Source organism: Cupressus sempervirens, chromosome 4 (assembly GCF_028749045.1).
Source record: "Cupressus sempervirens isolate cs-2001-9-10 chromosome 4, ASM2874904v1, whole genome shotgun sequence".
Lineage (NCBI taxonomy): Eukaryota > Viridiplantae > Streptophyta > Pinopsida > Cupressales > Cupressaceae > Cupressus > Cupressus sempervirens.
In genome coordinates this window covers 122361311-122433399 of record NC_143121.1, presented here as the reverse complement: position 1 = coordinate 122433399, position 72089 = coordinate 122361311, and the positions used below count along the sequence as shown (strand labels likewise).

General features: G+C 35.9%; 1 protein-coding gene across 1 annotated transcript; it reads right to left on the bottom strand.

Moving 5' to 3' along the window:
- Positions 1-41590: 41590 nt before the first annotated feature.
- Positions 41591-67907, bottom strand: LOC149560231 (cell division cycle 5-like protein). Its single transcript, XM_089824558.1, has 5 exons — positions 67303-67907; positions 45835-47562; positions 45203-45484; positions 43012-44560; positions 41591-41925 (listed from the first exon to the last, which is right to left on the bottom strand). The coding sequence occupies exons 1-4, from the start codon at positions 67477-67479 to the stop codon at positions 43031-43033; spliced, it is 3717 nt and encodes a 1238-aa protein (XP_089680684.1). The 5' UTR covers positions 67480-67907; the 3' UTR covers positions 41591-41925; positions 43012-43030.
- Positions 67908-72089: the final 4182 nt, after the last annotated feature.

The following is a 72089-nucleotide window of genomic DNA, read 5'->3' as shown; positions in this document are numbered from 1 at the left end:
TGTTACATTTATTGATGACACAACTAGAAAGTTATGGGTTTATTTCCTTAGACAAAAATCTAATGTATTTTTAACTTTTAAGAAATGGAAATGCTTGGTTGAAAATAAGACTAGTAAAAAAAATTAAGATATCTCAGATCTGATAATGGCGGTGAGTATTACAATCATGAATTTGAAGATTATTTCTCTACTAATGGTATTCGTAGACAGAAAATTGTTCCATAGACTCCACAAGAAATTAGAGTGGCTAAACGTATGAACAGGACTATAATGGAGTGTGCAAAAAGCATGGGGTTGCATGTTGGGTTGCCCTTACACATGTGGGTGGAGGCTATCAATACTATTGTATATTTGATTTATAGAGGTCCCTCTACTCCTTTGGGTTGTGGTATTCTAGAGGAAGCATGGACTGGTAAAAAGGTGAGTTATTCTTTTCTCAAAACCTTTGATTGTGAAGTATTTGCTCACATAGATTCTAAAAATAGAACCAAGCTCAAAGCTAATTCAAAGAAATGTATATTTTTTGGATATGGCATTAATGAGTTTAGTTATAGGCTTTGGGATTTTGAAAATCATAAAATTTTAAGAAGCAGGGATGTCATATTCAATGAAAAACTGTTGTACAAAGATCTGTTGTACCAACATGAGAAGAAAGAAGATCATTATGTAGTGCTAGATGATTATGTAGTGCTAGATGATGTTCTAGCCATTCCTCATGATGTGCAACAACTGCAACCACAAATACCACACATGCCAGTGCATGTTAGATGGTCAACAAGGAAAATTAGACCTCCAAAAAGATTTTCTCCATCTTTGTATTCTATTTTATTAATAGATGCTAATGAACCTGAATGTTATCATGAAGCTATGCAGGTGAATACTAAGATTCAGTGGGAATCTGCAATGAAAGATGAAATGGACTCTTTACTGAAGAATAAGACATGGGATTTATGCAAGTTTCCTGTAGGTAAAAAGGCTTTAAAGAATAAGTGGGTTTACAAATTGAAACAAGAGTAAGGAGGTAAGAAAATATTTAAAGTCAAGTTAGTTGTAAAAGGATTTGCACACAAAAAAGGAATTGATTTTGATGAGATATTTTCTCTTGTTAAAATTGCTTCTATTCATGTTGTTTTAAGTATTGTGGCTAAAAATTTGCATTTGGAGTAGCTTGATGTTAAAACAGCCTTCTTTCATATTGATTTGGATGAAGAGATATATATGGCTTAGCCATGGGAATTTGAGGTCAAAAGTAAGGAGAACTTAGTGTGTAAATTGAAGAAAAGTTTATATGGCTTGAAGCAAGAACCTCGGCAATAGTATCTGAAATTTGACAAGTTTATGCATGAGCATGGCTATAGTAGGTGTCATTCAGATCATTGTGTTTATTTTAAGAGGTTGGATGATGATAGCTACATTATTTTATATTTATATGTTAATGATATGCTTGTAGCTAGGTCTAACATGGATCATATTAAGGGGCTAAAATGCCAGTTAGCACATGTATTTGCTATGAAGGATTTGGGGGTAGCAAAACAAATCCTTAGTATGAAGATTTGCAAAGATGGGAAGAATGAAATATTGACACTATCTCAGTTTGATTATGTTGAGAAGGTGTTGCAATGTTTCTCTATGGAGAATGCTAAATCCGTCAACACACCTTTACTTGGTCATTTGAAGTTGACTAAGGAGATGTGTCCCAAGAGACAAGAAGAGGAGGATAAGATGTCTAAGGTACCCTACACTTCAGCTATAGGAAGTTTGATGTATGCTATGGTATGTACCAGGCCAGCTATTGCACATGCAGTGAGAGTCGTTATCAAGTATATGAGTCATCCAGGAATTGAGCATTGGAATACAGTCAAATGGATTCTCAAATATTTTAGAGAAACATCCAATAAGTGTCTACACTTTGGGAGCTCTACTACTAATTTATAGGGCTATGTTGACTTAGATTTGGCAAGAGATATTAATACGAGGCAGAGTACTATAGATTATGCCTTTAATATTGGTGGGGCAACCGTGAGCTGGGTTTCTATGTTATAAAAAATTAATGCTCTATCCACTACAAAGGAAAAGTATGTTACTGCTATAGAGGCAGCCAAGGAGATGATATGGATTTAGTTCTTCTTAGAAGAATTCAAACATCTTTAGAAGGATAATTATTTGTTCACAGATAGTCAAAGTACCATTCACCTTGCAAAGAATTCAGCTCTACACTCAAAGACCAACAACATACAGTTGTGGTACCATTTCATTTGCTCAGTTTTGGAGGATGGACAATTAAAGCTAGAGAAGATACATACAAATGACAATCTAACAGATATGTTGACAAAAGCAATAACAAGGGAGAAGTTGAATTCCTCTTCAGCTTTGGTTGGTCTTCTAAACTAAACATGAATAAAAGAAAAACATAGTCCAGGATGGCTTGATCTAGTGGGAGCCTCATGGAGTAGCAACATAGCTACATGATTAGTCTCCAAGTGGGATATTGTTGTCTAGTGTGCAGCCTAATTAGTCCCCAAGTGGAAGATTGTTAGTTTGTGGTGATTGATCAAGAAAGTACTGTACATACTTCATAAAAAAAAATTTAAAAATGGGCCCTATTTTATCATAATTTTGGGCTAAAATGTAATTATTAATTGTAACCCTAAAGCAGTAAAAATACTTGTATAAAAGGACTTAGGGTTAGGGATTGTTTCATTAAAGTGATGCAAAAATTGGTTCTTGCAACAATATTGAGCTATAAGGGATTATGGATTGTAATCAGGTTGTAATCATTGGATCATAAAAAATATTGGACTTGCTAGGGTTTGGGTGAACCATGTTAAATTTTGATGCCTTGTATTCTTTTCTATATGATCTATTATTTTCTATTATTGGTTATATTTGCATGTAATTGTTATTTTTTGTCTGTGGTTTAATCCTAACAATTGGTGCCAAGACATAAAGACAAAAATGTCATTGGGACAAAGTGGGTTTTTAGGAACAAGCTCCATGAGAATGGTGAAGTAAAAAGAAACAAAGAAAGACTAGTATGCAAGGGTTATGCACAAGAAGGAGTTGATTATGGAGAAACTTTTTCTCCTATGGCTAGACTTGAAGAAGTCAAAACTTTGCTTACATACTCAGCCAACAAGAATTTCAAGGTATATCAAACGGATGTCAAATCTCCATTTTTAAATGGTATACTAGAGGAAGAAGTATACATTGAGCAGCCTGAAGGATTTGTAGATCCATACAAGAAGAACATGGTATGTAAAATGAACAAAACTCTTTATGGATTGAAGCAAGCACCAAAAGCATGGTATGAAAGACTAAATAACTATTTAGTGTAAAATGGTTTTGAAAGAACAAATTATAATAGCAATTCATATTTGAAGAATGGTAAGAACAATGAAGTATTGTTATCTAAAATATGTGTTGATGATATCATATTTGGAGGAAGAGAAGCATTAAGTAAATAATTTTTTGATGAAATAAAAAAGGAATTTTAAATGTCTATATTTGGTGAAATAAAAATCTTTGTTGGATTACAAGTATGCCAAATGAAGTATGGTATTTTCATTTCACAAACCAAATACATCAAGGAAATATTGAAAACTTTTGGTATGGAAGATTCAAGGCCAGTGACTACACCTATGTCTACGGGACATAAGTTATTTAAGAATGATGATTCTACTAATGTGAACCAGACCCTATACAGATCCATGATAGGAAAAATGTAATATGTTGTTCACAAAAGGCTAGATATTGCATTAGCAGTTGGGATAGTTGTAAGATTCTCAGCAAATCCTAAAGAGAATCGCATGATGTCTATAAAAAGGATAATGAGATATTTGAAAGGTACAGAAGACTATGGATTGTACTACAAGAGAAGTGATAGATTTGAACTGAAGGTTTCCACTAACTCAGATTGGGCAGGAAATATTGATAAGAGAAAAAGTACTAATGGAGGTGCATTCTTTCTAGGAAAGGTATTGGTGTCATGGACAAGCAAGAAGAAGAATTGTATTTTCCAATAAATAGTTGAAGCCAAGTATGTGGCAGCTGTAGTGGATTTTTCAAACATAATGTAAATCAAGAAATTGTTGAAAAGCATGCAAGAATAGATTATAGATCTAGTAGTTATCTATTGTGATAAAACAAGTGTTATTAATATTTCAAAGAATCCAATGATGTACACTAAGACAAAGCATAATGCTATCAAGTATCACTACTTGAGAGAATTGGTTCAAGACAAAGAAGTGAAGCTAGAATATGTGAATACAAAGGAACAAATTGCTAACATATTCACAAAACCATTACCCAAAGATGCTCATGAATATCTTAGAGGTAAACTAGGGGTCATTCCCCTAACTAAAGCTACTTAAGGAGACATGGTGCATTGCATCACTTAAGCTAAATTGAACATTCTACATAGTGGTACAATATTGCTCTACTTTGGGACATGCCTAAGGTAGAATACTTAAATACAACATAAAAGATTAGCCATAGATAGATGATAAGTATTAGCCAAATATGCAAAATATACATAAATCAGATGTATGAAGAATTTGAAGCTGAGATAGCTACACATATTTGGCATTGTTGTTAAAGAGGGATAAAATAAAATAGTAAGGGAGAAAATACAAATTAGAAACAATAAGGGAGAGAATGAAATCATAAACTTGAATGAAGGAGGGAGAATCATGAAAGAGAGAAAAAATGACAGAGGAAGTTTTGAAAATTTGGATGGATGAGAGTCAGAATGAAACTAAGTATATTGGTCACTCATAGAAGAGAAATATTTTGGATTGTATGGTAACTAAGTTATGATTAGTATTTCAGATATTTGAGATGTTTCCATCCATGCCAAACAGAGATATTGTTGGAAACTTACAATTGGAATAGTTTTTGTTTTTTCATTGATGTCAAATCTATGGATGAGACATATTGCTACCTAGTCTAAATGTCATATCTATTGGTTGATGAAGAGGATTTGAGAAGTTACTCATAACTATAGCACCTAGAGGAAAGGTTGAAGTTATGAAAAGGAAGTTACTATGGACATTTGAGTAGATAGGCTTCTATAAAGGTAAGTAATTATTTATGTCAAGAAAGCTAAGCCAGGCTAAGCAAAAGACTAAATACTAAGGAGTGTCGAGTAATGCTAGTGTGAACCGAGCCAGAGTTAGTGCCGAAAAAATCTATTTGTTGACTTAACATTGATCGAGCAAGAGTCAAAGACAAGTAACCATATGTTCCTTCATTTTTCTTACTCCAAGACAATTTGGAGCTTCCTCACCCAAGACTTAGGCCACAGTCGGTGCTTTCCTTCTAACCTTCTGGACTTTTTCTGTCAATGGCATGGCATGTTCAATGGGTCTGCCTTCCAAGAAATTAGCTCCTGGTTCCTACCCCATTTTTGTTGGAGCATATGGAAGGAGAGAAACAATCAGATTTTCAGAGATAGGGAGGAGTCGGCTTTAGTTGTTGGGAGGAAGATCTTCAGTAACATAAAGCAAAAATTTTGTGTGAGGAAAGGGGGAGTTTTTGACATAGGAGGCAGGAAAAAGGAGAAGGTAAAAGACAGAGCGAGGAAAAGACAAGAATCCAAGTAGCTCCTCCCCCTTGAAGGCCGACACAAAGCCAACTTCGACAGGGACTCCAAGGGCAACCCTGGATCCTTGGGTAGTGGAGGTGTGATAAGGAATGTAAATGGAGACAGTATTGCGGCTTTTTCTCTCCCGCTGGGATTCCAAACTAATCATTTTGTGGAAGCCAATGCCGCGTGCAATGTAGTTAAATTGGCTTTTGAAATTGGGGTTACCAACTTATGGCTCAAAGGGGACTCAAATAACATTATAAAGTGCATCAATGGAAAATCATGCCCATCTTGGATGATCGCAAATCTTATTGAGGAGACACGAGTGACCCTTGCCAAATTTAATAGAATCCACGTCAACCATACTTACCGGGAAGCAAACTCAGTTGTGGACAAGTTTGCAAATATAGGGGTTGGCTCAAACCAAAAAATGACTTAGCTTCCCAGAACTTGTTTTTCGGTGGACATGAAAAGTCTAATCGACTTGGATAAAATCCAAGGAAGTACAAAGGAAATCAATCTTTAATAATGAACATGAAGGTTTTAAGTAATAAGGGTATCTTTCATAATAGAAGCATGGGAAATCGTAAATGTTCTAATCTATTATTGATTAAACAACACGCTTTGTGGGTAGTTTTTCGTAATTTCTTATGGGGCAACAGCAGGGTTATTTTTCTCTGTTCTTTGCTTACTCTCAGAGGTCCATTTCAATCACTAAGTGAAGAGCACATGAGTAAAGTGGGTTTGTAGTGTGTGGAAATGGTAGGCGAGAGATGTAGAAAGGAGTCGGTGGGATATTTTGAGAAATGGAGAAGCAGGACGAAAGTATGGGAAAAGCTTGAAGAGGGTGGGGTTACCAATTATATCATGAAGCTGCATGGTTTTGACCAGGAGGTGACCAAAAGTATGGTGGGGTCCTGGAAGAATGGCAGGGTGAAAGTGAATGGCATCTACTTCCGGATAACGGAGGAGGTGATTGCAGCTGTCACCAAAATCCCTATCGAGGGTTTTAAATTCTTCAGGGATAAGAAGCTCTCGGCCAATGCGATTAAGGACTTTGTGGAGAGTGAGAAGGAATTGAAGGTGCTGAAAAAGATTGACACCTACTATGTCCCCGACTCCATGAAGAAGCAATGGAGGTATGTTCAGAAAGCTGTTATCGAGTACATTACTCTAGACCCTAGGTTTGATAGAGCTCGTACCCACCACTTTGTTATTTTGAATCATTTTCGAAATAATGCCAAAATTTCCTTTCCATATTATCTGTTAACCTCAATGAGAAAAGTGGTGAATAGCTTCAAAAAGAATCCCATTGCAAACTCAGCTCTACACAAGGGGCTACTGTTGCTTATCCACAAGCACTTCAAGGCTCAGACTATAAGCATCGCCCCCCCTCAGGCAAAGAATGTGGAGTTTGGTAGTTCTAGTTACTCCTCTAACTTGGATGAAATATAGAGCCTCAGCTTTGAGAAAGGTGGGATCTCTTCTTTGGGGAAAGCAGCAACTTACCAAGCTAAAAAATTGCCCTCCCCCATAACCCCTAGCAGAAAAAGCCCTAGGGATCTTGAGCAGAAGCCTCCTAAGAAGGCTAAGGAGGGAGACAGTGATGAAGAGGAGGAGCCAAAATCTGAGGAGGCGGTTAAGGAGATGCAAGAGGAATTTAAGGAGGAAAGTGGAAGGAAGAAATGTAAGAGAGAGAGTTTGGAGGAAGTGCACTCTTAATTTGAGGAGTCGTCTATGTCGCCCCTTTCTCCTATCCATCTCCAACCTGAGGAGCTGAAAGAGGAGAAAGCTGGGTATGCGGAAGGGGAAGTGCAGACCAATAACAAGAGGAAAGCGTGGATAAACTTTAATTTCAAGACTTCCAAGATGAGCATCTTCAAGGAGGTCATGAATCCCCAAATCCTCATGGAAAATCAAGAAGAACAGTGGCTGGAAGAACTCATTGATCCGGCGATTGTGGCTATTTCAAATAGAGCCAGGGAGATAGGGATGAACCTCTTGAATAATGCTCATAATAGTATGATTGATAATTTTAGATTAATCAAATGGCTTTTGCACAAATTAGAGGAGGTCAAAGAACAGGTGAAACATATTGAGGCAACAAGGAAAGGGTTGGATGCTAACAGGAGGACGGATTCGACTGACAAGCTCACTCTGGCAAAAAAAGGATACATAACTTGGAGAACTACAATCACAACCTTGTGAACCAAATGTTCTCCTTGTTAAGCTCCATTAATAGCAACATGATCTCTCTTATGGGCTAGATCAAAGATAGAGAAATGCACGAAGATGAGGAAGGAAAAGACAGGGATGAAGCCAGAACGGAGGATGACTCTGCAAAGGACAACTCCATAACTTATCAGGACTAGGGGAACTAAAGGGTGCAACAGCTGGAAGCAGAGGAGAATCAACTGGCCTTTGAGGCTGCTCAGGTTATGCAAGAGCTGGAGTGAAAGAATGAGGAATAACTCTCACCTGTTCTTTTGTTTCTCATTGTCTGTAGGCTTTTTGTTTTGGCTTTAGATCATGGCTTTGCTTGTCTCTTTTCCCTGGTCTTTTCTCAGAACTCTTCTTTTTGGCTAGGCTTAATGCTTATTATTAGCCTTTGAACTTAAACTATTTTTGGTTGGGCTTTCATGCTTATTATCAGCCTTTTATGTTTTAACTATTGGGTTTTAGGTTCCCTGTAAAACCTGCTTATCTAATCAAAAACATTGATCAAGCAAGTTAGTTGATGCCAATTAGAAATCTTACAAAGTGACCAAGTATTTCGATATTGACCAAGTGTCAAAAATTAGTGATTGTCAAGTGATAGTAAAAGATCAAATTCAAAGATATCATAAGATCAAACCGACTCAATTGATTTCTTGGGAGATGTAAAACATGTTGAAGATAAGATTGATGAGTTGGATCATTAAATTCAAGGTGATGGTTAGGTAAAGACCTAATAGAAGGATTCTAGAGAAGTTTGTAGAGGATGATCAAGAAGATGTACAGATACATTGAATCGAATTAAACTTGGTCATAAACCCTAAGATCTATGGTGGACAAAGAAAATGGTAAAGCATCGATTACCTACTTAAGGTGATACAGAGCCAAAAATTTGGTGCCTTGATTATGCCCTAGAAAAGCCTTGTCCAGCCAGTGTGTGTGTGTGAAGTTTGTATGTGAAGGAAATCATACAGACCAAGGTTGATTAGAGGTCATACAAGTGAGTGAATGCAAAGCTAGAAGAAAAGACTTAAAAATGTGATGTTGTTGTTAATAAGTGATTTTGAGCATAAGGCTTAAGTGTTGATGAGAAGAGTGGATTGATTTCTTGAAGGGTGGCCAAGCATACCAAGATCAGAGATGAAAATAGAAGACTTATCAGTAAACCAACATAAGGACTAAACAAAGATCTAAACCAACAAAAGTGAGTTGTAATCACATAGATAAAAACCTATTGCTTTCTTTTTTATCATTGTAAATAGTTTGTATTGAAATCCTTTTAACAGAGGTTGACTCCTTTAATAGGGTTGGCTCCTAACAGAGCTCACTTTGAAAGAGTGAAAAAGAGTGACATGTTGCTGGTGGTTTTTTCCAAATTGGTTTTCCACATAAAATCCTAGTGTCAAACTAAGATGAATTTCTTATGAATGTTTTACATGTTATAATATTTTCATTATACAATGCATTTTAAGTTTATGATAGTTTTACAGTAGAGACCGAGAAACAACAAGATATGAAGGATAAGCAGAACAGTGAAGTGTTTAGTGTTTGATTGTAAAGTCGAGAACAAGATGGTTAAAGTAATCCAATGCATAATTAAAACCTCCACATCAAAGAGTATTGAATACACAAAACTCAAGGAATAGAAACTTGATAGCATCAAAAGAGATAACATACTAAACCACAAGGTAAATTTGTACTCTAATTCATGATTTTAAAAAAATGATAAACAAGAGAATATATAACATTCTACTACATAATATATCTCTAATCTATAGAAATGAGGTACAACATCAAGTAAAAATGAGCATCAAGTCAACAACAAGATACATCATCACATAACGTAATATCCAAATGCATCAAAAGAAAGCATAAATTACAAAAGACATAATCAAGATTACATTAGGATCCAAGTGAACATCAAGCTCCATCGTCAAAACTGGAAGAAGATCATCTCTGTACATTGATCCCTAGAAGTGGTATAGGTAGCTACACCTCCCAACCATGTGTTACGCATAGGCCCATGCCCATCGTGTTGATAGAGATAGTGACCCAACCATAAACACATAAGACAATCATCCAAGGCTAAACTCACAACAAGCAGAACTTGAAATCAATACCATGATCATAAGAACAATGCAGTAGAACGAGTCATTGGTCAACACTCTATGAGATAACTATGTAGGGACTATAATAGAGTTTTATTACTTTCCTTGAGTAGCACAAGTAACATCGAGCCTTTTTTATGACTCCTATAGGAGACCAAACTCAAAATGTGTCTTCGTTCCAACTCCCTCAAAAGGCTAGATAGTGTGTCTCTATTTAAACTCCCTTAGGAGGCTAGACACACACTTTTATTCCAACTCCCTCAAGGCCACATGTTCCATGATCTTACCTTTCATTAAGTTATTTATTACCCATTTATTAATTTTGGGTATCACTTGTTTAAACCTCTTCATGTTACTTTGTCAACCACTTCCAGTTTGGGGTACGCGAGAGAAGCCAATCCACATCTACCATACATACCATGCTTATCATGCCCTTAGGTAATGCAATTTCCAAACCTAGTTTCCAAATGAACAAACTCTTAACCACCCTATATCCAAGAGTTCGGGTCTCATAAGGTCTCATCAAATACACACGCATGTGCTTGTGTGTGGGCACAATCAACTTCACAAATATAATCAATAGAACCAATTCAAGGGTTGGATATAGAAATGCAACAAATGAAGTAATTGAACCAATTCATCTTGAATCTCAATAATGCAACAAATCACCAAGGATAATATAACTCCCTCAACCACCCTAAATTTGGGAGTATGAATTTGACATGATTCACAATTTTTATAAAGAAAAGCATGACATGGAAGGAAACATGGAATACAATCCATTTCCACAACCTAACCATACATCGCCAAAATCTCCCAAAATATGGGTGGTACACAAAATGAGGCAAGGGGGAAAATGCCCAAAATTCAAACTTCTTAGATTTTGATAAAACTGGAAACCCATTTCTCAAATGTGGTCAAACAATGAAGGGTCCAATAAAATTCCAATTCAAGCTCAAATCCACAATCCAGCAAGAATCACAAGTAACTAAAAACAATTTGAAAACATGACTTTGGATCAAAAAATTAAATATCCCATAATTTCCTCTAATCCTTCTTACTCCATGATCTTACTCATAACAAAGGCTACTAAATCAAAGCTCTAATTAATTCAAACAAGGCAATAGGTGGAACTTGAATGGCACACAAAATGAGGCAATGCCAAAAATACTCAAAATTCAAACACCTCAAAATCTGATGAAATCAAAAACTCATTTTCCATTTGGGATCAAACACTCAAATATCAAATAAAATTTGAGCTACGAGCTCTCCAAAAATTTCCAATAGCATAACAGAGCTAAAACTTATATTTCTAAAAGCCTACAAATAAGAAATGTTCATTCCCATCCAAGTGAATGATGAAATCACATAAAAATGGAGGGGAACAGTAGTTCTCCACTCCCTAACATTTAAAAATCAAAGGCATCACTTTAAAAAAATTAGAACTAATTATACTAGAAGGCTCTACCTCTCACATTTCGTAAAAACCAAGAACAGAAAGAAATAAAATAATACAATGTTGAATCAGTTGAAACCTTTAGCAAACTGGAGCAATCCTAATACGATTCTAACGGACTGATCTTGCAAAGATCCATTGAGTCAAGCTCTGACATAGAGAAAAACAATAAACTCACTCAAAGAGAGTTTGGAGATATTTCTCCAATAATTTATGAAATAACAAAGTGAGAAGTGAGTAACATAACTCACTTTTTGATAATATAAAAACTTTTATTAAAGTGACTTATAAATTAGAATATTAACTTACTTAATAGACTAATTGGCCCATTTCCAAAATTAAATAAATCAATTCCAAATATTTGGAATTCAACTATGGTAAATTAGTCAAAAAATAAATTAAATTAAATTAAAAAATTAAAAAATTTCAAATCTAATTAAATCAGCATTTACCTTAATATTTTCCACGACAATTGTGGAACCCTGAATGCACAAACACACTCACAGATCTTATCACATAATACATTGTGAATTTAGATATACCAATTACTGGAGGGTTAATAATATCATTAAGATGGATATGTAGCCCATATAGGGATGGCATTAGCTTAGTATGAATGCTCAAATCACTAACTCCATATGCCACTACCGAGAATATAAGCTCTTGCACAATAAACAAACCACATCAAGTATAAATCCACAATACATAATACCCAAAACAACAAGTACACACAACCGTGTAACAAAGCACCTAATCAATTCTATTTAAATATTTCATTTGCATCATTGCATAAGTCTAATAAAAAAATAAGATAAATATCAATAGCATAATCACACCAACAATGAATCCAATAACAACTAGACCTCATCATAAGGCATCATTTCACATCACTGGTATAATCATGCAAATATGATCAAATTTAATATAGATAAATTATTTCTTGATTAGTCTAAGCATATAATAATGAAAATAGTAATCGAATTACCCAACATCATAAATAGTACAATATAATCTAATATCTCAGACAAACATCTTGAAGAAACATCATAACCTCAAATGTAAAATGCACCAAATAACATCATAATGAAGCATCATACAGATATGGCCAAAATACCATAAGCCAACATGGTCAAACATGTGATTCAACATGGCAAGAACCAACTTAGGTGAAAAAAATTAAAATAATACATAGTGCAACCACTATGCATAACTCAAGGGTACTCGCATAATAACATCATGATACCATAAAAAAATTGGTAACCATTGGCACAAACCTCTCTATTTAACCATTTGATGAATCATTAATTCATATATCAAGCATAAAGTACGATCAATCTACTAATGCAGCAATATAAATAATATCACCCCAAGGGTATAGACCACTCATGGGTCTCAATGTGATCATTCACAAAAAAATTGCAACAAGGTTGCATCCTTCATGATGAATTCTAGAAATCAAATGGGAGAGGCACTACACATGGAATTTTTTTGTAGCTCTAAACATCCTCAAGTCTATCCTCCACTTGCACCTATTGATCCTATGTTGTTTTCCTACATTTCATTCAACCTTTCCCTACATACTTTGAGTGCACTTCTAACTTTTCATTCAAATACCATGTCCACTTCCACATCAATTTCATACAAAAGTTTCCAATTCTCTTTTTTGCTTGTTTCACCTTGTACAGAGTTCAAGTTGACCTCTAGACATCTTCTTTTTAGTCAAAGCACTATGTTCCCATTTCCTTTCCACATTTTTCTATTGCATTTCTCCATATTGATCCATTTTCTTATGTCAACCCTTTTTCATAATCTCAACAAACATCCAAATTTTTATTAAAATATCTAATCTTGCAACAAAACTATTTATTTCCCATTCTAACATCTCAATCTACATTGAACTTCAACCTATTCTCTTGTTCGGTAATGGAAGCAATTAGATGAGGAATTTTTTTTAATGCCTTCAATCTAGTACTTGTGGGCCTCTCATATACATGGATTATCTATAGAGGCATATAGAGGGCATAGCTTCAAGTAAATGGTCATGCAGAGATAAAACAAGCATACATGGGAAACTTAATAGATTAGAAATAATGATAGTCCTTCCCTCAAAGATGCTTCTTGTTGTGTTTGATTAAAGTAAAAAATAGTTTTGAAAGAACCTAAAACTATTTTAAAACATATTTTGAGGGGGTTCTAAAACCTTAAAACAATAGTTTGTTGCAAGAGATGAAGCATTATAGAATAGTAACTAACATCTAGGAAATGGTCAACAACCTAAAAACGTGAATCATACAAAATGCCACTTGCCCAAGAAAACACAAGACAAAAGGCCTAAGCATCATAAGACAAGGTTTTCGACATTCCCCAAACCTTAAAATTGAACCAAGGGTTTTCTCCAAGCTCCCTTAATCTTGATAGTGGAAATGATTCTTCCATACAACAAGGGGTCTTGACAGGGTCTCATAACCTTTAAAAATAATCTCCAGAGATTGTGCAAGTAAGAACCATATAAAAAATCATAGGTTTTATCATGGCATCCAAAACCATCATAGGGTTTCAAAAGGCTCCCCAAACCAAAAAATAAGGGACACTTTGATAAAATTTGAAAGTTTTATCCAAATGCAAGTGAATCTCTTGATCAACCTGGCAGAAAAAGGGGGTTTCACAGGCTCCCCTAACCTTCACAAACACCCTCACAAAATTGCACATTGAAGAACCAAATAAAGAACCAATGTGGCTCCCAAAACATACAACATGGGTTTTAACTTGGCTCCCAAAACCTTTTTTTTTTAACAAATAAAGCACCTTGTTGGTCCTTTGAAAACTCTCCAAAACAACTCCTCTCCACCTAAATATGAGAATATTCCACCTCAATATGATATGATCTCACCTCAATAGGATCAAAAAAATAGGGGAAAACCACAAAAGAAATCAATATGACATTCAACCTCGTACCACAAGAATCACCACAAAGAGCATCCCATAAAAAACCATAGCTCTCCACATATGTAAACTAGCATCCACCTCCATAAGAAAGGTCACCAACTCCATAAGACAAAAGACAGGAAAATAAAAGAATGATGAACCACAATCATGATGTAAACACACAAAGACACCCCACCTCAATAGGGATAAATTTCATCTCAATAAGAACCTTACAAGGACAAATCTGTTAGAGTAATAAGATATTAAGTCACTAATTGTCTTAGGTTTACTTAAGCTAAACTTTAGGCATAAAATAATTAATTCTTTTATTATATTATTATTATGCAACCTATGATATTTCCCTTTAGAATTTGACCTTTTAGTTTTTACCTTTCTCCTTTTTATAAGGATTGTAATTGTAAATCTATTGTTAGCTCTTAATGCATTTTATTCTTTGAGAGTCTCTTTTTCTTTGCCACCATTCTTCTCTTGTGATAGGTTTTTGCATGCAGGTGTTCATGGGTTGAGAATATTTTTATTCCTCAAATCTAACATGGTATGTAAGTGAGATCTAATGGAGTTTGTTCCTAATCTTGATGAATTTTGGAGTTTTTGAGGGTTTCAATTTTTAGAGATTTTTTGCATTAGATCTAGGGGGGCCTTCATTTCATATCATTTTGAGCCCAAATGGACACCATTGTTGAGCTCAAAGCACCCTAAAGCTCTCATTTTCATTAAAAATATATCCAGTTGGGACACAGTTACATTCTAAGGCAAAACAAAATTGGTTTAAGGTCATACAGCCTTAGGCATGAAAATTGAGACGCGACAAATTTTAATTTTTTTATCAAAATTATTTACCAAAACTTTTTTCGTTTTATTAAGTGCATGAAAGTTATTTATTACAAGCATTTTCATGCTAATGCAGGAGCATCCTGGGTGTGAGGGAAATCTTGCATCACCCAAAAATATTTTCTTTTCAATCTTTTCTATTTTAATAAGGACTAGTAGACAGGGTGGTTAATATTTATGGGAACTTGCTATTTTTAGTAAGTTTGTCATACAAGCTCAAAATGTTCTCACTTTCCACATGAAGGTTCATTTAGAGTTATAAGCCTACAATAAAATCTCATCGCTCCAACTTGAGTACCAGAGAAGTTATGGCAGATTTTTGGTGGAAAATTTTGCTAAAAAATCTTCAAGCTCACTATTGGAGGCCTTAGAGTGCCAGTATGAGGTCCAAAAACTCAATGGAAGGGCATTTGCACAATTTTAAGTTTGTAGATCATGAGTTGGCCTTTCCAAAAAGTGGTTATAAGAGCCAATCGGAGCAATGGTTCGAGAGTTATGGCCTTCTAAAGTTGAGCTACCCAAAATTTCTAAAATAATTGTCAAAGATGTATTTGGCCGACTCTATATGTATTGTTAGGGTCTGTCGGCCCTAGGTATTAAGTTTCGGTGTCTAGAACCTTCTCAAGTGGCATAAAATTTCCTATTTAAGAAAAGCTAGAACACTGTCTAGGACAGCTTTGGGTGGTAGTTCACAACTTGTCTTGCAAATTACTATAATGAAGGCACCCATGTGGGTTAGCATATTGTACTTGTCAATTCTATAATTTTGCATTTGCGGTGCAAATAAGAAGTCCATATTTTGTTCTTGCATTTGTTGTTGTTTCTTTGTTTTTGTAATAAGGTTATGGTATTAAAGGGAGCATCCTTTATCTAGTGGTATCAGAGCTAAAGTTCTTGAGTGTATGAACAGATCATGGACTATGAGGCAATTCACACCAGGACCATGGTTTGGGTTGAGCGTGTAGATAGATCTCCAATTGTGAGGTAGTTTGCACTAGGGTTTCAACAAAAGCGCAAAAAATCTCTCCACGAAGAGAGTGTGGCAGAAGAGTTGTAGGTGTTACACCTGATGGTTTATGAGCCCTCCAAAGATAAATGCAAGCATTGGAAGAACAAATGTGGAAGAATAAATCTTCTTGTAAGAGATGAAAGCAAGGATGAGAACAAAGTAGAAGAAAATACTGAAGCAAAGACAGTTCTAAACCTAAAGGAAGAGAGGCATTTTAGGGCCATCTCCAAGATTGGAAAAAGACCTAAGTTTGAGGTTCCCATACTTTTAGGAAATCTTAACCCAGAGGAGCTAAGTAATTAGCTCAATGAATTGAAGGAGTACTTTGAGTATGAAGATATTGATGATCCTTATAGGATTAAGTTTGTGAAGGTGAACTGAAGGGACATGCAAAGATCTAGTGGTAGGAGGTTCAGTCAGAGCGAAATAGAATGGGCAAGGACAAAATCTCTAGATGGGATCATATGATAGCTAAATTGAAGTAGCAATTCATTCCCATGTACTATGAGCTTGATCCATTGAAAAAGATGCAAGGGTTAAAGCAAGTGAAAAAATTTGTTCAAGAGTATACCAAAGAGTTCTACCAAGTTCTCATTAGAACCAGCCATGCAGAAGCTGATAAGGAGAAAGTGGCCCATTATCTTAATGGGTTAAGTTCAAGTATTCAAGATGAGTTGAGTCTAATTCGAATGAACAGCATTGAGGAGGCATGTCAATTTTCCCTAAGAGTTGAAGAAAAATTGAATAAGAAGTTTGACAACAAGAATAGAGGAAGAGGTCATGGTGGAAGATTTGGCGGACTATCTTATGGAAGCTATAATGATGACCAGAAGAAAAAGGATGAGGCTAGAAGTAGTAGTCAGAAGTAGAGGGGACACAATTCCAATCGTTTCCATGATTAGAAAAATAGAGATCAGAAAGGAAGAGGTAGAGGACAAGGATCTGGAAGAGGAGGCTTTCGTGGGAAATGTTTTCACTGAGGAGAAGGAGGGCATAGAGCATTTGAATATTCCTAGTGCCAAGGAAGGACAAATCAAAGAATAGAAGGCCAAGTCAGAGTTGCACATGTTGATTAAGATGCCAAATCATCAATTCTGAAGATGCTAAAAGAGGAGAAGTCCTAGTTAACAGAAGAGTCCTGCTAAGTGGTGAGAATGAACTTGATCAAAGAAGGAGTTTGTTTCGCACAAGGTGCAAATGTGAAGATAAGTGTTGTGATGTGATCATTGATGGTGGAAGTACTGACAATTTGGTGTCAAAAATGATGGTCATGAAGTTGAAGTTGAAGAGATAGAAACACCTGCATCCATACCATATTGCTTGGGTCCAAGATGACCACAAGGTCATGGTCAATGAGCAGTGCTCAGTGAAGTTCAAGATTGGAAGCTACTAGGATGAGGTATTATGTGATATCATAGCTATGGACATATATCATATGTTGTTGGGTAGGTTGTGGTAGTTTGACAAACATGTTGTACATGATGGGCAAGAAAATACCTACACTCTAACCAAGGATTGAGTGAAACATAAGTTTAAGCCATTGAAGGAGAAAGAAGAAAAGGTATGTAGTGCTGCAAGAATATGTTTTTTTGATGGAAAAGAGTTTCTCAAAGGTATGAAGTGTGAGCATATGTGTTTTTCTATAATTCTAAAAGATAGTAAAGAAGAAGTAGAGGAGGTACTTGTAGAAGTTGCAGATATGTTGGGAGAGTTTTTTGATATTGTATCAGATAATATACTTGATGGATTGCCTCCAATGAGGAAGATTAGTCACCAAGTGGATTTGGTTCCAGGAGCCAGTTTTCCAAACAAAGTAATGCACAAAATGACACCAATAGAAAGTGAAGAGTTGAACAGACAAGTTCATGAGTTGTTGCACAAGGGGTTGATTTGAGATAGTTTGAGTCCATGTATTGTATTAAGAGTATTAGCACCAAAGAAGAATGGAGAATAGAGGATGTGTACAGATTCTCGTGCTATCAAAAAAATCAAATCAAGTATAGATTTTCATTGCCAAGGATGGATGATATTATAGATTGTTTGAGCGAGGCTGAGTATTTCACAAAGATAGATCTGAAGAGTGGGTACCATCAGATTCATATTAGAGAAGGTGATGAGTGGAAGACTTCTTTCGAGACAAAAGAAGGACTGCATGAGTGGTTAGTCATGCCTTTTGAGCTAACCAATGCACTGAGCACTTTCATGAGGCTCATGAATGAGGTACTGAAGGATTTTCTTCTTAATTTTGTCATTTTTTACCTAGATGATATTTTGATCTTTAGTAAGACATTGGAGGAGCATTTGATCCATATTTACAAGGTGTTTGATAAGTTGAGGGAAGAAAAGTTATTGATAAACCTGAAGAAGTGCAGTTTTGTCAAAAAGGAGTTGGTGTACCTGAGATTTTTAGTCTCAGCAGAAGGTCTGAAAATGGACCCAAAGAAAATGAAAGCTATCCTTGAATGGCCTACTCCAAATAGTGCGATAGAGGTAAGATCTTTTCATGGACTAGCTAGCTTTTGCAAAAAGTTCATAAGAGGTTTTAGCAATATTTGTGGACCCTTAACTGAAACAATGAGAGGAGATAGGAAAGAATTTAAGTGGACTATAGGAGCAGATAAGAGTTTTAATCTGTTGAAATAGAAACTTACTGAGCAGCCTATTTTAGCACTTCTAGATTTCAACAAGGTGTTTCAAGTAGACTATGATGCTAGTGGTACAGCAATAGGAGTTGTTATGAGCCAATAAGGTAGACCTATTTCTTATTTTAGTGCGAAGTTGAATGATGCAAAAATAAAATATTATGTTTATGATTAGGAATTTTATGTTGTAGTTCAAGCATTGAAGAAGTGGAGATAATATCTTCTTCCTAAGGAGTTTGTTTTGTATACTGATCATCAACTTTGCAATATTTGAATAGTCAAGGAAAATTAAACCAAAGGCATTTGAAGTGGATTGAGCTTTTGTAGAGTTATACATTTGTTTTGAAACACAGGAGTGGGAAGTCTAACAAAGTTGTAGATGCTCTTAGTAGAAGATAACTTTGGATGACATAAATACAAATAGAGGTGGTTGGGTTCAAGGAATTTAGTACTTTGTATCTAGATGGTCTTGATTTTGGTGAAGCGTGGAAGGTTTGGATAGAAGTTACACTTGACAAGACAAAGTGGTTGGATTTTTCTTGATCTAGGATAGTATGTTGTTCAAAGGAAGCCAGTTGTGCATTCCCAGAAGTCCAATGAGAGAGAATCTCATCAAGGAGAAGCATAGTGGAGGATTGGTTGGACATTTTGGCAGAGATAAAATCATAGCTTTGGTTGTGGAGGATTATTATTGGTCATACTTACAACAAGATGTGAAGAAGTTTATACAAAGTTGCAGAGCATGTCAAATGGCGAAAGGAGTGAAGCAGAATACAGGGTTGTATCAACCATTACCTATACTAGAGAAGTTGTGGGAGGATGTCAGCATGGATTTTGTTCTTAGATTATCAAGGACGCAGCGAGGGCATGATTCTATTTTTGTAGTGGTTGAAAAGTTTTCGAAGATGGCACATTTTATTCCTTGCAAGAAGAATAGTAGTGTTGTTCATGTGGCAAAGTTGTTTTCAGAGAAGTGGTGAAACTACATGGTTTTCCAAAGAGTATAGTTTCAAATCAAGATACCAAATTTATTGGGTATTTATGGCATACACTACGGAAGAATTTGAAGATAGATTTGAAGTTTAATCCATCACATCATCCACAGACTAATGGACAGACAGAAGTTGTGAGTCACAATTTAGGAAACTTGCTAAGATTTTTGGTTGGAGACAAGCCAAAAGGATGGGATATGATTTTGTCATAGGAAAAATTTGCATATAATAATTATTTCAATAGAAGTATTGGTAAATCAAAATTCTAGAATATATATGGGAGTAGTCCCAGAAATGCTTTTGAATTGAGATAGTTGGATAAATGAGAGATAAGTAGTGCTAAAGCAGAAGAATTTGTTGAACATTTGAAGAGCGTCCATGAGGAAGTGAGGAAGCACATCATAAAGATGAATACACAGTATAAGGATAAGGTAGATGTGAAAAGGAGGTATAAGGAACTTCAAATTGGAGATGAAGTCATAGTTCAATTGAGAAAAGAGCATTTTCCAGTGGGTACATATAATAAGTTAAAGATGAAGAAGTTTGGACTGTGCAAGATAGTGAAGAGGCACGATTCTGGAAATGCTTATGAAGTGGAGTTGCCTGCTAAATTGAATATTTCACCAATATTTAATATTTTTAATTTGATAGAGTATTATGAAGGAGGTGATGGGGATGAAGTTGGAGAAGCGCAATGGAGTATTCCAACAGCTAGTTTGGCTACAAAGGAGATTGAGGAGATATTGGACAGTCATGTTGGCAAAAGTACAAGGAACAGAACTTATGAAGAATACCTGGTCAAATGAAAAGGGAGGCCAATAGAGGATTTATTATGGTTAGCAACGGAGGAGGTTAATTGTCTTGGTTTTCCTCTGAACACCTGAGATGTGATGGAGTCACTTCTCAAATTACCCCAGGTGTCTGATGCAGGAGCATCCTGGGTGTGAGGGCAATCTTGCATCACCCAAAAATATTTTCATTTCAGCATTTTCTATTTTAATAAGTTTATGGGAACTTGTTATTTTTAGTAAGTTTTTCATATGAGCTTGAAATGTTCTCATTTTCTACATGAAGGTTCATTTTAGAGTTATAAGCCTACCATAAAAATTTCATTGCTCCAGCTTAAGTATCAGAAAAGTTATGTCATATTTTCGGTGGAAAAAATAACAGAAAAATATTCAGGCTCACTATTGGAGGCCTTAAGAGTGTCTGGGTGAGGTCCAAAAACTCAACAGAAGGGCACTTTCACAATTTCAAGCTTGTAGATCAAGAGTTGGCATTTCTAAAAAGTGGTTATAATAGCCAATTCGAGAACCGGTTCGAGAGTTATGGCCTTCCAAAGTTGGGCTACCCAAATTTTCTAAAATAATTGTCAAAGATGTATTTGGCCAACTCTATATATATTTTTAGGGTCTGTGGGCCCTAGGTATTAAGTTTCAATATCTAGAACCTTCTCGGGCGGCATAAAATTGCCTATTTAAGAAAGACCCGAACATTGTCTAGGACAGCTATGGGTGGTAGTTCGCATCTTCTCTTGTAGATTACTATAATGAAGGCACCCATGTGGGTTAGCATATTGTACTTGTGAATTCTATAATTCCTTATTTGCGGTGCAAATAAGAAGTCCATATTTTGTTCTCACATTTGTTGTTGTTTCTTTGTTTCTGTTATGAGTTTATGGTAGTAAGGGGAGCACCCTTCATCACATGCTTTTGACAAAATTGTATTTACCAAAGGAGGCAATTTTTAAAAGAAAAAATTAAGTTATTTTGGGGACCCATAAGTGGCACCACATCAATACTACATCATCATCTTGTTGGCCCTTCCAGCTCTGTTTTGGAGCTACTAGTGGTTTTTTGCTCATATCTCAAGAATGCATACTCCATTTTTCACAGACAAGATATCGTCGAAAATATGGTTCTTAGTCCATCATATTGGAATGGATTTTTTTCACTTTTGATACTTTTTTATAGCTTTTTTCACTTTCAAAGTTAGGAGTTCTATTTTGCACTCTGAAAGATATATCTTGAGCATTTGATCTTTGTTTTGGGAATTATTTATATCGTTGGGAAGGTCTTTATGTGCTCTTTCCAATGATGTTGGTTGTTTTTCTATCCCTTTTTGGAGTATGGTTTTTCTCTATTTCTCTTTTTTATAGAGATTTCATTGTACTTGGGTACCTAATCAGGGCTTTGTTATCAGGACCCATTTGCATTTTCTTTCAACAGTAGTTTCTAGATTTTTAGCTACTCCATAAGTTTATCTTAAGGGTAGTCTTAAAGTAATAAGATATTTTCTTATCAACTAAATCATTTTAATTTAATTATTAAGTCACTTATTATCTATGTTTACTTAAGCTAAACTTTAGGCATATAATAATTAACTCTTTTATTAATTATTATCATGCAACTTAGGATATTTCTCTTTAGGGTTTTTAACTTTCTCATTTTTATAAGGATTGTAATTGTAAATCTATTATTCACTCTTCATGCATTTTAGTCTTTGAGAATCATTTTTTTTTTGCCTCCATTCTTCTCTTGTGACTAGTATTTGCATGTCGATGTTCATGGGTTGAGAAGATTTTTATTCCTCAAATCTAACAAAATCCATCCATGAGCAAAAATAGCCTACTAACAAAGTGAATAATGAATCTCTCAGACACTAAAAAGGCCACATCAAGCCCTAACACCACAAAACCAAAAACAAGAAAGAGTTGAGCTACCCTTGAAAAATAACCACCACTTGGCCTAAAGATGGACCCAAGAACCACAACACCCATCACAATCAAAGAATCACCCTCTAAAAAAAATGATGAGCTAGATAACCACAAAGGTGGAGCCAACCAAACTCCAACAAAACATTGAAAATGAAAATCCCCCAACAAGAAATCTCAAAACCTACCACCAAATAAAATTCCACTCCAAGTGAAACTCTTGGTGGAGGGGACCAACTAGAACCCAAGCACCCAACTCTATGCACAAACAAGGGAAGCCAATAGAAAAAAACATGTAGAGATAACCATAAGAAAAACCACACGAGCATGCTTACGACAAGAAGAAAAAAAACCTCCAACCGGAACATAATTGGGCATCACAGAGAAAGAATCCAACCACCTGCCTCCAACAGTCAAAAATTCAAATAATCTTTTGAACAACAATGTGAAATCAAGGAAAAGGAAGAGCCAAACACAATGAAAGCTCTCGTAACCTAGTAAGAAACCCTAGCCCAAAATTGGGCTCCAAAACAAAAAAATTGCACCAAAAAATGCATCCACCAAACTTTGTATGCAAGAGGCACCAAGAACTCTATCTCCACAAAGAAAAAGGAGGTTGGTGAATGGATCCCACCCTCAACCTCCACCCAAGGGCCATTCATGAACAGAGGTGAAGCCTCAATTAAAAACAAGGTAGGACATAAGAAAAAATGACTTAAAAGCCACCAAGCAAGCCCAACCCCTACCAAAAAGAGAACCAAATTGTCATGACACAAAGAAGGGTGTTCCATGAAAGAAACCAAACAACTCCCCAACCGACTACTCCAAACACACATGAAGCCAAATACAGATAACCCTAAAAGGTGACCTAAACAACGAACATCATCTTCACCATTGTCCTTCTCATCACCAGAATCAAACTCTAGAAGTTTCAAAATACAATAAACCCTAGATTGGCCTCCTTTCCCACCTCTCTCTCCCATCCCTGCTTTGTCCAATTTTAGGTATTGTTATAAGTGATGATGTTGATGCAACAAGTTACTTATTTTTGTTGAATGATATCAATGTTTAGAACAAGGAATAAAATATTGAACTAAAATAAAAGATTAAGTTCCAAGAGTTTATTTTTTTGCAACACAAGTTCACTACATTTTGCATTATAATTTTCCCATGTTCTATCACAAAGGCAAATTTGCATATTTTGCATTTGTAATTTTCCTATGTTCTAAACATTCTAATGTGCAGATTTGTCATATTTTAAATGTCCCCGATGAATATTATGTGTGTGTTTTTAGGATCGTATTGATTGTCTTAACCACACTCACTAGTTTGAGTGTTAGTTTCAATTAGTTTGTGATTTTTAAAGCAATAAACTCTTTAAAAATACTTCATAGAGTATTTCATCAAACTAATAAAAGAAATATATGGGTCCATTTTTAGAGAACCATGGAGTGCTAAATTATATTCATTTGGATATTTTGTAATTTAATTTTCTATTTTTTGGCATACATGGAGCCTAGCTTAATCTTGGAGTACCGTCTTCTTTGCTATTTTCATTAAGGTATCATATAGTGGATCTCAGTCATCATATCCTTTGGTTTATGATACTTGAATCATTGTTTCTAAAACTAGATAAAGGAACCCAACTACTTCTTGCTAAACCTTCCATTAAACTAACACACTCAAACAACTAGAACTACACTTCATTGCAACCTTTGTTGAATTCATTACATTCACTGACAAGTATATGCAAAATCATTAAAGTTCTCAAAGCCACATTTTCAAACACTTTACATGGTTGCTCATTTACTTTATGAAGATGTATAAGAATTGTTTTATCAAAACAACATACACGTAGTAAGAAACAAATATAAGTGTTCTAAGAAGACAGTATGTCTTGTCTCAAGATTCATCTTTGCTAATGCAGAAGGACAAAATAAATTTCATATTCATTTGATTCAATCATATATCTTTCTTTACAATCCTATGGCTTTTTAAAGTCCTATTATCCTATAACTTCCTACTATGCAACTTCTCAACTAACCATGTAGCTATAATATATTTATTAAACTAAACTAACCTAATTAATTAAATACTCCAACATGAATAATCTTGTATGGTATTATCCCTTCCATGTTTCATTTTCTCTCAAGTAATGTTGTAGGTTAACAAATACTATTCTCTATTTGATGATTCTTTTTCAACTCCCTTCATCATTGATGTGTCTATTTCCAATATTAGTGTTTAATGTTGATGTATCATGTTTTATGACTATCTTTTATATATTGTAGATACCTTATTTCTATAATTGATATGCAGATCACATATTAATCCATTCCTTACACAAGGCAGGAAATTTCATTCCCTAAGAAACTATTTTTGTGGCAAGGTACAATCGAGCCCATAAACCAATTAGTGAGTCCATTACAATGTCCTTTGAGGCCACGGGATGTTGTGGCTCTTCTAATGCAAGCATATTGTCATGTCCCCTTTTCAAATAATTAAAAAATAATAATCTTTGCTAAGGCAGGCAGGCCCAAGAAAGTGAAGTTTCGGAAAAAGGAGGTTAATCTTTGGAAACCGTTGGACTAATAAATGAAAATTATTATTAAAATATGTTTCATTAACCTCTCTTGGATGTGAGTTACAGTTATGCCCTCTTTTAAGGGGTTTGGAGGCATTTTGGGTGGATACCAGAACTTGATTTTTGCTCATTCTTTGTTATTCTTCAGAGGTTGCCAAACCTGTGGAGAAGGAGACCCAAGAACGGGAGTTTGCAGGTTTCTAGGGAGACCCAAGAACGGGAGTTTGCAGGTTTTCAGGAAGGCTAAGGACGGGAGTTTGAAGCCATTCCATTTGCATGCTCATACAGAGTTTGCCTTTGTGTTGAACAGTGCAGATTTGTGGGTTTTCGGGTGTGTTTTTTGTATGAGTTTGGTGTTTTTGGTTGAGTATTTCATATCAGTTTGGGTTGCTGCTGTATTTCAGAATTTAAGGTTTTAAAATAGAGCTGAATATATGTATGGGGACGTGATTAAACTTCTGAGATAGATTATTAATTTTTTTGTGGTGTTTCCGGGCATTTTTGTGTTAATTTCGAGAGCCCGATGAGCATAGTTTTTGTCCTACATTTGAGAACTATTGTGTAAAGGCTATATGGATCTGGAAATGTCATTTTGTAGGCTGTTATGCTGCTGAAATTTTTGTAAAAATTTCCACTTCCAAATTTATTAATAATAGGTGAAGCTGTGAAGCTTTTGGCACAATTTTTGGCATACCCGATTTGGGGTTTCTTGAGAAATTTGGTGGATCTTTGTGATATTAGTTGTTTGATTTTAAAGATCTGATTATAGGTTGGAAATATCATACAAAAATTAGAAAAGGGATATTTCAGTGGTATCAGAGCCATGATCTTGCCAGCCTGAGGGTTTGTAGAAGTTTGCAGGTCAGTTTTGACAACTACCTAGATCTTGCATTTCAGTTTTGAGAACTACCCAAATCTTGCATGTCATAATTTATGGTTGCATGTTGCTTCTAATCAGTGACATGTCAAAATTTATGGTTGCATGCTACTTCTAATCATTTTCATGTTAGTTCTTAGTGAATTTGGTGGTTGTAGAAGTTTGCATGTCAGTTTTGACAACTACACAGATCTTGCATGTCAGTTTTAACAACTACCCAGATCTTGCATGTCAGTTTTGACAATTACCCAGATCTTGCATGTCATAATTTATGATTGCATGTTGCTTCTAATCAACTACATGTCAAAATTTATGGTTGCATGCTACTTCTAATCATTTGCATGTTAGTTCTTGGTGAATTTGGTGGTTGCATGTTGCTTCTAATCAGTTGCATGTCAAAATCTATGGTTGCATGCGCTTTCTAATCATTTGCATGTTAGTTCTTGGTGTTTGAAGAAGTTATATCCTATTGGGGTTACACTCTACTTTATCTAGAATGGACAGGTATAGTACAGAGTCTCAGAGGACACGATCTTGGACAATTGATAACCAGAGTCAAAACAGTAGAAAGGATGGTTATTTAGACATTCGAGATAAACTTATGAAAATAAGCCATGACATGTCTGAACAGTTGATTGAGCACCATCGTATAATGAATGACATGTTGTCTGACCCAACTAAGGTGGATAAGTTTACTGGATTTCTATTTGGCAGATTTTCTCATAAGACAGATGACACAATTCCCAAGAACTTGCATGAGGAGTTTGAGAAACTAGCTGATAGCCAGGTAGAGGTCTCAGATTCTACTCTGCCACAGGAGGTGGTGGGAAAAGATATTACACTGATTGATAGTAATGGTCAACTTGATACTCAAATTGAGACAATTGTTTACAGGTCATCAAAGGGTGATGCCACAGGTATTCAGGATGGTATAGTTACAACAGGCAGTGACTACAGTGTAGTGGGTTTAGATGATGATTATGAGGATGTTGTTGTGCAGGATGGTGAGATATCTGGTAGAGATGAGCAGACATTGAGCATTCATGACTTTGCTGAGAAAGAGTACCAGGCACAGTTAGATGCTTCATCACATGAGGTTGAGGCTGGTAGTACTTCACATGATTTGTCCAGCCAACTGAAGGTGAACAAAGATAGTATTGTGACTTCATTATCTCATCATGACAGGTATGTGGAGTTAGTTGGTATTGGTCATATTACTCAGGTGAGGAGTTTGCTTGAGTTACCAGTTGATTCTAGTTTACGGATATGGACTCGAGATTGTTATATTGGCATTTGGGATTCAATTGACTGGAGATCTTTAACACTTTTTGGTAGCAGTGTTTGTTTGGGTGCTATCATGGATTTGATTAGCAGATTATATGGTGTTGTCTTTTCTTGTGCCAGTATCTTGTCTGATGTTGGTATTAGTTTTTATACACTAATGTTGGGCTTTGTTCATATATCTAGTCGACCATACTTGCTGGAATGTGTTGATGATATTTCATATTTGGCAGTGTGTATAGATGAGTCCCAGGATCATATTGGCATTGATGACATCCAGGAGGATGTAGTGGGCAGTTTTGAAGACTTAGTTTCCTTGGGTATAGAGGAGTTGGACAGCAATGCTAATGTTTTTGATACTCCGTATGTTGATATGAGCTTTAGATTTGATTCACAGGATATGGATTGTAATACTCTAGAGACTAGTAACTTTGAGGATACTCCTTTAGACAGTGCATCAGAGGAGATTCGTAGGAGACAGTCCAGCCAGTGCCATCATGTGTCTAATCAGTTGAGAGTTAGTGACCGAGACATTGCTATCACTTCCCAGCATTTCGATGTTGCTCGTCAGTTGTTAGCAGTTTATGGATGGTGTTCTCCTACTAGTGATGAGCAGGGAGGCAGTTATCTTTCCTTGATAGAGTTCCACTCTTTATGGGAGGCTATTCGGATTTTGAAATAGAATTATATGTAGTTGGTAGCTGACAGAGATTATCTTATGGAGTGGGGCAGTACAGCATATGATGCATTGTTGGCCAAGGAAGATGAGGTGAGTGAGCTTACTAAGCAGCTTGAGGTGACTTCTAAGATTCTTGAGAGTACACAGTTGGCTTTCAAGGAGTCACAGTTTCATTTGGCTAAGGTGACCATGGAGTTAGAGCGACTACAGTCTTTACCTGATTCTATACAGTCACAAGTTGTGGTGTTTGGTGATCCGAGGATGTCCATGGCCGAGATTGTCAGAGACAGTGGAGATGGGGATGCATACATCTTTGATACTAACATTGGCATATCAGGTTCATTCCCACTAGAGTCAGGTTCAGTTGAGTTGGGTGTTGTAGCAGATTGTTGTATGCCTGACATGGTGGTGGCCTCTAGTACTGATGGCATGAAGACTAGAGATGTATCAAAGATCATGTGTGATGTTGGTGAGTTGGCAATTGGCATGGTTCTTGCTAGTAATGCTACTCCCTTGGTGATATCTTCGGAGGTAGTAGTCAGTTCCAACATGGTTAATGATCAATTGCAGTTAGTTTCATCTGGATTACAGTCTCAGCCACTGACTGAAATTGGCACATTCTATCGGCATTACACTATGAGGTACGCTCATCCATTTACCTTTGATGACCATGTTGATGAGATGATGATACAAAGATGTACTTTGGTTTCTAATGCTTGTCATCAGTTATGGGATAGTTTGACATCTCAGGATGAGAGTTGTGATGGGCATGACATGGTGATAGGTTCTACAGTTGACAGCTTGATAATACATGACTTAGAGCAGGAGTTTCAGAGTGATGCTTCAGCGGGTGTTGTTATTGATTCTACTCCTTTGGCTATGACATCTCCTGACTTAGTTGGTGATCAGTCACAGTGGGTTGTATCACTTGTTCATGGTGAGTTGTTGACTCAGGTTGGTTTTTTTTATCAACTTTATATTGCAAGGTATGTACATCAGTTAGCATTTGATCCTTGTGTTGAGGAGTTGATGGCAGGAAATTTGGGTTTGGGTTCCAATTCTTGCTATTTATCTTGTGATGGCTTTTCACCATCAAGGGTGCATGGTAGTTATGGTTATGAGATAGTGGTTGGTGATCTACAGAGTTGTGTTGACTGCAGGCGTTGTATAGTGTGTGGATTCTCCATACTTGGTACAGTTTCATTTGGGAGCATTCACCATTGTTGTAGAGTTGGATTGTACATTCTGTATAGGCCAGTGGAATGCATTGATGGTATTTACTATGTTGGTAGTCCACTTTACTTGGATTTTGATGTTCTAAGAGTTTGTGTCTCATGGGTTTCTGACTGTGGAAGTTGTGATTTTGGAGTTTGGTTGAGCTATAATCGTCAGTTTGATTATGGATTCCTCTTGGTCATATTGCAGAGGATATTGCACGAGCCTGTGTTAATTGGTAGTAGTATAGTCCATGACTACATTTGGGATCCAAGTGGATTGATTGGTTTATTTTTCAGCCATTGCTTGAGGACAAGCAATGTTTGGGAGGGGAGGACTTGTCATGTCCCCTTTTCAAATAATTAAAAAATAATAATCTTTGCTAAGGCAGGCAGGCCCAAGAAAGTGAAGTTTTGGAAAAAGGAGGTTAATCTTTGGAAACCGTTGGACTAATAAATGAAAATTATTATTAAAATATGTTTCATTAACCTCTCTTGGATGTGAGTTACAGTTATGCCCTCTTTTAAGGGGTTTGGAGGCATTTTGGGTGGATACCAGAACTTGATTTTTGCTCATTCTTTGTTATTCTTCAGAGGCTGCCAAACCTGTGGAGAAGGAGACCCAAGAATGGGAGTTTGCAGGTTTCCAGGGAGACCCAAGAACGGGAGTTTGCAGGTTTCCAGGAAGGCTAAGGACGGGAGTTTGAAGCCATTCCATGTGCATGCTCATACAGAGTTTGCCTTTGTGTTGAACAGTGCAGATTTGTGGGTTTTCGGGTGTGTGTTTTTTGTATGAGTTTGGTGTTTTTAGTTGAGTATTTCATATCAGTTTGGGTTGCTGTTGTATTTCAGAATTTAAGGTTTTAAAATAGAGCTGAATATATGTATGGGGACGTGATTAAACTTCTGAGATAGATTATTAATATTTTTGTGGTGTTTCCGAGCATTTTTGTGTTAATTTCGAGAGCCCGATGAGCATAGTTTTTGTCCTACATTTGAGAATTGTTGTGTAAAGGCTATACGGATCTGGAAATGTCATTTTGTAGGCTGTTATGCTGCTGAAATTTTTGTAAAAATTTCCACTTCCAGATTTATTAATAATAGGTGAAGCTGTGAAGCTTTTGGCACAATTTTTGGCATACCCGATTTGGGGTTTCTTGAGAAATTTGGTGGATCTTTGTGATATTAGTTGTTTGATCTTGAAAATCTGATTAGAGGTTGGAAATATCATACAAAAATCAGAAAAGGGACATTTCACATGTCTAATTCAATGTTTGTGAATCTCTCAACTACATCGTCTTGCCAAAATCTTAAAAAGACCCCCAACTCCCTCTGTTTCTTACTGCCTCATGAATATGACACCTCTTTCCTCCACTTCTCACTACTAAAAGTGCATCCATGTTGTTTGACAAGAGAGGAAAATGGAAAATTATGAGTTGATGGCATGAGGCAAGTTTATTATTGAAGTTGATGAAAGATCAACCTCACAACTCCCAAGAACCATTTGCATGCAAACACTTGTCATAGAGAAAGAGAGAAGCAAAAAGCTATGGAGGTTGGAATTGCTAGATCCATAGATGAGACATTCTTAATGAGCAAAAAGATAGATTGTTATTATCAAAAAATGAAATGGTTAATCATTACAAAGAGATATCGTCCTTATAAGGGAGATCGAAACCCTAAAAAGGTCTAACCTAGGTTGCATTGTAATAATTAATAGAAGAATTAATTATTAGATGCCCAAATTTTAGCTTAAGCAAACTAGAGTTAATTAGGAAATATCTAATTACTCTAACACCCCCCTTAAGATTAACTTAGGGAGTAGCTAAAAACCTAGAAACTACTACTGAAAATAGAATTGGGTCCCGAAAAACAAAGTTTGATGAGGTACCCAAGAAAAATTAAATCTTAAAAAAGAGGACAAATAGAGAAAACCATATGGGAAAAACCCTGCTCCAAAAAGAGATGAAGAAAAATGTTGAAAGAAACTAGTGAAGGACTGAAGAAGCCTCCAAACTAGGGAATGTCTCATAAGATAGAAACAAAAGATGATCATTAAGAACACCACTGAAGCATGTAGAAGCTGCAAAGCTCTGTCAAAAGTAATTGTTGATCTAAAGAACCTCCACTGAAATAGAATCTGACCGGTTAGAGAAGATTGTAATCTGCATTGAATCAGGAGGCACACAAAGGCAAACAACTGAACTCAAAAATACAGATGGCATAAAACACCAAAGCATGAAGAGTTGATCAATCGAATCAAGGAAGTATGAGAAACAACAGGACCCCCCCCCCCCCCCTGATGCAAACAAGGGTGAGGTGATAGGAAATTAGAAAAGTATGCAAAAAGAATTGTATGTCAAGGAACCATGATCAAGATGTACAAAAGAGTACATGTGCGCATTGAGGTGATCACTCTCAAACATTTCATAAGGCTAATGTCACAGAAGCGACACTCACTGGACAAAGGAAGATGGCAAACAAAGGCAAAACATCAACCCCCCATGGCACTTCAATCATGAGTAGTGCATGTAAAATAAGGCACAAGATATGGTGAATTCCAAGAATATAGTAATCTGTACGAGTGTACTCAGATGACACTTCTTGAATTAGAAGGCAAAATAAGGCAAAACAATTGAAACAAAAATACAGATGCAATATGGCACTTTATCTCAGTGTGTTTGCAAGAATGCATACAAATAATGTCTAAATAGACCATAAGAGACATAAGACTAATATAATAAATAGTACAAGTCATGACAAATTATTTGAAGCAAATAAATCGATTTCCGGACTTGAAACAACCAAGATATCAACCAGAATGGAAAAATGCAAAAGATTGAATAGAATGTGGCTAGAGTATAATATGGAAAAGCAAACAGCATCATTAGGAAGATCTCGGAAAGACTTTTCCAACAATATAAAGATTTCCCAAATCAAAGATCGGATGCTCAAGATATGTCTCCTAGAGTGCAAAATTGTACCACTGACTTTGACAATAGAAAAAACTATCAAAAAAGCATAAAAACTAAAAATCACCTCTACCACTCTGACGAGCTCGAAACCAGCTTTCCAATGATATCTCATTTTCAAAAAACGAAGTCTGTATGCCTGAGATATGAGTAAAAATACGAAGGTAGGTCCAAATAGAGCCTGAAAAGGTGACAGGATGGCTGATGCAATGCTGACATGGTGCTGATGTCAGCAAGTGAAGAGCCCAAATTTGACAGTCAAACAGTCGTCAAGGCAAAAAAATGCCAAGAATATGACCCCTATCGAAAAAAGAGTATCTGATCGTCGGAGACACTCTGTCAAACAAAGGACCACTGTCGGAAGAAAAATTTGGTGGCCAAAGAAAAAACACATGGTAAAAAAGGACCAAATCACATTGTATCAAACCACCATTAAAAAGCAAGCAACCAAGGCCCTGAATGCCCCCAATGCAAAAGACCACCACCAGTCCAAAAATACTGTGGGGCCCATGAAAAAAAGGCATCTGGTCCCAATCAAAAAAGGCGCACCCAAGTCAAGGAGTTCATGTCTCCACAAAAGTGCAGTAAAATCCTCTAGGGCCCGTTTGGCAACGGGAATACAAGCGGAATAGGCATATGTAAATCCTTAAAATTTTGAATTCTAAGTTTGGATGCACCAAATCGGAATTGGAATACGAAGTAAGATAGGAATACGTATTCCAATTTTGGCTTAAAAATTGGGTTTTGCAATTCCATTCAAATAGTTGTTATTGAAATACGTATTCCTATTCCACTTTTATTTATTTTAGAAAACATAAATTTTGAGATCCACAAATTTCCCATCAAATATTGGCTGAACCAAACAGAGAACAAAAATACGTAGCCCCATTTTCTATTCTAGAATAAGTATTTCAAAATAGCTATTCCTATTCCCGGAGCCAAACGGGCCCTAACGAGCACACCGAACCACAAAATACCGCCAAGTCCAAACAAATATGCAAATCACCGAACAAGCGCCATTGAATCACGCCACAACAACTACCAAATATGGAGAGGGCTGGAAAATCAAGGCATGGGCAAAGCACTGTCGAGACAAGAGCATGTGGGAGGGTGCTTGGAGGGACTAAGGCACTGGGTGCCAGAACAAGGTGAGTCCGCAGAGAACTGAGGTGAGCCCGTGGAGAACAATTTGAAGATTCATAGTCCAAATCGCGTGGGGCCATTAAAAAAAAAAAAAATTGTATGCCAAATCTGCTCCACAAAATGCAGTCCACCGAATCAAAATAGCTCTGAAACAAACACGTTGTTCCCACAACATAAACATGTGGTCCCAAAAGGTCTGCCATTAATTGGGCCCATGACTGAATCATTTGGCCAAAGACGTTGAGGAGATTCAAGGCAAAAAGAACGGCAGCCCGACTTGCAAATCAAATGGGTATACGGTGGTGCTCTGAATTAGGCACAAATCTCGACTGAGATCAAGGAAAAAACGTGCCTTTTACGTCATTGAACCCGCGAAAGTACGGAGGCGGACATAACGTGCTCGCAGTCAGCTCATTTCCAAAAATCGTGTTCCCAAGAAAAAAAAAACGCCAAACAAATCTGGAACCCCGCCTTCTACTTCAACTGACCACGTGCACTTTCACTGTGCAGAAAGAGGCCCATGACATTTGAAGGCCCAAAACTGGAGAGCGTTGACAGAGCTCGATGAAGGTTGGGTGGCAGGAAGGCCAAGCGATAGAGGGGCTTACTCTGTCTAGCTCCCAAAACAATGCTTCACCACAAAGGTCCGCCAAAGATCGCAGCTCCAAACTCCCACATAACGGAGATGGAAAATAAGTCCATCCATCGAACAAGTCACATGATGTGGGCCTAAAGGCCTACACTAGATCCCAAACACCAAACCACAGATCAGGGAGAAGACGTGCTAGACGGAGCACGTGGGCCAGAATCATGCGCTGACTGAGGTATTGAAAGAACCCACGAGGGCATGCCAATCACGCCAGAAAAGCCTCCTTAAATTTCCAAGAATGGTAAGTAGAGGTGACATGGACGTAAGAGTCAATGGGAGTCCGGCAACGTCTATACAGCCACGAAAATGCACTTCCATACGAAGGAGAGGACTTAATTTTTTAAAAAGTCAGAAAAAGCAATGTAAAAGAAGTGCATTTTCGTGGCGACTGGCAATGCAGAGTAGGCATGGGACCCGTGTATGCACGGTACCTAAGGTATTGACCATGTCAGAGCAGCGAAAAAAAGAAGTGCTCGGTACCAAATACGAGGCTGGCCAGAGCGCAAGTCAAAGAAAAAAACCTTTTTCACTCATGGAGCCTACACACCATCCAAAAATAGGCCAATCAAATTAGAGTAATTAGATATTTTCTAATTAACTTAAACTTTAGGCATCTAATAATTAATTATTTTTTATTAATTATTATGATACAATCTAAGTTAGATCTTTTTAGGGTTTCGATCTCTTTTATAAGGACGATCTCTCTTTGTAATTATTAACCAATTCATTTTTTGATAATAACAATTTTTCTTTTTGCTCATTAAAAATGTCTCATTTATGGATTTAGCAATTTCAGCCTCCATAGCTTTTTGTTTCTCTCTTTTTCTGTGACAAGGATTTGTATACAAGTGATTCTTGGGAGTTGTGGGGTTGATCGTTCATCAACTTCAACATAGTATCAAAGCTCCAAATCTTCATGTCTCTGCTCTGATACCATGTTGAAGTTGATGAAAGATCAACCCCACAGCTCCCAAGAATCGCCTGCATGCAAACACCTGCACAGAGAAAGAGAGAAGCAAAAAGCTATGGAAGCTGGAATTGCCAGATCCATAGATGAGACATTTTTTATGAGCAAAAAGAGAAATTGCTATTATCAAAAGTGAATGTCATCTATTAGCAAAAAAAAATTCTCATCTATGGATCTGGCAATTCTAGCCTCCATAGCTTTTTGTTTTTCTCTTTCTCTGTGATAGGCATTTGCATGCAAGTGATTCTTGGGAGCTGTGGGGTTGATCTTTCATCAACTTCTAATGCAATGGGTTTTAGAGAGTAGTTGAGCAAGGGCACTTTTGTAGACTTTTATCGCCTAGAAATTGAAAGGACAAGAAGAGTTGAATGTAGGTCCACATGAAAGGGTGTTGAGTTATAGAGATGAGATACGTGAGGAGATGAACGATTAAGGGAACTACGTTTGCATCAAGCCTAGCAAACCCTATAATGTGTGACTACATGTAATTTGGAGAGTGATGTATAGCAATGTTCTCTAATTAGTTCCATATAGTTTGGGGGTAAATTCATTTTGGCCACCTATTTCCTATCCACGTTGTATTTTGCTAATTTTTCTTCTGTGGGAAATAAAATTCTTATTGACTATATATATTAAACACAACTTTGCTCAAGTTGTGAATTCATTGAGTCAAAATTGAGCACTTGGAAGACATGACCTACACCCTTTAAAACAACACAACTCATGGATCACATAGTGTGATTCGTAACATTGATGGTAAAAATCTTAACACAATCAAATCCAAAAACAAATCACTGAAACACAACTCATATTTTTGCAAACTTTTTTGATGCCTCGGTAATAATCCATGTTCATCTCCTTCGACACATCTCTTTCAAATATGCAAACCAACACAGGTGGCAAATTCATATCCTCCAATAGCTCAACCAGCGGATTACAGACTAGATGATCCTCTCTTTTCACAGTCACCTACCCAGTGGCGAGCACTTACATGCCCAATGAATTGTTCTTCTTTTCCTAGGGTTATGAGCATCGTACCTAAGGTTTGGAAGCACTTGATTGCAACTTTTTACTAAATTTAAGTTGATTTTAGTGTCTGTATGTATTTAAAACTGATAAATATTTTATTTGATATTTAAAAATTATATTTATTAAAACAAAAAAGATGAGTCTTATTACTAACAATATAAAGTTTTAAAATTACATACTTTCATAACCAAGTCATATTTTTTCAAATGACTATCAAAAATAAAATTATCATTTTATATATATGTTTTACTCAAAACATTTGTCACATTAATTAATTATATCAATTAAAAATGTATGTTTTACTTTATAAAATTCAAACAATTATCATATTAATTAAAAAGAAATTACCATTAAACATATATTTTTTACTTAAAACATTTTTTACGAGAACATACTCATTTTTTTAAAATTTCAAAATTTGTGAATGTAACATCATGTTAACACAAATTTTGAGATTCATATTATCTTTGTAATTCAATCAATTTTAACATTAGAATTAAAAAATGAAAATAATATTATAATTCTTTAAATGTTTTATAACAAACTTAATTGAAAAATTAAAACTTAATAATAATTTTGTAAAATTTATTTTTGCTTTAAATTATTCCTACATCGATCTTACTCTAAATTAAAAATTTACTATTCTTTTTAGATGTGTTTTAGTAATATATCAGCAAACTCCAAAAAAATTGCACTTTTCAAATTACACTAAGCAAGGACACCAACTCAATGAGAGCTCTTGTTATCTTGTAATTTTTCTTTCTTATTATTTTATACTTTATTAAACTTCTTCAGACCAAATTCTATATATCTAATTTTTTACTCATATTTTTTTTGGTGTTTAAAATTTGTTTATATGCACTTGGTTTTTCATTCAATTACTTATATTATTTATTAAGATTAAAATTATTTTTTATAATATTAATAATACAATTATCAATATTAATATTAAAATATACACTTCACTTTAGATATTATGGTTATATGATTTTATATTTCATTAATTCATATAATATTTAATTCTCGTACTTAACATATATTATGTAATATTATAATATGATTATAATAAATTATAACTATGTCATTATTATTGTTATATTATTTTATTTTATTTTATTTCTTTATTAATTTAATTTATTATTTTTAAATTTATCAATTCATTTATGTTTTAATTATATAGATCTTATTTTGCTGGGGATATTACACTCCCCTCCTTGCATTAATTTAAAAAAGATAGTGATAGTTCAAAAGTTTTAAACCCAACCTTTTTGGAGACATTGATGAAGTGTTTTTACCAATCCTCATTGCCCACTCAAAAACATCAAGTTGATTGCATCAATTGATCTCCTCACCATCAAACATGCACCACCTATACGAGTGTTCCCACCTCCCATGCACAATGAGATGTGTGTCTAAAATGTCAAATCTCCTTTGAGAGTATCTAAGGTCTCCTATAGTGTGGCACATAAGACATTTTTGCCATGAAAGTCCACACCTCCTTTGAGTGTGTCAAATGCCTCTTTAGTGCTATGGAAACAATCCCTCCCTTGTTGTACTAGTCACCAACCATATGCCTACACATGAGACAGCCATTCCTTTGAATGTCCACATCTCTCTCTAGTGTGTCAAATGCCTCGTCAAGTGCTAAGAAAATGATCCCTCCTCTGCCACATACATTACCGACCATATGCCTAAACATAAGACAACCATTCCTTTAAAAGTACATACTTCCTCCAAGTGTGACAAATGCCTCCTCAAATGCTTGATAAGCATCGAACTCCTTGAGATGATAATACTTGTGGCTTCAAGTAATCCAATACCTTGTAAATATTAGAGTCAAATCTCTCTAATTTTACATCTATCTTTTGTAGATTTACTTCTATTTCTAATAGTCACCCTCCTATTTTACCACATTCTCTCTCTGTTCAATAGGGAAACCTTCTCTATCTACAAAATGTTTTTATTTCTCTCTTTGTTCATTATAGAATCATTCTTCTATATACTTGTATATAAACTTATATAAAATTAATAAATATATCTTATCTTATCTATATAGGTGTATATATAAATCATTTATGATCTTTGTTTAATAACACATTCATTATTTTACCATAATATGGTATCGAGCTTTTTTTTCGAAAAATAATAATTTCATTATTGAAATTTTTGGACTTATTTTTTGAAGTAGGTATTGAAAATCTTTAATTTCTACATGAAATTTTAGACTCCTGATTTTCAACATCCTACACTATTTGTTTGCATAGATATTTTTCCACAATTCATCTTGGGTTTCTGTCTATTTTTTCTCTAGGCAACTTTTCTCCTACAACTTGTGTGTCACCTATCTTTCCCCTACTCATTCGACCAATTTCCTCTAAACAGTTATTGGCTTTTAAGCATTTTGGGGCCTACATTTGATGTTTTATTTTCGGTAAGTCTTTTTCAAGGGAAATTTTTGACATGTTTTTTTTACACATATTTTGCAAAGGCCAGCATCTAGGGTGTTTTACACCCCTTATCTCTAATTTTCTTCCAATAGTTTTGTTTTTCCACTATTTTTACAATCAAACTAGCACTTTTTTGTTTTTTTCCAAAAACGACTAGAGTTTCCTACGAAAAAAATTTTGCAAACTCTTAGTGGGTTTTAGCAAATTCCACTAAGTCAGTCTGCTTTTTCTGGGTGCATCATTTTCTATGCCTCAATTTTTGAGCCAACAATTTTAGAATCTAATTTCAAATTCTTTGTGGCTTTTTCAAGCTCTATTTTGGGTGTGCTTTCATTTTTATGAGTCTTCCGTCAATCTATCTCGAAGATCATGCATTTTCAAATATTCACATTTTTTCTGCATCAAAACGTGTCAGCGCATCTCTCACCTATCTTCTCTTGGAAGGCAATTAGCAATTCAATGAAAAGAACTACAACACTTAGAAGTAGAGAATGATGACGGTCTTCAAGTATCAACAACTTGAGGCACTTGTTCAGGGTATTGACACTCATCTTACCTTAGTCAATACTACTACAAACCATTATTCTAGAACACATAAAACATATTCTCTTGCAAATTTTTCTTTTGAAGTTGGATTGACCATTAAGGGAGGATATTAGAGTTGAATCTCTCTAATTTTGTTTCTGTCTCTTTCGTAGATTTACTTATATTTATAATGGTCACTCTTCTACATTTCCATATTTTCTCTCTATTCAATATAGAAACTCTCTTCAAAATGTTTTTCTCTCTTTATTCGTTATAAAAACATTCTTATGTATACTTGTATATATAGATCATTTATTATCTCTATTTAATAACACATTTATTATTTTACCATAATAGTAAAGGTGTCCATATACCATGATTTCCTTGAACAATCTCCCTCAAAACCCTAGCAACACAACATCAAGACTAAGACAAATTTATCCCAATTGGCAATCAAAATTAGGTGCATCATCGCATGAAGCAACACTATAACATCACATTAGCATAGAGTTTGATTTGTAATTCTAATACCAAAATGCTAGTTCGAAAGGGCAAAACAAAATTTGATATTCATTAGATTTAATCAAATATCTTGCATTATAACCTTATTGGCCTTTTAAATCCCCTTGTTTTTACTACGATTAACTTCCTACCATACTGCAACTTCACAAATAGCCATGTCAAAATCTATTTATTTATCTAAACCTCAAACTAACCTAATTAATGAAATATGCCAACAATCCACATTCTGTACAATTCATATTTAATCCAACATGTCAAGCCCCCTTGGCCTTGCAAAGCCTAAAGTTGATGAAGACATTACAACCTTAACAAATTGATCCACTATAGAATTGCTTTATTATTAATTGAAGGACTTTTACCCTAAGTTTGACACCCTCAATGCTTGAAAAATAATTTGGGAACCTAAAAACTTTGAGCACTATTAGAATAGACATCTGGAGTATCAGAGAGTTTAATTTAAGGTTCTGAAATCTATGGGATATGTAGTGCAGCCTTGTGGTTCCGATTTTTATTGTTTCGCAGAATTGAGAGTTCCCTAAATCATTTTCATGACCACCAATCACAACATAGATCTCGCCTTACATTCTCTGATCCATGTTCTCAACTACTATATCCTCCTATTCACTGCTCATCTACCAGCGTCCACAGCAGGTATACATACATCCATCATCTCTATGGTTTTTTGAGTCGCCTAAATATAACTTTAGTACATTGCTCCTTCGGGCTTGAATTTCAGGTTCAAGTTTTTAGATGCTTTCCAGAAAGAACTATGTTTAGGTATTTGGATCTTTAGATGAAAATAGATTCAAGGTTCATTTAACCATTTAGACCCAAAATAAAGGAGGAAATCATGGAAACCAAAGGCATTAAGTATTACCAGATTGAAAGTACACACATAATGCAGCCAAGTGTTAGCACTGGGCAGTAGACAAAGCTGGTAACATCAGTTTTGCCAGCCAAGTGTTAGCACTCGGCAGTAGACAAAAGCTAATGCTTTAAGCATAACAACATCAGTTTTGCCACCTGCAACCATTCTAGCAAAAAATCCACTAGTCCCAAAATATGATTTTGCATATTGAGTTTGCAAGTACTAGTCAAAATGATAATTATACAATTTGCAGGATTCTGGATTAAATGTGTAAGATCAGTGAGCTTTTATATTTTTAAGATACATAACAATCTGCAAAATTTGCATTGCTTATTTTTACAGGATACTTTAATGGTTGTTATTTCCCAATTGGTTAATCTATTACAATACTTTCATCATAATTTTGAAATGGGAGTAAATACCAGCTCTCACCTGCACGTCAGCACCAGGGAAAATACAAATTGTCAGAGATTCTGGAGCATAGCATTGTCTAGGTAGTATTCCCTATTGAATCATTTTTGCAGAGATCGTATCAGTAATAGACGCAGCCTACCTGCTTGAAATCAATCATAGTCCTCACCTTCTTCCAGAAGAGTTTACAAACCTATATTTGACAGCAAAACAAGGGCAGGGTATGGCTGGGGCAACCTAAAGCAGACTAAAATCTGAATAATCATTTAGCACTTACTTTGGAATAACATAATCTTCATAACTGGACCCTTCAGGGAGCAAAGCATGCCTTTCTTTGTACAATCTCTAAATTATATAAACATATTTTCAATTGTACTAATGTTCACTATTAAAAGGTAATATGATATTTTCTCTCTAAAACGACACATTTCACATCAAGTTATCATTCTACAAAACAATTACATACTAAGTGTTGCAATTTCTTCAACTGCAGTTGAGAGTTCACGGTTGAAATTCTAGTATTCTCACACCAATTAAGCAGGAACACCAAAAAATTATTGTCCTGAGGTAAATCCAGAGGAACTAGAATCTAATGTAGGCTAAATTTTGAGTAATAAATGAAAAATTCAAGGAAGTCACTTAGCTTAGGACAGGGTGGGTGGGGCGGCATGACTAATTCATGAAATTAAATTTTTTTTAAGTCTCTTTGAGAAAACTCTGATACACAGTGCAGTTTTCTATGATTTTGTCACGTGAATGTCTAATTCTGTACACTTCCAAAGTTTTTAAAGAGCATATAACTTATTAAGTAGATAATATGGCCGCTGTTGCCATCTTTACACAAGCTGCAGATATCAGATCACTCAGAAAAACTGCCAGCACAAAAAATTACAGTGATTTAAAAATGTCTTAATTAAGATTTTGCAATTAAAGAAATGAAAAATACCATCATTTTAATTCCAAAGAATATACTATTTAAAGTTATAAAAAAAGGATACCGTACCAGCATTGTGGAATCCTGAAAACAATCCTTGTAAACAACAAAAGATCTGCACTTTCCATATATTCAAGAATAAAACCTCCACATAAAAATTCCAAGAATTGTCATTTCAGTAGGGGGTTTGACAGCCAGCACCGCTTTATACAAAGGGAACCTTCACCAGGAGTACTAGTGCCTTCTCTGATATAAGTGACCACACACTTTATTGTCTCTAACTGCAGTCTGTGATTTTGGTATCTGAATACTTCGACATTTGTCGCACCTGCAATTTATGATTCAGTATTAAAAAACCCCACATATGAGTACGGCTGAGATAATCACAATATCAAAGCATACAATTTCCATTATATGCCTAATAACATCTGAGGGATGTCTGAAAAACATATCTTCTGACATAGACAAGATGGAATTAGTATTCATGGCAATTACAACAGATAAGGGAGCCGAGACTAGGCGTTGAGAATTGAACCTTTAATGTAGCTCTGACAGCCCTGCGATTTGTGGGCCCTGGAGAATGTGAATATACAAGAGATTGTAGATGTATTAAATTATCAACCATACAGTGTCGCAGTAGAGCAGGATGGTTTTAATGGGGAATGGATGTATGGATGATGTGCAGGACCCAAAAAGACATGATGAAGCTTTGCAGAATTTTATTAAATTCTGATTGGTTAATAATATATTCATCTTATTATGTAAGAATTGAAATGTAAATAAAGCCCTAAAAGGATTGATAATCCAATCAGAAACTAAAATTAAAGTTTGAAAATCTACGAGAAATGGTGTTGTTATGAAGCCAAACATTTAGAAAATGGAAATACAAGCGTCTGATTGGTCAAAATTGACTACAGTTAAAGTAAAACTGCATTCAACATATCCCATTGTAACATACCTGTAGCAGGACCTGATAAGAGCAAAGAAGATAGAATTATAGAAGCATAAACTCTTGAACAAGTAAGTCATGTGTGGTAACTAAGTTGTAACTGAGCTGATCACCAACCTATGCCCAAAAGAAATGTGAAAAGCGCCATATGCAAGGTTTAACATGCAAAAACAGCACAACACTGAACAGAACTAGTAGAATAATTTGGTATTAAATGTCCAGCAAGACAGGCAAAGGATAGAGTTCAAATATCTATTCTTTATGGATTTCCCAGTACAAGGACAGTCTCAAAGATAATTCTATTAAGTAATCCAACTGATAGTAGTCAATGTAGATCCTGCCTGGGAACAATGACTTATTTCCAAAGTTAAGTAATTGTCTACACCCTGTTCATAATAACAACTGTTGATTCTATTTTTGTTCTATGCTAACAACTCTCAAAACCCAAAAAAATAGAGGCCTCACCATGTCCATAATATTGTCATCAAGATTTAACATGCTCAGAATGTGAGGCAATCTCTTCTCTCTCTGTAGTAATAACATTTTCTGTTTCAGCATCAGCTTTTGACAAAAGTGGCTGCTCCTCAAAGCTAGCTTTACAATCATTCGCAATGCCATCAACTGTGTTGCCAACCTCTGACTCTGTCTTTGCTGGAACATCCTTTTCCAGACCATCCAAATCCCGTAGCTGTTTGTTGGGATCTTCAGCTTTGTTGCCAACCTCTGGTTGTGTCTGTGCTGAGATACCTTGCTCCATATCGTCCAAAATCTCTACCTGTCTATTAGGATCTTCAACAGACAATTCCACAACTAACATAGGGAGTTGATTCTGCAACTTCACAGGTTTAATAACATCTTCTTTGATATCATTCAGAGAAGGCATTGATAATTCCACCATTTCTTTCTCTTTCTCAACTTGCTCAATGTCTTTATCCTTCACAAGCCCATTTTGACCATCTGAATCAACTACCAGGTCAGTTTTATGTTGTTTTGCTTCTCCAACATTCTTATCAAACAAGCCATCTGGCTGAGCTACCAGGGCTGTATCATGCTTGTTTTCTTGTTCAGCATTCTCATCCATGGAAACATCGTTCTTAACATCTGACTGAGTTACCATATTTGCATTCTGTTTATTTGATTGTTCAACGTTATCATCTGTCAAAACAGTGTCCTGACTCTCTGTTTGAGCTACCATGTCAGTATTATGATGCCTTTCATGTTGAGCATCTACACCATCTGCAACAGAAATATGACCATCCAAAGTGACCAGTGGGTCACTCTGCTGTTGCATGACCTGTTTGATATGTTCCCCATGTAAAACAGCAGTCTGCCCACATGTAACTTGGTCAATTGGTATATTTTCTAAAATAGAATTAGCCACATCGAACTTAAGTACATGATCAGCCTTTATTTTAGTAACATTTTCAGAATTATCTGACCCTTCTTTATCTTGACCAGGACTGCTAACCTTCTCAATACCCTCCTGGGCTGGTGAGAAAGAAGAATGACCATCAAAAGCTTCATTGCTGTCCAACATTGCAATATCATTGCCTTTAAATGAAACTTCCAAGGCTTCTGTGACAACCTTCTCAGTTTCTAATCCCCCCATACCAACCTCACAAGAAGCCAACTGTGGCAGTTCAGTATCACTGCCATCCACAACCTTATCGGTTTCTAATATATCCATATCAACCTGGTGCGAATCTAACTGAACCGGTACAGGACTTCTGTTATGCACAATGCTAGTATCATTTTGTTGAGCTGTACTTTCCTTATATTCCTGTAAAAGTTTCTGCATATTAGCTTGTTCCACAAGCAGATTTTCGTATCGAATCTGTAGTTGTCTTTCAAGTTCTTTTTGCTGCCTGACTGCTTCTTGCAAGCTTTCAATTCTGGTAGAAGCTGCCAATTCCTCTTGCTTGTGTAATGCTCGAAAACATTCCAGTTCAGTACCAGCAGTGTCTGCCTGTTTGAAGGCCGTCTCCATTTGTGTCCACAATTTACCTGCCCTCACCTGTCCATACAAACAACAAAAGATAAAACAATAAGACTGCTAAATAATGTAAACATTAAAGTAGTTTAGAAGCAATGTTAACAGGAAACCCAAGAAGGCTACGAGCAGGAAAAGGATCTAGCTTCTGACTTTACATAATTGAAGAAGATAAAATTATCCTTCACGAGGGAACGTATAATACTCTGCTTCAACTCAGCAAAATATCACAAACCGCATTGGAGCGGAAAAATAACTTGTTTTCAAGCCTAATACACAAACAATTTTTAAGCACCCCAATTCTTTCCACTCATAAAGGAATCCCACTATGGTTTTCTCTTATGCTTGCTATGTCATTATTTATTAATCATTTTTAATGATTCCATGCCAAAAGAGATTAGTAACTGTAACACAGGTTATCAAAATGAAGTGAATATCCCAGTTCTTGGGGAAAATCTTCACTTAAATGGAAATTATGATTTGCTTTGAAACTCTGGCTAGGTCCACAACTGACCCTTGTCGTTATCAAATGCCTAGTTCTAAAATTTAAAAACAGTACCATTCTACAGAAGCATCAAGGTCACAATCCATGATAGGAATTTTGCAACACTTTGAATAATTTTTAAAAAGCAACAAAATATTAGCTTGGAAAAAGATAATGTATACCTGATAGCCTTGAGTCAACATTTTCAACTTCTGCTCAAGACGAACAGCTTTTCTTGTCCCACTTTCCATATGATTCCGCACATTGTCAAATTCATTTTGTAGTGCTGCGAGTTTTTCTGTAACACTGGCCACACTTGCAAGACCATAGGTGTTACGACCTGGGAAGAACGTCATATCTTCAAGACAAGCATTATGAGCTTCAGAAAAGTCATCCACTGAAGCTTCTTCATGACCCATTCCCACTCTTAGGATTGAGACCTCTTCTTCAATTAACTGTGATGCCTGAATATAAGGCAATGAAAACAAGCAGATATGTTGGCATTAATAAAACAATCCCCCTGTATGACAAAGCTGATAAGTAAAAAATATTCAAACTTCACGATAGACAAGATCTGGATGGAGATTAAGCAAGAACAGTTCAATGAAAAAAATCACCACAATTCTGAATAATTACTACTCTCATCGTGCAACCAAACATAAGACCTTGTATCTGCCTTCAAACAAGCTATAAAATATAGAAACCACCAAAATATTCCTTTCAATAATAATCCACAAAGGAATTACAAACTGGCAAATATTACCAAATCACGTGTATAACATAATTAAAAGCAAGTAAAAGCTGGATGTTATACCTCTATTAGTTCTCCCTCATCAAAATCATCAATTTGAGGAACAGGAACTTGTGGCTTTCCATTTGGGTTATTCTTGTTGCCCTTCTTTCTTTCTTTTCCCTGGCCATCTTCAAGTGGATATTTCACATTGTCATGCTCCAGTAGAGATATTAGTTCTTTTCCGATTAATTCATCAGCTTGCTCCATAAAGTTTGCAGTTGCAAGGGAACCACTATCATCAGCAACACTTTTCAAAGAATTCTTAAGGAAATCAACAGCAGCAAGAGGAGGTCTTGGTAAACTCCTTTGCAAGACCTTTGATCTTTTTCTAAGTAAAGCTGCCTGCCTTGCAGCTTCTTCTGCTCTCTCTCTTGCTAGCTTATCAGACATGTCTTCCTCCATTTGTTCCACGGCTTCAATATCCTCTGTTGGAGGGTCAGGAATGACTATCTGATATTCATTCTGTGGCACAGGAAGTTCATTCAGACCAGCTCGTAGATTCCTCCTTATCTCTGCTTGCCTTCGACTTTCAGCCTTAAAGATGTCAGGAGTTTCCATGCCTTCATTTATATGAAGCTCGTCTCGAATAGGGGTGCCTTTAGGAGTCATGCCAAATGCAGATAACTCTCTTGAAGGTGTCATTCCAATTCGAGGAGTTAAACCAACTGCTCCAGGAGTGTGCATAGGTGTTGCCATAGGATTTGGTGTCTGAACTTCCCTTTTTCTGGGAGTGACTCCAGAGAAATCAGAGGGATGTAACTCTGGATTTTCTCCCCCAAACAGTGGAGTCTGTGCCTCCCTTAAACGTGCTTGATTTTCAGCCTCCATCATAATGGCATCTCCTTTCCCACCTGGAGTTCTTTGTGGCGTTCTTAAAGGTGTCATGCCTAGCCGTGGGGTCTGACTATAGTTTGCAAGGAGGTCACGGGTAGCACCACTACCCCCTGCAAGTTCATCTTCCCCCATAACAAGATCACTTGCATAACCCATTTTTGCTATTTCTTCAAGCTCTCGATCTGAAATTTGTGGAGCTGGAAGCATGAGTTTTGATCTCTTCCTAACTGCTTCTGGATCATTGAGCTTGTTAACTTGCATTACAGCTGAGGGTGCATCATGCCTCTGTACTATTTTATTGCGTGCAATATCTTGTTTTCTTAACTGAGCTTCTATATCAACCCGTCTCTTTCCTTCTAGCTCTTCAATTGTTGTTGGAAACTGAGGCTGCACAACCTGTCTTTCCTCATCTGCAACATCAAAAAATCCTGGCGGAGGCTTCTTCTCAAATGGAATCTCTGCATTATAATCAATTCCTTTCCTCTTTCTTTTCCTCTGTTTGCCATCAATGCCTGCTGCCTTCAATTCCCTCCGTTTCTGAAGGGAGGCGAGCCTTCTTGCCTCCTCAAGTTGTTTTTCTCGTGCTTTTCTCTTTGCTTTCTTGCCTCTAGTGTTGGCCAATCGCGCTCGTGCTTCAGATAACATCTCTTTTTCATCTTCATCCATATCAACTGGATCAGGCCTTGCAGGTTTGGATTCTGGATTAGGATCTATTTCACCGGGCCTCAACTTCCGAGGATCATCAGCAGGTTCGTAATTTTCATCCTTCACACATGCTGCATCCAAAAGTTTCTCATAACGTTCCAGGCACTGAGATGGAGTTCGCCCAACAATTGGTGCAATGGTTCTCCACTGCGTTGGCATAAGCTTTGCAAGATGAAGTAACTTCTCATCCTCCTCTCTTGTCCATTCTGTCTGAAAACAAACAGAGAAAAATGGATGAATTTTATCTAGACAGTATAAACCAATATCAGAACCAAAAGTAGATCCACTATAAAATAGACTTGCACAGGAAACAAGAATTTGGAAAGAATCAAGTAAAACATCTTAGAAATAAATAAGATATTTTTCCAGCTTCCCTTCCACAGGATCTCCATGCTTATTTTGAATGGAAAGTAAAAGTAAGATCACACACTTCATATTTATTTTTATGTTAGTCTACTTATAAAACTAAATATGATAGCAGAATACAAATAGCTTAGATCGGGGAGGAAAGACGGCCTGTCAAAATACATATGAACTATTAATAACACAAGCTACCACTTTTTAGGGCCCGTTTGGTTGCTGGAATAGGACTGGAATGGGAAGAGAAAATTAGAATATGTTTTATATTCGCTGTTTGGTACGCTCAATCAGCATTGGGAATAGGAAGACATATTCCAATTTTACCCCTAAAATGAGCATGTCTATGCCAAAAAATAGTTGGAACTGGAATAGCCATTCATATTCCCAATTTGTTTCTTTATATAAAATAATAAAATTTAATTCCATTCCCATTCCATTTTTCTATTCTAATTTTTAATTCCTATGCCAGCAACCAAATGGGCCAGGTCATCAAATATATATATAGGATTTCAAAATAAATGGCAGCTTGTGCCAAAAGTATTCACATTTGCCAGCCACAGAGATTATGGTTTTCATGTTTTAACATTTCTTTGAGTTGTAAATCATGCTGAAGCCAAAATTACAAAGTTAATGGTCCGGGCTCCAGTACATGCGTATGTGAAAAGGTTTTAGGGGTATGGGTACGTGTGTGTGTATATATCTATATATATATATATATATATATATATATACAAAAAAAGAGGAATATACAGAATTGTAAAACTAAATCATTTCATAGTATGATGTTTGATCATTGATCAAAACCAAATGCCAAAGATACACATTAAAATTTTAAATACTTGATCATTGATCTATGTTTACAATTCTAATGAAAATCATTAGCCTTGAATTACTTAATTACAAAATGAAAATGTAGTTCATGAAACATGATTCAATGTTCATCAATAATCATTGGGATTATCAAATAAATCATCATCTATGTGATTCTCAGCAACTGCATATTAAGGTATTTTAGAGTTCAGAATAAAATATAATTAAAATTTTGATTTTAACTCAAGTTTGGGCCCGCATTTTTAATTTTACATCGCTCACAGGTTTGCTAGGGTACTCAGTAGTTCCCTCCGGTTACTCACTGGGTGCACCTGGCTCATGTTGGGTGCACACAGGATGCCAGTCAGCACTGTGGGCACATATGGGTTCATGGATGTGTGAACCCAGGCACACCCTCAGTGCTGGGCACGCACCTTGTGTATACCCAGCACAAACCCTCCGGCAAACCCATACCAAGTTTGCACCCGCACCCAATTACTAAATTACTATCTTCCAAAAAATTACTATCTTCCAAAAAATCTTGTGACAACAAACAATGGATATGTGGACTGCTAAGTGACCAAACGGGGAAGCTAGTGGCAGCGCCCTACCAAAGCCTCAATTAAAAGCCTAGAATGGGGATAGAAAGGGGTCTAGGGGCAAAGACCTGCCAAGCACAAATTAAGGCTCTGAAAACCACACAAACATCATGGTGCACACTATTTTCACAATTTTTTTGCCATTTTTTTTTGCAACACCAAATCCTCGTCGTTGCTTGCATTCAATCAATAAAGAATTGGCTAATGCTCTCATTCTTTACTTTTCCAATCCTAACACCATCAGTCTTGCCATCTGTCATTGCAACTTGCAGCCTTTCTCATACCAGTTGAAACTTGATATCAATTTGGAGTGAGGCTAGGATCTTAATCAATTGTTTCTATGAGTGCCTAGTGTAAGTTGTTTCCATAAACCACTGGCAATAGGGTTCGAAGCCTAAATATTTAAATCTATTATAGGTGGTCCTGGTACAGGAGCAAGTGTGGGTTATGTATTTATGTATGTATACAATAATAATCATAATTGCCAACAAACAAAATATTTAATTACCTCATATATTGGAAAAATGAAAATATACAAATTCATAATACCGTGATTTATCAAATGTTAATACATAATGAAAATTACAAGCAATATTTAATTTACTTCATATTGCTCTCCATCAAATGCATTGAAGTCAAAATTTTGTTCCATTTCACTAGAACCCCAACAAGTTAAAATGTCACTTCCACAAGTCATTTACTATACAAGCTCCCTCATCTAAAGTGATTTTCGGCAAGTTGCGCAACAATAACACCAATGTCAGCACATTCAAGAGTTAGACCCCAATTCCTCAGCGCCCCCTAGTTTTAATCAGGTTCCTTAGGTGACAAGAGATCCTAATAACTAGTGGAGACCCCAATGGGGTTGAGGGGCAGAAGCCCTCATGGGGGCTTGTGGGCAAACGCCTACAGCAGGGTTGAGGGGTAGTGCCCCTAGTGAGGGTTTGGGGGGAATGCCCTCAATGGGTCAACAGGCAGCACCCCTCGCAGGCAAACCCAAACTAAAGGCTTTGTTTCCACGTAAACCTTCATGATGCGTGCCACATTAAAAAATTTATCACTTGCGAGAAAAATTAGATATGCAGGGATGTTTTGTTTATAAAAAGGTTTTTAAAAAAAATCAAAATTTGTTTTCTTTGTGGAAGGCAGCCCATGGTCCCCCTTAGATTTGCCCATTGTCCCCCTCAAAGCACCCTGAGTTTCATAGGGAACCCCAGAAGGACCTTGGGTGAACCTACAAGGGAACAAGCCCAGGACTCAGATCTAAACCAGACCCATACAGGTATAGATGTGTTCCAGAGGAACCCAGTAACATTGAGTTTCAGAAAAATTACCTGATTTTCCTAACAAAAGAGATCTTCAAAGTAAATTTGATTCAGAAGATGACTGAGAATTTTTGGTGTGTAGGACACTGACAGGTCCCTTGAGTTTCCCCGAGACATCCATTTCCTTGAAGTCTCCAAATCAGGGTGATGACACAGAAATGTTCCTTGTCTAATCCAGCACCCCTTGTTCACAAGCAGTGGCAGCAACATGATGGGGAGATGTTTCTGCAGAGTCCTGCACCTTGGAAATGCCATCCCAAAAGTAGGATTTCTATTTTTGGAGTGACTCGGGGGGCCATGAAGGGCAATGGGGACATTTATTGTCACATGAATATGAATTTGAGTTAATTCAGAAGATCTGTTTTTTTATTAGGATATAGGAAAAAATAAGAAAATAAACATAGGAAAAAATAAGAAAATAAACATGTTGGGCTCCATTAGCCTCTGCAGCAGCTGAGAAATTTTATGAGGCTGCTTGGTGATTTTCCTGTGATATTTAAACCCTGCCAAGTTTCTCTTCTTTGATATTTTAGGGTATGAATTTAGTTTTTGAAGAGTCTTCCACACAGATATTTCTCTATATCATTCATGGCAACAGGTATGCCAGACATCTCTATGTCTGCTTGTTTTGTTGTTTTTAGATTAATTGGTATACATTGTGTGCACTTGCATGGACACTTCAGAAACTCGGTTTACAATGGCTATTTATAGTTTCTTTTGAATTTGTTTTGCTAGTGTGATTTCCTCTGTTGGAACTGAAGACCCATAAATTGAAAGATTCAGCAGAAGCCTCGGGAGTGCATCTTAATCCTTGGCATATATCTAAAAATGTGAATAAGTGAAATAATTCAAGGTTGCACAGAGATGGTGGTACTTAGGGAACAGGTATGAGTTTGGATAATTTTTCAGAATAGGAGATGGGTACTTTAGAGATGTCAAATATATTTTATATAATCTAATATTTTATAAAAAAATCTGAAAATATAATAACATTGAGTTTTCAAAACAAGAACAGTGATAAAGTTTAATGTTAAACATTAACTTTGAAGATTAAGTATACAAATTAAATGTCACACAATCATTATATCAAAGTTTCAAACTGATTAGTGATTACATATTGAAATAAGCTTAGTAAACAGAAAGATGATAAATAAACTAAAAACAGAAACAAAAATAAGAAATATTAATCAAGGTCCTTAGCTATGGTGCTCCCCACTGAATACCCAATACAGGATGCACATACCAGTACCTGGTACATGTCCCAGGATATGAGTATAAGTATCCATGCAACTATGGTTAAATTTTACAGAAATTTAAATTTATTGATTTGAAAGTTCTTGAGCAATTTCCACCATAAAAAAAAAAGAAATTCAAACAGGGTCCTACGAGGATTTAGGGCTGGCATTTATCATTTGTGTTGATATTTTTTTTTTTTTTAAATTGCTTGGTACTGATTCCTGAACCCTGTGATGCAATTTTGAATGAACTTGATGATATAGGATTTGTGCCCAAGTTGTGAAATCGGTATCACTTGCTTTATGTAAGCTAGCTGGAAGCTTCCCATTTTGCATACTTTTCATGAATGACATATTTTTCTTTGAATTACCTAGAATTCCATGAAATTTGTCGGGTTACTTGACCTCAAAGCTACCACTGGTCTCTTCTACACATTCAATGAATTGGTGCAAAAATATGGAACATGTTTTTCTGTAGAAAATGCTTGCTCTTGGCAATATAGATATTTGGTATTCTTCCTAGAAAACTAATAGAGTACCAAGAAGTTTTTTAAGTAACTACAGTAGAAAATATATTAGAAAAACAATGGCAGAGCTTTGATTAGATAAGGGATATAAAGGTGAGGAGGTGAAGCTAAAAAGAGAAAAACCAAGCCACGTGTATGCTGACTTAGTCATGTGAAATCCCCATTCTATGCCATCTAATTCAACACCTAATCATTTTTCATATAAATTAATTATATTCTTGAATTTATCCGAAGGTAAATTGTCCTCCATGTGGGGGGCTGAAGCTCTTTGGTAGTCCAACAAGACAAAGTGGTAGTCTTTTCCATCATGTTTTGTCTACACCTAAAAGAGTATAAACAACAAATTGCTTGTTAATGCTAACATCCAAGTCACCAATGCAGATGCGGGTTTGAGAACCTGGTACACGCATGAAAAAAGAACTGGGGGGTATCAGATGTGTTTGGATATATATATATATATATATATATATATATATATATATATATATATATATATATATATATTAAAATGAAATTAACAATATCCTTAGGTCTTAATTGATATGTGATTATATTAATCGATACTTAGTAGATTCTTCGTTTCCTTAATTGCATTCGACAGCTAGAGTAGAAGGCAACAAGAATCTCTCCTTTCAATGGCTCTAGCTATATCGTTGCCCTGCTATGGTGGGAACGGCTACTGTGGTCATGGATATTGATGGACGAGATGATGGGATGGTTGTTTTTGTTAGTACTGTCATTCTCACCTAAGTGGCAGCTAAGGTTTCTCAGAGGTGAACGTGTATTGCAGTAGGTGTATTGTCTTCTCCTCTTAACCATCACCGTCCAGCTGAGGTGTCGTGTGCTTTCCCTCTTCATGTTTGAGTGGCTCTTTAGTTCCTATATTATTATCACCTTCCTCTTCGTGGAGTTCTGATTGTTGAAATTGAAGATCAGATTTATTTATTTACTGAATTCTATAAAAGAATTTTCAAGCCTCTTATTATAGATTTATATATTAATATAAAACCATATATATATGTGTGTGTGTAACTCTGAATTATGGCAATCAATTTATATTGGAGGTGATTTGACCTAAGTTGCCGATTCGGGCTCAGGGACAGATTCGGGTTCAGGTTCGAGTTCGAGTTCGAGTTCATGGGTTCGAGCCAAAAAAAATCCAAATTGGGTTTGTGAGTACATATATATATATATATATATATACAAAAAAAATAGAGAAACATACATAATTGTAAAACTTACTAAGTCATTTCACAATATCACTATATTAGAGAAAATATTAAAAAATTGATTGTTTAATGTTTTTAAGAGTACATTTTTGGCCCCACATGACCCAGGTCCTCCCAGGTCCACAGTGGGTCTGTGCAGGGTCCCTATTTGGGACCGTGGGTAAGCACAAAGCCAGGCAGACACTCAATCCCAAATAGGGACCCTTCCCAAACCCATAGGGGACCCAAGCTTGAATCCAGACCCGAGCTCCAAGGTCCAAACCTAGTTTTCCAGGATTTAACCCTTCTACAATATCTTGGGTGGAAATCTTATCACACTTGTAATACAATGGCCCACCACACTTATTGGACAGAATCCAATATATCAGATTTGACTGTAACCAATTAATTTTGTTGTTGACGAGTACAAAAGCGTTGCAAACAGTACTTAAGGGTTGTCGATGTGTATTAGAAATTGAAGACTGTGTGTAATAAAATGTGTTTGATGTCCTTTGCATAGGTCACAAATTGTCTCAAGCACTTGAATGGGGAGTCACATCTCCGATGGACATGACTCCAACATGGAGTCACGTCCCATCAGGCACGTGGCTCCCGAACACAACCTAATTTAATTTGTGTTTAAGACAAATGATGTGTTTGGTCGAACAAGCGAGTTTTGGTCAATCTTTATATGTGACTTGATATTATTATTGTATAATGAACTTTTTGGAAATATTAAAGTTAGTAAGTTTGTGTGTGTGTGTGTGTGTGTGTGTGTGTGTGTGTGTGTGTGTGTGTGTGTGTGCGCGTGTGTATAGCATTTAATTTATTATACAATACTGATAACAATATGATATACTGAAAGATCATGCTGATATATATATATATATATATATATATATATATATATATATATATATATATATATATATTTCAATAGCATTTTATCCGACTGAGCTAACAAATTAACACTCCCTCTTAGTTCAGAAGGATAAACAAAATATTACACCATTAGTAATATTGTGAATGACACACTTTTAAGGATATCTTTGATCAGAAGATATCCACCATTTTGATATCACGTTTGATATCATGAGTATTGGCCTTTCAGAATATCAAAACCTAATATTCACCAAATACTCTGAGTATTGGCCTACAAGAATATCAACACATGATATTCACCAAGTACTCAATAAGGTAACGGTCTGCAGAATATCAACACATGATATTGACCAAATACCCATCATATATATATATACAAACAACTCATAGACCATCAAGTGAATGACATCTAACACTTAGTTGTTAATTTACAAGATATAATTTACTATGATCTATTTCAACATTTACATAAAATGTATATCATGATTTAAGTTATTGAAATATCGTAAACTTCCAATAACTTCTACAAATGCAAGTGATGATCATTTGAAAGTCGTCACTTTCTTATGATGTGCACATGTCTCATATAATTATTAAATTTATATTATAAAAAATATAGTACAATAATTTGATATTCTGAGACTCTATCTCAGAAATTGTAAACATGCCAAGTTCACTTTAAAAGTGTTCCACATTTATTTTGCAATAAAGAATAGAGAACTCCCTCTTAATCCAATATTTTACATGTATTATGGATATTTTGAAGTTCTTCAAAATGGACATCTCTCTGAATCTATATCAGATTTGTTGACTTTGGCAAAGGATGCTCGATGTTTCAATCGATCAAGGTATTTTGTTGCTGAGTGACCATAATGGATTGCATTTTAGAGTAGTCTATATGTTTCCTTTTCCCTTTGAGTTTCTTCCTCTTATCAACTTGAGTTGTTAGAATTTGAATATCACCTCCAATAGAAGCATCACCAATTCCTTGAGATATTGCCACGCACTCCTCTTGTATGCAGTCAGCTTTAAGTCGATCAAGTTTAGGAAGCTTGGATTGAGAAGATACTCCTTGTCTAAAAGTTTCCCACGGTGGTGGCAGTCCTTTTAGTGCTATCATTGTTAACTCTTTTCCATCATAGATGTGACCAATCGTAGAGAGTTGGTTCCTTGGTTCTGTTATCCTCGTGAAATATGATGAGATGGACTCTCCTTTATTCACCTTACTGTTAAAGAGATTGTCTTTTAGTGTGTGAATTCTGCTGGTATTGTTTATCTGAAACATCTCTTCAAGTGCTTTGATAATTTCACGTGATGTGTCTAACAGTCTCTTCTTTCCCATTGAAAATATATTTTCCAATAGTACGATACTTATGATTCTTGTCGAGGAAGTGTCCATATCCATCAAACACTTGATTTCCTAAGCTCATTGAATGATGAGATTTCAACTTTTAACTACAAACTAGACATGCAAATTTTCCCTTTGTTAGAAGACCTGAAAGATCATGTATAAGTGGATTAAACAGGAAAATTATCCTTAACACCATCTACTAGGATTTTCATAGCCTTAGTATTGTCTTTTTCCCATCTACTCAATTCATCACTCCCCTTGGGTGGTTGGTCTGATTTTTCAATAAACTATTTTAGATCAAGCTCCTTCAAGATTAACATTATTCGCAATTTATACTACAAAATTTGAGTCACCTTCAAGTCTGTCTTCTAGTCTCATACCATTCACCATTTTGGCAGATGTAGGGCTTAGAAATATTTGAGTGCACTTGGATACATAAATCCGAAATCCGATCAGGATCATCTCTTGGACCAGCTCTGATACCATGTTGAAATTGAAGATCAAATTTATTTATTTACTGAATTCTATAAAAGAATTTTCAAACCTTTATTATAAATTTATATTTTAATATAAAACCATCCATATATATGTGTTTGTGTGTGTGTAAGACTTTGAATTATGGCAATCAATGTATATTGGAGGTGATTTAACCCTTACAATATCTAGGTTGGAAATCTTATCACACTTGTAATACAGTGGCCCATACAATGCCCCGCCACACTTATTGGACAGAATCCAATATGTCAGATTTGGCTGTGACCAATCAATTTTGTTGTCGATGGGTACAAAAGTGTTGCAGACAGTACTCAAGGATTGTCGATGTGTATTAAAAACTGAAGACTTGTGTAATAAAATGTGTTTGATGTCCTTTGCACAGGTTATCGACTAAGTACTTGAATGGGGAGTCACATTTCTGATGGGAGTGACATCAACGTGGAGTCAAGTCCCATTGGGCATGTAACTTCCGAACACAACCTAATTTAATTTGCCTTTAAGACATACGATGTGTTTGGTCGAACAAGAGAGTTTTGGTCAGTCGGTATACATGACTTGATATTATTATTGTACAATGAACTTTTTGGAAATATCAAAGTAAGTTTCAATATATATATATATATATAGTTTAATTTATTAAACAATAATAACAATATAATATATTAAAAGATCATAGTGATATATTACACAAATATATATCTATATTTTTCAAAACAACATTTTATCCGACTGAGCTAACAAATTAACACTGATGACTTGGCACCTTGTATGTATTGCTATCGGGCCTAAGATACACGTTATCAAAAAGTAATTGAAGAGTCTTAATTTTCTATGTAACCATCGACACTTGGCAGCCTGCATGAGCAGCGTCAGTTCATTGGATGAGTAAGCAGTTTGATATTTTTCGTTCAGCAGCATTGCAGTTCTGTCAAACATTTGTGGTTACAAACTTACATCAGAAGCCATCAGTGAAGTCATTGTCTCTTGTTTTATATCTGCTGGTTATTGTAAGATCACTAAAAATTATCTGAAGAATCTTCTTGTGGTTGCTATAGCAAGAACGGTATATGTTTGAGAGTTACTTTTATGATCAGTAGATCATCAAATTATGAGAGTGAATCATTCTTTAGTGTATGTGATACAAGCCGCAGAATTCCTCTATGTGATCAAAAAGTGAATCATTCTTTTGCGTATGTGATACAAGCTGCAGAATGCATTATGTGATCAAACTGTACATTGGGAATATTGCTTGATTGTTAAGAGTTAACAATCACTGATTAGACTATATTCTGATCAGCTTGAGAACTTTGTATCTCAGTATTTGAGCTTTTAATAAAGAGAATCCCTTCTGGGTGTGACTGAGTTTTTCCCTTGGGTAGGAGGGCTTTCCTTGGGTAAATAATCGTGTCGTTTGTGCATATGCTTTTCTGATTTTCTGTTTATTGCATTTATATTATTTTGGTTCGAAAACATAACATGGTATCAAAGTCAGGTTTTAAGTAAAGATCCTGGAACCAGAATAGGATAATTGAATTCTAGATGATCATGATGACTTATGGGTATCAAATATGTTGCTAAATGTTTGATGTGGATGTTACAATCTGTCTATTGAGTTTTCCCTTGAAACCTTGTTCAAAGCTTTCAGTTTTCCTGACATCTAAGGGAGGATGCTTGTCTATGCTTACATGTTTAACATTCATGTCCATGAGGCTAGCAGATGTGCTTGTGTTCAAATTTTTTATTCTCTATCTGCAATCTAGCTATGTGATGGCGAAATATCTATTGGTGGATTGCGAGGAAATTTAGGCAATATAGAGATAATTCATGCTATGTTTAACATTCATGTCCATGAGGCTAGCAGATGTGCTTGTGTTCAAATTTTTTATTCTCTATCTGTAATATAGCTATGTGATGGCGAAATATCTATTGGTGCATTGCGAGGAAATTTAAGCAATAAAGAGATAATTCATGCTATGCTATTTAGGAATTTTATGTCGTCATTTCATGCTATTATTTTGAGAAGAGTGAATTGTGTGTGTTGATTTTATGAGCTATTGCTAATCTCTCTAAAATGCTTCCAGGATGAATCAAGAAGCAACAGGATGATAAGAGATTCCATGCATGTCATGCAAGCTGTAGAAATGAACATGGGGACGCTGCTTGCAGCCATGGGACTGAATTGGTGCTGCATAACATCATAAAAGAAGAAGAAATTAGATTTAGAGGGAGCTTGTGTGGCAGAGGGAGAGTGCCAAGTCCATTGCAGAGGATCCGCGAGCATGTGCAGCAGTGTGACTGGAAAAGCTCTTTATTTGGTCAACATTGAAATCTGCTCTATTTTGTTATTATAGTCAAAGCAGTGAGAATACTGCCCCTACTGAGAGGGATTCTCAGCTGATATTTTATGTGCTTTAATGATTTCTTCTCTGAGAAGGACAAGTTTGAGGTGTAATGGGTAATCCATTGTTAATGAGTTTTTCTTTGACAGAAAGAAGTTCAAGGTGCAATTCTTTGTTAGTGAGTTCTTGTTTAAGAGAGAGAAGTTCAAGGTGAAATCCCTTGTTAATGAGTTTTCTGCAAGAGAAGATCAAGGTGAAATGCCTTGTTCACGAGTTCTTTGCGAGAGAAGTTCGAGGTGAAATCCCTCGTTCCACCCTCTAGGAGTAGCTATGGTGGATCCACCCTCTAAGACTAGCCATGGTGGAAGTCATGTGTGAGACTCCATAACTCAGTCTTTTGTTTTTTATTTCACCTTCTGGGAGTAGCTATGGTGAATGTTGTTAAGCAAAGATAACAATATTATGTTGAGAAAATTTGTGATGAGATTTCGTTATTGACATTTTTTGGTTGCAGCTTCATCGTTCTTGTTAGATTGAAACACACTATGACACTTGAATGATCTCTCTCTTGCTAAGAGGGAGTGTTAATGCTGTTGTAGCAGCAAGAGAAATCATTCTCACCTTAGCAGCAGCTAACATTTCTCAGAGATTGCAAAGTTGAGTTGGACTTGGTCTCAAAGGTAGCATATATTGCAGTAGGTGTATCATCTTCTCCTCTTAACCATCACCATTCAGCTGAGATGTCGTGTGTTTTCCCTCTTCATGTTCGAGCAACTCTTTCGTGATTGGTTTTTCTTCCTATATTATTTTCACCTTCCTCTTCATCGAGTTGTGATGACTTGGCACCGAGAATTGATGACTCGGCACCTTTTATGTATTGCTATCGGGCCCAAGATTCACATCATCAAAAAGTAATTGAAGAATCTTATTTTTCTATGTAACCATTGACACCTGGCAGCCTGCATAAGCAGCATTGGTACACTGAAAGAGTGAGCAGTTCGATATTATTCGTTCAGCAGCATTGGTTCATTGCTGCTCTGTCAAACATTTGTGGCTACATCTGAAGCCATCATTGAAGTCATTGTCTCCTGTTTTATATCAGCCGGTCATTGTAAGATCACTGAAAATAATCTGAAGAATCTTCTTGTGGTTGCTATAGCAAGAATGGCATATGTTTGAGAGCTATTTTTATGATCGCTAGATGATCAAATTATGAGGCTGAATCATTGTTTAGCGTATGTGATGCAAGCTACAGAATTCTTCTATGTGGTCAAACTGTGCATGAGATATTTTGCTCGATTGTTAAGAGTTAACAATAACTGATTAGAATATATTCTGATCAGCTTGAGAACTTTGTATCTGAGTCTTTGAGCTTTTAACAAAGAGAAGCTTTTTTGGGTGTGGCTGACTTTTTCCCTTGAGTGGGAGGGTTTTCTCAGGGTAAATAATTATGTCATTTATGCATATGCTTTTCTGATTTTCTGTATATTGCATTTATATTATTTTGGTTCAAAAACTTAACAGTTCGAACTAGGTTCACTTCTATCTGTCCTCCACTAGTTCTTCACTTTGCCCAAATTTTGTCTTTGTGTGACCGTGTTCCTGTCCTCTTCCAAGCCAATCCACATCTGCCTCTAGTCCTATACTGAGCGCACTCGGTAACTATGTATTAATGCATCAGCTAACATTTCTAAATTTTCAAATGACAGGTTTCAATGTCCTAACAATTGACAATTTTACAGGTTCCCATAGGCTTATATCTCCCCTGCACAGTCATGGGTTTCAGTCCAGCACCTCAGGTTACAAGTATCCTCCTTGAAATATGCAAGTGCTCCCAACGCCAGATATCTTGAAGGCAAATGAAGTAGAATCTCTTCATCTTCTTACTTCAATGGTGAATTGGCCACAAACTCATTAGAAACCACCTGACATGTTTCTTTGAATATTTAGTATTTTGCTGAAGTCATATGAGATTACAACTCTAGCATTGAATATACTAGTTTCATGGACACAAGTAAAGAAAAGGATTCATTTTAATATTGTCTCTAGGACTTCCACGGCATGCACCCATGTAACAAGAATCACTCCATTGATCAAAGCTGCGCATCCATCCTGAACTCCACTAGTAATTGAATCTTCCCTTATGAGAATAGGCAAGAATAAACTAGATGCAAACCAAATTATTCAATTAACTAGGTTATTATATATAATTGTGGATTCAGGGGCATCAGACAAGGAGACCCTATCTCCCCCTTCTTTTCAATCATCATGACTGAAGCCATGAGCAGAGGCATAACTCACTCTGGTAGACAAGGATATGGAAGGGAATGAAATTAGCCAAGGGGAAGATAACATATCCCTTCAGCAGTTTGCTGATGACACCATACTATTTGAAGTTGCAAGCAGATCAGAAGCTAAAAACATGAAATAATTTCTCAAAAAGTATTGAAAGGCATCAAGAGGGAACATTAACTAGAGAAAATCAGAAGTCCTTTTCTTGAATACTCAGTTGGGACTACAAAGGGATACTGCACAAGTACTGGGACACGAGTTACGACTTTCCCTGGGAAATTTTTAATAGGACCTCTTTTTGCAGGAGCAAACAAAGTAAGCTACTGGAAAAATCTAACAAATAGATGCAAAGGTAAAATGGAATCTTAGAAAGGGAAATGGCTCAGCTCTGCAGGGAAGTTGATGATGGTTAAAACTGTCCTTTCAACAATTCCCCTATATTCCACGACCTGTGTGAAATTCCCAAAATCGACAGAAGATAATCAAAACCAAATAATTAGACAAAAAAATTTGGAGTGGGACAGGGGATCAGAACAAATTTCTGCTAATAACATGGGATAAAGTGAAGTTCCCCGAAGGAGTTGAGGGGTACTGGATTAAGACAGCTAACCACAATGAACCTGGCTTTGGGGGCAAAACTACTATGGAATATAATAATATATATAAAAAATGAACACCAGAATTAGGTTCGCATTTTTTGACAGACGTATCTAGATTTTAATGAGGATCCTAACAGTGACTAATCTCCCTAAAGAATCTGCCATCTGAACTACATTCTGGAATGTAGGGACATCATCTCCCATCATGTCATTGAGAAATAAGGAATGGAAACAGAGTGGCCTTCTGGATGGGTTGATGGGGAGGGAAGAAACCAATAGCTTATACTCCAAGCCTGCAAGATATTAGAGAGTAAACACTAAGAATGTGAGCGTTGAAAGTATCCAACTATGAAGGCACAGTGGAACGAAATGGCATAAGTATATGGGAATGGAGGTCCTTAGATGATGATGCACCAAAAGATCAAAAAGCATCATTAAGACAAATCCTAAAAGAAAGACAAGTGGTGTGTACAGATGGAGAAGACATTATCACATGGTGTGGAACAAACACAGGCAATTACAAAGTTAGTGCAAGTCATAAGATCAAAGAAGCAGTAGAAGCTAAAAGAATTGGTAAATTAAACTCAAATGGAATAAAGACATTCTTCCTAAGCCAAGGGTATTTACCTCTACATGAATTGACGGAACAGTTGTGAAAAGGAAAACAACCAACCCAAGGGAAAACACTAGGTACGCTCCACCTGAAAAAGTGTGGATCAAAATCAACTTTGATGGGGCCTCCAGAGGCAACCCAAGCTCCAGCAGAATCAGATGCACAGTCCAAAATTTGGGAACAGAACAGAAAACAGAATTCATAGGTGAACCAACTGTTGAAGATTCCAGCTGCCGTAGAGATCTTTATCTCTGATTTTGCTATTGAGAAAAAAACTCAGTATTGTGTCAACAGTTGGAGAAAATATTTCTGAAAATATTATATGAAAAGACATGTCATGGAAAGAGTCGTGCGTTTGAAAATATGAAGAGACTTGTTTTCGGAAATTAAAGAGACCTTCAGTTGTGATGTGAAGAGTCTCTCAATTCTATATATGTGTGTGATTACTTTGTGTGGATTGACCCATCACATCAAATAGAAAGCATTGTAGTAGTACATTTTATTATCAATTAAACAGCTATTTTTATGGTGTGGCTGGGTTTTTCCATTAAGTGGAAGGATTTTCCCAGGATAAACATCTTGTGTCTCGTGTACTTATTTTTCTTTTATTTTATTGTTGTTTATCATTATTCTGGGCAAAACATCAACATGGTATCAGCGCCAAGTTTGACAACGGCAACAAAGGAGAATTATAAGCCTATTGTTAATGGTTTTGTAGCTGCATGAGAAATCATTCAAATGTGATGATCATATTTCTGGGAAATGCTCAAGGTTGAGTACGTGCTCATCACTCAACGGCATTCTCTGTCTTATTGATGTTCTTTTATATAATATATTTGATGTGGAGAGTTATGTCTTTATTGTTACAAAACTGTTTGAGTGTAACTAAAATTTGTCAATGTCTATATACACTGCTGGCACTGTGTTGTTTCAAGCTTGTATAAATAAAACAAAAAAGGTTCGCACAGACTGGAATATTCATGTATGTTGAGATGGCATCATGATTGGTCAAGCGTATGTGCCTTGCATGACCCCCACTTATTGCAAAGAATTCAGAGCAGCATATATCATTGGTTGAAAGAGTCTTTTCTTCAGTTCTTCACTGTAACAACTCCCAGCGTGTTAAATCTGGGTCTTCATAATTTGTTATATTACCGTCCTGCAATGGTCACCGTGAATTCTATGTTGAATAGAATGGAGAGTCATCGGTCTTTTCTTGGTCTATTCATTTTCCTGTAGCATTGCTGACTCTCAATCTGTTCATTGAGAATTGATTGATATCGGTTTGCACTTCATTCTTTATGTTTTCATGTGAATCAAGCATCTGTTGTAGACTTGTCTTGAAAATATCTGTATTTTCCACCCTGTGTCTCCTTGTCTACCTTCCGCATAGTTTTTCTTGGCAGGGTCAAACTTTGGTAGAAGTCAGATAGCCGTTTCAAAAAGGGTGCTAGCTTGGAGCCAGTTACTTATGATATCCCATATTCATCATCGACAACCATTTTGGTTTTCCATGATCTTAATTTTATGTGCTTTATGGAGAATAATATTATGCTGAGATAACATGTTTTAATGAGAATCAATGTGATGAGAAATTACATTAGCATTTTTGGTTGCACATATGTGTGTCTGCCATACTAAAGATCTATCTCTTCCTAAGAGAGAAAGTTGAAGATTGTAGCTCCGATAGAGATCTTTATCTTTGATTTTTGCTATTGAGAAAATACCTCTATATTGTGTCAACAGCTGAAGAAGATATTTATGATAACATTTGAGATAATATTATATGAAAGACGTGTCATGAAAACAGTCATGCGTTTGGAAATATGAAGAGACTAGTTTTCAGAAATTAAAAGAGACCTTTGGTTGTGCTGTGAAGTCTCTCAATTCTATATGTGTGATTACTTTGTGTGGAGTGACCCATCACATCAAATGGAAAGCATTGTTCGTGAACATTTTATTATCAATTAAAACAGCTTTTTTTTGGTGGCTGGGTTTCTCCTTCAAGTGGAGTGGTTTTCCCAAGATAAATGTCTTGCGTCTCTTGTACTTATTTTTCTTTTATTTTGTTGTTGTTTATCAGTATTCTGGGCAAAACATCAACACCAACGAATAACAATTTTGAATTTAGGGATGTGCTTGTTGGGTTGTAGATGGCTTTCAACATCAAAGCAAAGAAAATACATCTAGACGAAGGCTCCTTACATTTAATCAATGCAATCAAGCAAGAATGTGTTTCAAGGACAGGGTGACAGTAGACCAAAAAATTGGGGACAATGGGGGAAAGAATGGAAGAGGCTCTCCAAATACAATATAGTGCTTAGTCAATTAAAAATAAAAGAAATTAGGCATATTAATGAGCCTTTGAGAATTAAAACTCGGCATACGAGAAGTAGTGGGCCCATATGGTTCTCGCCAGAGAAGGGTTGGATCAAGATTAATTTCAATGGCACTTCCAAAGGCAACCATGAACCTTCAGGGATTGGTTTTGTAGCACAGGATGAGAAAGGGAATATCCTTGTTATTGGTGCTAAAAGGTTGGCAAATGGGACAAACAATAAAGCAGAATGCCTGGTGGCGATTGGGGAAATTTTGATGGCCAAAAAATTGGGGGGGTGCAGAGGCTTCATCTGGAAGGTGATTCACAACTTGTTGTGAATGGCATAGTGAAAGAGGAGATGGATACATAATACCTCAACAAACACATTCATAGGATGTGACACCTACGAGGAGATTTTGTTGATTTTCGAGAGGCCAATACATTGGCAGACAAACTATCTAATGTAGGGGTGAATGGGTCACTGGTGGACAAGATTGAATTGTATGAAGATTTAGGCTTTTGGGGATTTATGAAAAGCCTACGACAAGAAATGATTACTTCAATCCTACCCCAACTATCACATGATATTGAAGTTGGGGGATTTATGAACTTGGAGGCGAAGTTTGTATGGTGAGATGGCTTAATTGGCAATGAGTTCAACCGTGGGTGTTGTGGCAGTATTTGCATCATTTAAGCAAGATTTCCTCTGCCCTATATCTACCACAGCGTAGGGTGATTAGTAGTTTTTGACATCATGTTAGGTGAAGGGGAGTCATTTCGAAAGGCAACAGTGGTTTTTAAAGGCAGAAATGGGAGTTGTGGAGGGCAGCGTTTTTGTTTGAGCGCTTTCTTGACAGTGGGGTTTCTTTGTTCATGCGGGTTTTTCATGGAGGCAAACTTTTCACTGGAGTTGCTAGGTTAGTTACATGGATTCAGGGTGGCAATTGCAATCCAGCGAATGAAGAATGTTTTCAAATTCAACCATGTGTAGTTTTGGGAGGTTGTGTGTTTGTTGTTTGGGGAGGAGTTTCTAAATACAGATTTGAAGCCCATGACCAATCTAGACATTTCCTCATTGTTCCTAGCCTTAGCACTAATTGTGGATTCTTCAAATGATGAGGTGTTAGGGGTTGCCCACGAATGTTTGGAGCCCAAGAGGGCTGCAGGACGCCCGTGGCTAAACAGCCACGAAAATGCACTTTCTTTACATTGCTTTTTCTAACTTTTTAAAAAATCAACTAAGTCCTCTCCTTCGTATGGAAGTGCATTTTCGTGGTTGTATAGACGTTGCCCTGCAGGACTGGCAGAGATTGTGGCGAGGGCAGAGTTGGGTGTGGATTTGCAAATGAATCGTAGTCCTTGATGGCTCATCGGCTGTGGTAATGAGAACATGCAACCTCTGTTCTTTTGGACTTTGTCCAAACCAATGTTGGTTCAAATAATAGACGTCCACAAGGGTTGGAGAGATCTGTTGGTGATTCTACAAAAATCAGAAGTGGAGAAGAGGGAACTAGTGGCAAGGAAGAGGAGGAAGGTGAAAGCACACACCAGTGAAATCTTTGACTCCTCTGCAGAGCAATGATGTCCACGTTCCTCAGAGTCAGATCCCCTCAAAAAGATCTGGTTGCGGGGGTGGTGGACAGGTTGGTCGCAGTGGTGTTGGTGTCAAGGGCTCTGGTAGGCAAAAGCGTGGGGATTCATCATTCCCCAACTTCTCAATGGAGGAGACAGCAGGATGGTTTGTCTGATGAAGGTATCTGGTCTTCAGTCGTTCAGCATGCCATTTTTTATAGCAACGGTTAATGTGTCTCTGAATGGTGATGTTGTCTGTGTTTGGGGCGGGTTTGAATGTATGCAGGGCTTTGTTGTATGATTTTTTGTATGGTTGCCTGGAAATCTGTTTTGATTCCAGTGGTTTGGGGTGTAAAGTTTAAATCTTCCTACTTGAAGTGGCATTGTAATCATCTTTTTGATATTAATAAAATTACTATTACCGATCAAAAGTAAAATTAAAAGAAATTACAATTCAAATATAACACAATATCGTGATTGAACTATAAGATAGTAATTAATAGCATCCTTACCTCATCCCCCATTATTCAACTCCAAGGAACATATGTTGTGATGAATCTTACAATCAGCGATATTTGCCCTTCCCTTTTGTGAATGTGTTGAAGACTACTTAATTGGTATATTGATTTACTGACTGTCGCTTAGAGAATCGGCATTAAATACACTCAATTTTTAAGAGTGCATTGAGGTATCTCAATTAGAATGCTTATTTGCTGCCTCTTGAAAAGTAGAGACAATTTTTTTGGCCAAAAAAATTGACAAGGAAACCAGGAGATAGGAAAGGCAAAACCAACTTCAAGTATCAAGTATCATTTGATAAATTGCGTGATTATTTGTTTACAAGGAAGTGTCTCTTCAAGATCATTTCCAGTAAAAGAATCCTAACTTTTGCAACAAAAGCTAATTGAGAACTGGATCTTCTTTGTGACAGAAAACAATTAAATTCTCTCTGAAGCATGTAACGGGCTTATCAATACTTGCCTACTAATTCAATACAGGAATTGTAAACTAGCAACATTTAACGAAGCTAACTATGGTCCAAATGCTACAATGAGGCACTTTCCCTTCGATTCAAGTCCCACATTTTGGGTCAACGAATGCAAGAGGCAGTTTTCACGAGAAGTACAATGTCCTATGGCAATTGCAGCTTTACATATGGATTTCTTAGAAATGCATACATTCCAGCGCATAAAATTAAACAGCTTTCAGCATAAAAATACAAAATATAAACCCTACTTAAAAGGAGAACCCTGTTTTTTGTTTTTTTTTTTTTTTTTTGTAGATTTAAAAAATAGAAATGCTTTTGCGTACGACGACTCTTTCTTTTTAATAATAATTCTGCAGTACATGCATCATGATCTCAAGTATAAAAAACCCTGAAGAAAATCGTAACATTAAAGAAATTTAAGTAAACAATAAATACCTTTTTAATAGAAGGATCGAGCCACTCATACCACCGGGCCTTACACTGCTTTGCCGATTTACGAACAAGCAAAGACGAAATACGTGCCCATTGATTCTTCCCATATTTCATAACAGCCGCTTTCAGAATCTCATCTTCGGTGTTTTTCCAAACACCTCCTTTTATCATGATCCTCATCTTGCTCCAATTTTAGTTAAACCCCCCAACAAAATTTCTGTATATATCCAAAAAAGATACTTAGAATGTACAAATGTCTGATTTATATATTGGCTCAAGCAGCAGAATTTGAGAATTTTTTCCACAAAACCCTCATTTTGCTGCAGAAAGCTCTGCGGAGCCTTGCGTTTCAAAAAGCCAACATCAACCCGAAAGCAGAAGTGCGGAGATTATGAACATAAAATCGATACACCCAAATTGCTGAAATTCATAACTTGCCCTTTTTATGTAGTGGGCGACCATTGGAGCTGCTCGTTCGCTGTAATAAGGAAGGAAAATATAGGTTAATTTAATATATCTCCGAAACAGTAATATTATTGATTTATTTTACTTCTTCGAGTTGGAAAGTGAGCGACGAGAAATCGAAGGAAAATGAAGGTTGCTTCAATAATGATGATATTATAGGAGCGAAAGAAAGTAGTGAGAAATGGTCTTCCATACTGACTTATGCCTTCTTTTGGTGGTGGTTTTTTTTTGTTTTGGGTGGCAGATTTGATTCTAATTGTCTTATTTTTCATTTTTTAAATTGTTTTTGAATAAGTTGATTTAAAAGTTAGTTATCAAGATGTTAACATAAATGTTCTTGAAAGTATATTTACTAAAGTTTTTTCAGTTTGTTTTAATGCTTAGATTCCGATCGATGGGAGTTGGTTGTAATTTAGTAATATGAATTTTAGCTCTATATAAGGTGGTGACCCATACGCTTTTTGATGGTGGTTATGTGTAAGATTATACTTTTATATATAATATTTTTTCTTTCTCATTAGATTTTTTTTCGTGAGAATGTTTGTAGAACTATTCCATAACAAAAAACATTTATCTATTTACTATATATGGAGCACAAGTTCTAATAATATCACATTTACTAAGCCATCTGTTGTTTTGTTACGTTCAAGTCTTCTTTATTTTACACAATATGTCGTTGAAGACAACCTTAGGCCATCTAACCTCTTCCATTTGACCAATTCTTTCTAAATATAATGTGAGTCCCACCATAGCAATTGTTTCAATAGGAGTTGCCCCTGTCTCATTCAATGTGATATCATATGGGACTAAACTTTTAATTTTGAATTTGTTTATAATCAAGCATTTTTTTTTCCTCGATTTCCTTCCACTGTAAATCAAGCATACTACTAGTCCACAATTCAGAATCATAGAGAACAACTAGAAGCACTAAAAGCCTAAAAAGAGTTTGGTAGATTTTCAATCCCATAGCTCTACCTCTCTACATTTGTTTATTTGGAAAGCACAAAATGTTTTCCAGCCTCCCAAATTTTGTTTTTTCATGCACCTTTCCCAACTTAAATTTCTACCGAAATCAATATTTAGATATTTGTAATTTGTCAATTCATCTAGAGTACTACCTTCAGAACAAAGATTATGACAATTATATTTGCTTTTGTTAGGAAAAATGAATGTTCTTGTAAGCCAAGAGCAAAATAAGAGATCAGAATAAGGTCTTTTATATACAAAAGAAGCCTTATAACAAACTTGCCCAAATTAACACCATCGCTTCCATATGAGTTTAACCACTCTTTGAGTTTATCGATACATAAATCAAAAAGGGTACGAGACAATTGGAACCCTTTTGTGACCCCTATATCACTCCTAGAAAAAAAATTGAAGATGTCATCTAAAGTTCTAATTTTGACTTAAACTTCCTCATGTATCCTATGAACAACTTCTCAAAGACATATAAGGACCCCAAGTTCCTTCATCTTGTGCCAATTCTTACTAGGGTCTATGTTAAAAGATTTTTTGGAATCTATGAAGTAGAAAAATACTCTCTCCTTTTTATCCCAAACATTTTCAATAATGTAACTTAAAGTTATTATGTGATCAATCGTGAAATACTTAGGTCCAAAACTTTCTTACACTTTATTGTGCTTGTCCCTTTTCTTTCCACTTGCTAATTTTATTTTCTATCATACTTTGAAATAATTTGCAAAATATTTATCATATTGGTCATATAACTGGAGGGATGGTGTTGATTCAACTACTTTTGAAAAGGGGAATCGCAAGAATGGTTGTAAGGTCTAAAGGAAACCCCTACTACTTATTGTTGTTAAAAAAAAATAGTAATGTGAGATGCAATAGTTTTCATGCCCCACTTAAGATATTTTTCTTGGAAATTGATCAGGTGTTTATCTTTTCCAACACTTGATTTCCCAATACTAGTCTTAGTCTCTTGAACATTGAAAAGCTTAACAATAGCATAAACAAAGGTGGGACTCTCAACCTTAGGATCCTATTCATAAAGTTTCCTTACATAATCAAGCTACTAAGAAGTTATAATATTATTTTCAATTTTCTTTTTTATTGGTTGTAGCTCTTTCCAAAATAACTTGAGGTTATTTTTTCCAAAAAGGATTGTCTCTTCCCACCTTGTGATCAAGAAATTATATTTTTTCTTTCTTCAAATTTATGTATAAGATTTTATGCTTATTTATTTTTTCTCGTTTGACTCTTTCAAAGTTCTTCTTGCCTCTTTGCATTCTTTGCCACTAGTACATTTGCACCCTTTTTTCTACCAAAATTTTCGACCAAAGCTATGAATCCTCTTTATTTTTTGTTTTCATTCCTGCGTTGGTTGCAACAAAAAAAAAAAAAATTCCCGATTTGGTCGAAATTTCGACCAAGATTATTTAACTAATTTGAAAATACCCAAAGTATTCCCAAGTTGGTCGAAATACTTGGGTCGTAATAAACATTTGGATAAAGGTGGATGCCTGAGATGAGAAACACATTCCACGCGCATTTTTACTGAACTTTGTTCAGTTTTTGGTGAGTGATTTCATAGGATATGGTGAGTCTTTGGTAAGAAACACATTCAACGCCAAAACTACTCGAATTAGGACAAAGCCAGAAGTGATTCACCAATTCACGTGTAAAATTTTATGCCTCTATTACTGCTGGTACTTCTATTCAGGATAGGGTTTGGGCAACAAGTTTTCTTAGTTTTGTGGGATAGGGTTTGCGGGATGAATAATTTCTTAGGTTAACATTATTCACGTGTGCTTATTTTTTGCAGGTGGTCGTGAATCATGGTATTCCTCTAAATGATGTGGAGAATGCAAGAAAAGTAGCAAGAGGAAGGAAAAAGAGATTAGATTGAGGGCTTCAGAGGGCAAAATATTGATTGGGTGGATTTACAATGCTCTTGATTCTCTTAAAGCTTCCCATCTTTGGCCCTCAACGCCCACAGACTATAGGTTAGTCAAATGTCTCTCAATGACTAAGAGATTTGGTGGATGCATTTCTAAATTCCTTTGTATTAATCAATAGATAAAAGAAGGCTGAAGCATCCGATTTTTTTCAGTACTTCCAAGTATAATATCCCTGGACTAAATAGAGCATAGTACTTGCATCTCTTAGTCAAGCTTGTGAGCAGGATTTAAGTAATGCAAACATGTTTTTCAATTGATAACATAGAGTTGCATATTAAATAGTGTGGTGTCATTCTATCGGTTCATCCATAAAAATGTCTAGTGAGTTTATCCCCTTGCATACCTATCTAATATAATAGCTGGGGGTATCTATTTTTTCTATTAACATGTTTTTAAAATTTTATCACAACTTTTCGAGCCAGTAAGTTCTGTGTCCTAGCTTTCTGCCACTCATTTGATTTAGCCTTTTGTTAATCTTTTATATTCATGTTTATTGCAACTTATTTTTAGATGATCACATTCACGGTTCGAATCTTTTTCCAAGAGGTTAATCAACCTTATATTTTGGTTATTTGAACTCTTATTTTGATTCACTATTTGTTTATGTTGCCATTTAATTTTTTGCCTATGTGAAAGATTCTTGTAATTAAGCACCCTGAGTTTAAAGGTTGAGAAATATAGCTTATGGTGCGAGTTACCTATTTAGGTTTGAATTTACAACTACGAGAGGTGTTTTTTTTGCAGTTGGGTTTGGTTGTACAAAAAGATATAAAAATCGTAAATATTATATATAATGACCTGAACTTCTCTTTCTATTGTCAACGTTTCCAATTCCATTGTATTATTTTTATCAATAGGGCCAGTTCTTGAAAATCTTGCGTCTTTCAAATATGCACATTACGCATGAATGTAGAAACCTCTGTGGGAGTATTTCAAACTTCTAAAAATTCAATACATATTTTTGGCAATGTAGGAATTAGAAATTTCTTGCTATCCCATAAGCTCTTGTCTAATAGCAATGGTTGTTCCTATCATGTGGATAGGTCACATATAATGCTTATGTGCCTAGGCCTTCTAATCCAATGGTTTTCTCCACAACAATTAAACAACTGTGATAAGCGTTGCACTATTTGTTATTGACTTGCCAATAAAAACTTGATCTTCATCTTTTTCTTTATAAAGTGTTCATGTGTTGCATTGACTGGCTTGTTTTGGATATTAATCAGCAGCAAAACAAGGGTGCTCTCCCTTACAAAACCACAGCCCAAAGACGTAACTAACAACTAGAAATGAGAGCACACTAAAAACAAATCAATATCAAAAACTACACTAGAGAAAAATGATAGATTGTAAGCTATTATTGACAGCACATAGTCCAATGACATATTTATAGTAGAATCTAGT

What these genes read in the sequence shown, in the direction of transcription:
- LOC149560231 (XM_089824558.1), bottom strand. Translation starts at nt 67,479, where the DNA reads ATGAGGATCATGATAAAAGGAGGTGTTTGGAAAAACACCGAAGATGAG. An exon ending in ATGAGGGAGAACTAATAGAG is followed by an intron (nt 45,485 to 45,834) that starts GTATAACATCCA and finishes CCTTATATTCAG; the next exon opens with GCATCACAGTTAATTGAAGA. An exon ending in TGTTGACTCAAGGCTATCAG is followed by an intron (nt 44,561 to 45,202) that starts GTATACATTATC and finishes TTGTATGGACAG; the next exon opens with GTGAGGGCAGGTAAATTGTG.